Here is a 71,425-nt window from a genome sequence, read left to right on the forward strand (position 1 = left end):
GGTGTGTGCTTGGGATGCTGCGTAATCCCAAATTTCAGCTACAGAAGAAAAGGAACCAGCAGGGACTGCTGGGGCGGCACTCTTGGCTTGCCTGGGAATCCAGCCACGCTTCCCATCCGACGGTGTAGCACAGCAAGAGCAATGCCCTGAGGAGTCACTACTGCTGTGTCCTTCCTGAAATAACCCTGCCTCTCCCTCTTCCTCTGGCCATGTCAGGTACACGGCAAATCTCACCATTCTCTGACATATACAGACTTTATAAGACTCTCAGCATCACAGAAGTTTTCCACATCTGTCTTTTGCTCTGGGCTTCAGTGATATTTATACGTCAATGTGCTCTACTGTCAAAGCATACACCACACAATTGGTTGAAGGCCCAATTTTCAATTTTGTTATGTATCCCACTGTTCTGCTCAATTTTCCTAAGTTTAGAAGTGTCTTTTCCACTCTGCTTTACCTCTGTGAGGTAAATAATTTCAAGCTTTTAAATGTCCTATGCTGAATTTTTGGTCTCTGAAGTCTTCAGGCATGTTTCTGACAGCAAGTCCACAAGGAAGTATCACTGATTATAACATCTACAGAAATACCACATTTTAAAGTTTTAAATAGCATCCTATAATTTCCAACTGGACTTTGTAAAGTTAGCATTCTTTTAACAATTTACTTAAGAAATTGCCTAGGTTTTAAAGGACAAAAAAAGGTCTAATCACAAGTGTGGGTACGTGAAAACCTATTACTTCCTCCAATATCATGTATTATAATCAGAGTCCGAGCGCTGTGTTGCTAAGCTTTCAACACTAATAACGGTAGAACTGGAAGCAAAAGCTTCTTTATCAAACCCTCTATGTTGTACACAATTTTACTCAACCCAGGCCCCTCACACAACAGTAGAAAACTGAAAGGGTACAAAATGCATTACCTCCTGGATTTTGTTCCAGGACACCTTTTCCTAGCCCAACTGATGACTTTACAAGGAAAAAGAAACAAAACTTTTGCTTGTGTCCTCCATCAGAAATATATATCAAAACACATGGGCAAGCGCTAGGAAAAAGAAAACTAGATAATTAAAAGGGAAGATTTTTCATCTCTCTCAAAGAGAAAGAATTATTTAATGTAAGACAACTCCCCCAGCACTCCCTCCCAAAAAAATAAAAAAATCACAATTAGCCAGTCCAGATTATTTATAAAGAAATTTCTATCCACAATCTTTCAGCATTTTTCTTTCACTCCTTTTCAAAAGGTCATTTACACAGTTTTGAATGAACACTTCGTATGAAAATAATTTTCCTTTTTTTGCACTCTCTAGTCATTTCATTAATTTTTCTTTCTTGTACTACACATTCCTAAGTATTAGTTTTCCAACTTGCATACTTTGTCTTTTCTTTTTTGAATAGATGCAGCATTAGGAGACATTAAACAGAAGAAAGCAGAAAGGCCCACAATTCACGCTTGCCATATTTAATTCCCCAAAACCAGGCAGAAGACAGTAAAGAAGAAAACATCACCAAGAAATATAAACAATACTGAAATGCTGAAGGACCAATTATGCATCTTAGAGGCTGCAGCTACAGTCCAGGATGGCTGCCTTTGCAGAACACGGTGTCCAAAGGACAGCACACTCAGAGCAATAAGATGTTCAGACTTTCTGACAAGTTGCCTCGATTTGAACACATCCTACAGAATTTCAAGCCTCTAATAATGATCATAGACACCTCAGAATAAAAGAAAAAATAGGTAAACAAAAGTTTAGTAATACCAGAATAAAAAAAAAAACTGTTTTTCCATGCATTTGTTTTATGCTTGACTGATTCATGCTACAATAAGGTACAAATTCTGACCAAAGTTCTTCCCCAGAGTCAGTTTTAAGATTTCCCTCCTATATAGATTCCCTAATAAGGAACAAGGTATAAGCTCACAAAGCAGCCTTTTCTTCAGACCTGAGAATACTTTTATGTTTTCTTCCCACACTGAATTATTCTAATGCAACTTTCAGAAATGCAATTCTTCCCTGGATCTCCAGGGGCATTTTTTCTGATTGATATATGAGGAAAAGAAATGGAAGAGGCAAAGGTACAAAACAACGCTGCAGTCTCCTTCCTAGGAAATCAAAATTTAAAAGTTGGGAAAAAAATAAAAGTTATAATAGTAAGTGCTATACAGCTTGACATTGGTGGTATTAATATTCTTCCTATAGCATAAGTTTAGGATCTATGGAATCATTTTACTTAACATCTCTAAAACACCTTAACATCCCACTTTTCCCTTTTAATCACCACAGGAAAAAAAAAAAAATAGGAGAACAGAACAGAAATCTTACAATTTAATTTAAAACACTGTAAGGTGTAGTAATAGTTCAAATTATTCTGATGCACATATTTTGTTTTTCAGCCCCATTCTTTTTTGGCATATATGTAACTACACATCTGTACAGCAGCATGCTTTAGTTACATCACATTATTACCTCTAGCACCATGACAATTTGTACCGTCCAACGAAAATTCCTTTTAGATTATTTCAAATGTTTGCTGTCTTTGAGTCAGAACACAAACAAAAAAAAAAAGCCCCCCTGAAACTCTTAAATGTAACCCATAAGCTTCAAGTACCTATGCAAAAATGAAACTCCATAATTTCTTCTTAATTCAGAGATCCTATACTACTCATCCTGGAATCGACATACTAAAGCAACTCTCCTCTCTGTCCTACAAAAGGAAGGCAAAAATAGTTCTAAGGCAAATTAGCAACGTTAACAATTCCATTTGATTATCACAATAAATGCTAAAGAACATGATATCATGTACATCTACAAGACTCAGATGATGTATGGCCGTCTGGCTACATGGAATTCACTATCAAAGAGTACAGATGCTCCATTTTACAATCTTTTTCCAAGTACCCTTTCAGCACATTCCCATCCTTAGCTCATTCTCACCAAGATTTCCATCCTCAATGGTCAGCACCACTTCATCCATCACCAAGGCCCGGAAATCTAGCTCCTCTTCACAGCACTTGGCCTTCAGTGCTCTCAGGATCTCCTGCTGAGGGTAATCTTCTCTGATGCGACGGTCTGTTAAGAACCACAGCCTGGGAGCAACTGAACTGCACATCTTGGACTTGTCTTGGAACCTTCAAGGTTTCCTTTCAATGGAACTTCTAGATGGTGGAGAAAATGAGATTCTGTTAGAGTACACAGGCTCCTATCTTCATGTTCCCCACTGTACCAAATCCTACTCCCTCTGCACAAGTCAGTCCTTTTCGGTGGAGCACAACTTCCAACCTCCAAGTAGGAAAATAATGTCTATGGCTAATCTGCAACAGAACTAAAAACAACAGAAACAAATCCATTTACATTCAATGGGATGTAAATGCTAAAAATCAGGTCTTGGTCCTCATCCTAGGTTCATCCACAAGAAGTACACACTTGACATAATTACTGGTACTGGTAGCAGCATCCCTCTTTCTTGACAGTACTAAGAAGCATGCCAAAGACTGAAAACATTTTGAATGGCCATCTCTGAAGGTCAGAATTTTGACTTCACGATTGGGATAATTCCTTACAATTGGAAATAACTCAGCCCCTCTCCCAGGTACTGCTAAAACACGGGTGACAGACTTGATGTATCCCTTTCCACCGTATATGGAAGACAACAGTGTGCCAAATTCTTTATGTTAAAAAAGCAGTCCAGAAGAAAGGAAGAAATCCATTAAAACAGAATTTTCCACATACGTATTTTGAGACTGACTTGCTCTTACAAATACTTCACATCTACTGTGAAATATATTTCGTATTATCCAGAACACGGAAAAAAAACAGTGGAACAAGGAACATCAACAAAATGTTAAGAATGCCAAGCATTAAGAAATGTAACCTAAAACAAAATCAAGTTTTTAATCTCAGTGCTCCAAGATTGCTCCAAGATTTAAAAAAAAAAAAAAAAAAAAAATCACCTTTAGACATCAACAGCATTAATGAATTCAGCACCAAACCCAGAAAAAACAGTTCAAATTGAAGAATGTCAATGGTGTTAGATGTGATAACAGCAAGGTACTGCTGCTCTTGCTTTGAATACAGAGGACTTAGACTATTTTTTACTATATACTAAAATATCTTGACAGCTGTAAAACAATTACAACTACATTAAAGGACTACTCATCTACACTCAAGAAAAACAACCAGCAGCATGGTGTAGGGAAAAAGAATTGTGGAGAAAAACAGAGGTGTTTTCTGTGACACATTTTAAACTTTCACATTAAAATAAAGAGGCAGAAATCATTGTTTTCACCAATATAGCTTACACAAGTTTCAAACAGAATTGAACTCCGGGATAGAAACAGGAGTTTTGCATGGTAGTCCTAATGACAGGACCTAGTGTCAGCAGAAACTGTAAATGCAGAAAGACCATAGGTATACAACTACTTTCATTTAATATTATAAAGAATTTTAGTTTCTGCAGCAGGTCTTGGGACAAAAGGATCATTTTGTTACAACCATAAGAAACAAACTGTTTGGGTTTCTTTTAACTACGAAAGTTTTTTCAACTAGTACAGCTTTTTCTTAACAAGAACATAAAACTTTAAATCACCATTTTTATTCCTGGTACTGAGAACCATAATAACAACAAGCAAAGACTGTCACTTTTTTCCATTGCTTTGGTAAATGAGGAGCAACAATAAAGCCAAGGACTAAAGTTCTTCATACTAAAAGACTAAAAGTAAGCAGAAGCAAGGAAAAGGCAACCACAGATACAGACCAGCCCTTGACAGCAGTCAAGATGCTCAAGGTAAAGCAGGATAAGGAATGTTTGTTCCCTGCAGGAAAATAGGTTGTAAAGAATATCTTTTGATATTTCAAAGAATCCCTTTTTTCTTCAAAGCAGCTGAAAGTGAAAAGGGCAAAGCAAGGCCTGGGCTTGCAATGGTTGACAACTGTCAGATCCTGCCCCACTTCTGGCTTTCTCAACAACGGATTTCTCTACATGGTAGTTTACCAAAAACTTCGTAGGACAATATCCTCAGCTAAGAATTGGGACAAGCTGTATTTTTCAGAAATGTCACTGCAACGGCATAATTCAGAAGGCTTCTTGTCAATTTCCATTTACTTCGGCTATTCGCTAGCACGACTGGGGAGACCAAACAGCCCCACCTACCGCCTCTCTTTTGAAAAGCAGCTTTACCTAACAGGCTAGCCTATCTCATTTTAAAAAATGAGCTACAGAACATCGAGTACATAAAAAAAATACACTAGACAGACTTGGTCATAATTTAAACAAACACACAAAAGAAATCAGAAGCCATTACAGATTTTCAGCCTAATCGGGTTTGGGGGGATTGGTTGGGTTTTTTCCCTTGTACTGGTGCAAAGACACAAGTATCTTCTCTTTGGCAGCCTTCTCCCCATTTTGCTTGCTATTAACCCTTGTTTTCTTTGCCAACAGGGATCTGCTCCCATTTTTCTCAAATCTCATTTATACATGGCCCCACCTCCACCCCCTTAAATCTGCAGAGACTGTGCCATCATCTCTCCCCAACTGCCATTTCAGTGTTTTGTTTCTTAAAAATCAGCACAGGGTTGAAGAAGAAAAAAGGTATATCCTTTACTTTCCTGCATCTTTCTTCTGTTTTTGAAAGGAGTTACAGCATCATCAAGAATAGCTATCCAGGTATCTGAATTAGCACATTAAACCAGCATGAATATAAAAAATGCCTTGGGTATGGGTGTTTATCTCCCTCCTAATATTATGTCTTATTTCCTCTAAATCTTAAAAAGTTTTATAAATGTATATAGAAAGTCTCGCATTTCATCATGAGGCAGGCTGGTAACAACCTCAAGTCTGGAGGTAACAATTAAGAAACTCACTTTAGATCAAGCTACAAGCCAGCAGCAGAAACTAGTAATCCTAACTATAGGTTCCTTGACCTCCAACACAATACCACTTTTTTTCCAGCTCCAGTGAAAAGGAGACATATCTTTTTCACACTAACATTCTGCTCCTAAAAACAGAATCTATTTATCAGTTTCAGCCTCTCCTTATAATCTCTATTTTGATTGTGTAAGAAGTCTCATAGAACACAAAACCTGCAATTTACCCTATTAACCCAAACATCTTAACAATCCCTCCCACATTCTCAAGAAAATGGTCTGTAGGAGGAAAGCTTGCCTTGCAGTCAGATGCACAACAGCATTAAGCTCTCAAGTTGGATATGATTTCCAGAATCTTTCCCTGAAAACCAGCTCCACCCATTTCAATCTAAAAGACACAGCCTCAGACAATGCTGGGTGTGCATGGAATACTTCCTAATCCATGAGAGCACCTACTACAAAATAAGTATAGCATATATAAGGGGAAGAACAGATGTTTAAATGTCTTCAAGATGCCCAGTTGAAATGCAGTTTGCACTCAAAGCTACTACAGTCAATGTAAGTACGACCTTTTCAATAACTGTAGATTTATAAAATGAAAAGGAAAAAAACATCATAAACTGAACTGCATAAAACAGACTGCGAGAGGTAAAAGGTGGCAAAGTAAAAGCCCTATGATAAAAAACACACTAACCATGTGTCATGCCAGCCAAGCAGTAACTGCTGCATCTGCTTCAGAAAGATGCTTTGTGGAACAGATTCTTCACAATTTATTGAGGGAACGGAACGCTCACCTCAGCTTTGAGCTGTGGCATCCCTGTACTGCTTAAGCCAGGCTTTACACTGGCATTCACACAGCAGCTCCCTCCCCATCACATACAAACGCATTTCCTCCTGCATTCCTTGAATCTGCAATACACCTTTAGCAGCTGTTCTAACAAAAGCATTCACTGTGCTACTTTTCTACTTTACATCATATGCAAATATGTTTTATTGACACAACAAGGCATTCAGCTGTCTAGTGAGATCTGGAAATCTTCTCTGAAGACCACCCTTCTTTCCCTTGAAGGGGTCTTCTCTTCAGAGAGCCTTAGAGACCTGCCTCCAGGAATGGGAGATTGCTCTCCATTGTCGATTTACTCCTTGTCTTGTCTTCAACACCCAAAAGCAGAAGAAACTGGACTAGTCTCTTTTCATCATTATGTATTTTCCCCTAAGCTGAAACAAGAAACCAATTATTAGGAGATACTAATTTATGTATTATTTTATCAATGGTATGTGTGACATAAGAGATAATCTAGTATGCAAAAAGACCATTCCATATAGTTTCTATTAAGAATATAACTACCCAATACCCTTATAAATTAAAAATACTAGGTTGTTTCTTCCCTATGGGAATGACAAACGGAATCCCAGATGTTTTGTCAATGTGCTCTAGCTATCCCAACCGCTCAACTTGCGATCTGATGTTGTAGCATGCTCCCATTGACTACAGTGCAACCTGGGAAACAAGTTAGTGGAACAATTATTACCATCAGTCCCTCCCAGAATCACCTTTTTTAAACCTTGTCTCAGGCTCCTGCACTCAGTTACAGCACTATGTAGCTAACACAACTCCATAGATTTCAGCAGTTAATAGAGAGGTAAAACCTAATCTTAGTTTTAGCATACCTCTAGCTCTACCCACAGCTCAGATAACGATAATAAAAATCTCATGGAAATGAAAAGGAAAGAGCAAAGAGACTGACAGCCACATCTGCCATAGGAAATGGAGAACTAGGGAAAATATAGCTCCAAGCACTCACCTCAGTACATGTAATGCTGCACCTTCACGTTTATCATTAACGCATATCCCTTAATACTTGCTTGCAAAACAGCGTTATTCAAGTTGGAAAAGGTATTTTGCTTTCCTTTTTATCATAGATTAGCTAAGACTTGAAACTGAGTACACACTTTCAATAAACCAATCGTCTCTACCATTACAGCAGTTTCTAGAATGCTGTTTTGGAGGCCACACCTCAAGACACTGGAGACCTAAGAACAGTTGGCAGATGCTTGTAAGTTATCTCCTTTAGGACATACCTCAAGGCAGACCTACATTATAAAGTCAATCTTAAGTAGCAGCCGGTTAAACAGTTAACGAAGGGTCATCCAGCACATATGACCCATCATATGCTGTCATGTTAGTGTCTGCCTCATCTGAACAAGAGGAGAGCAGTATTTGAAACATCCCAGAAATACAACTCTCTCTGTCATAGGGACATCAGGTCTGAAAACAGTCAGATCTATTTCAAGTATAAAGCATAATTAATGTTTTTTCACACAAAGATACCAGAATGATAACCATCTAAAGAAAACCTGAGGAAATACATACGGATGATGAACGTAACCTATGGTGATACATACAGAGATAAAAAACTGACATCTTGAACCACTTGTTAAAAATTGCTTTAGAAAAATAAATCCAAGATAAATCAACTCATTCCTGACACTGCTGCTTCATGGTGATGCCTAAGGACAACCTCAAGAAAAATTCCTCTCTTACCTACCAAAGACTAGTTTTCCTAAGACTGTCACATAACTGAGAATCTTTGGAAAGAACACATTTTTTAAAATTGAAGATTATGAAAAATTAAAATATTTCTTTAAATGCATTTTGTATAATATATCGAGCAGCTGCAGCGCAATCTGTCCAGTGCTGCTGCATTATCATCCGCCCTCCACACATGCATCATAGAATGTAAAGTCACTGCAGGCAGGTGAACCCCAAGCACACCTCTTTGAAAGCGTATCACGGTATTCACCTCCTTTTCCCTGTGAGATTTGTAGACTGCACCAGTCAAAGGATATGGGAATATATTAACCGTTCCCATTCACTCCCAGTACAACCCCCCCCACTCCCGCACACAGGCAACTGCACTCCCTGCGATGGCTTTCATCTGCTTGTCCCCACCTTTGCACCGAGTAACATTTAAGATGCCAGCAGCAATCCTTCCAGGCACAATTGCCTCTAAAACGCAGACATCCACACCCCGTCTTTCCTCCTCTATGTTCATGCTTGCAAGTAGGTGATAACATTCATCATTCACACACCCCAGTTCCTGATCTCCAGTGAATAATCTATCCTCTTCCCTCTCTGCAACACTAGCCCGATACTGGTCAGCATCAGCTATCCTTCTACTTCGGTCTCAGTATTATTTATTTTTTTTTCTACAACAGGCTCTCAGCTTTTTCACCCCTCTCTACTCTGCCCGCGTGTGCGCACACGCCCGTGCAAATAAAACATGCATTTCCTCCCTCATCAGCCGCTTTTCTGAAGAGAGGTTCTCCCTCCTCTGCCCAAGTTGCCCTACAATGTGGTACAATACACCCCTCTCCCCCCCCCCGATCCGTGTGTACACGGCCAGTTTTCCCTCCTCCCTTCCCCCACCCCACTCTCTGTCTCTGTGCACGCTTCTCCCAGCGCCTGGAGTGGGGGAAGGGAAACATGCACTGTATGAATGAATGGGCTGAAGACACTTACCAGAAATTTGGTGAGGAAGGAGTGGAAGACGAAAAAAAAAAAAAAAAGATACCAAAGATGGGTGCTTCCTTCAACGTGCCAAGTGCTGCTTCAGTTCCGGCTCCCTTGGATGGGGTCACGTGTCTTGCTAAGTACCCCTTCTTCTGGACCCCCCACTAACCAAAAAGGGTGGCAAGGAAGTCTTCTGGATGCCTCTCTGCACTGCACTCCAAAGGAGGGGAAGGTACTACTGAAGCTCCCAAAGCAAGCGCGGGATGGTGATGATAATGTTCTCCTGGTACTAATATGGGCAATGTCTAGTGGATGCCTCGGGGACCAAGATGGATTTCTGGGGGGGGAAAGGGGGAGTAAATGACTGTCAAGATAATTCCCAAATTGTCCTCCCCTACGGGGGAGGAGGGATGGGAAGGAAGAAACTGAGCACTAGTGAAGAGCTTTCTGTAGCTTTCATGTAAAATAGACTCAATCCTCGTGTCTCTACTTCCTCAGAACTAAACCCCTAAATGACTCTGAAGTCACCGACACCTAAGGAGAAAAAAAAAAGAGAAACATCCCCATTAGACATAGACAAACATAAAGGTATCCAATAAAGATAAACTCAATCTCAACACAAGGTCCTGCACAAGATGGTAAGCAAAGCCAAAAGAAAAAGATGGGATGAACACAATTAGGGGAAATGTGCAACTTTAATTTACAGAAATACACTACCACAGAAACCCAGCTTAAGGGGAAAAAAAAAAAAAAATACAAACAGAAGGTTAAGCAGTTTGTTCCCTTACTGAAGGATGTGCGTTCAAAGGAAACATAAATCTGTATCCATACGTGAACGTATTAAGAAATTAAGTTTTAAAGCCTATGAAAACTATTCCTTTTTATCTGTGTGAGTCTTTAAATTTCTTCCCCCAGAATAACATTCAGAATTCAGATGAGGAGACTGGAGAAAAGTATGCTTCAGGTCAGGAGCATATATTCATATGCATTAGACCCCAGAAAATAAAATAGTCGTTTATAAACGGTGACCAAAAAAAAAAACCCATAAAAACTAAAATAACACTTCTAGAGGATGCTTGCTTAAATGATGGAGTTAAAGATTAACAGTCGCACACTTTTAAAACGGAGCCTCGGTAGTTAAGTCGCCCCTCTGTGCAATTAGCTCTTTAAACATCAGAAACAAAAGAGAAGAAACCCTAGTTTTAAGGATGTCGTGGTAAGACTCGACGACAGCCGCACACACGCACCCCTGGATCACGTGAAAAACGGCCGGACCCCCCACACCCACCCCCAATACGCGCAAGATTTTCACGTTTTCACGCGCACGGCAGCGGTTCCGTCCCGCGCGTCCCCCCCGCCCCGGTTCCAGCGGCTTCGTGCGCCCACGAAGGCGCAGGCGGAGCGCAGGCCCGGCGCTGCCAAAGGCGGGAGGCAAAGCCCCGACCTCCCCCCCGCCACGCACACCCAGCGCTGACACCCCCCAGCGCCACCCCGCCCGCCTAAGGCGCTGGGCGAGGCGGCACCACGGCGACCCGTCGCCCGCCAGCGGGGAACCACCGCTCCACACCACCACCCCCCACCGAGCGGCCGCCACCACCACCACCACCCACCTGGGCGCCCCGGCTGGCCGGCCCGCGCGGGCGCGGCGGGAAGGCGCCGGCAGCTCGGACCACTGCCGCCCGGCTCCGCGCCCGGCGATGCACAATCACCATGGGCGCAGCGGCGGCGGCGGGGCGGGACGGCTGAGGGGACGGTCCCAACCTTCCCCCACCACCCCCCCTCACCTCCGCTTCCCACCCCCCTCCCCGGGTACGGCGGACCCCACCCCCGGGCTCGCACCCGCTCAGCCCGACATCTCACCCGCCCCGGGCACCGCCGAGCCCGAGCCTGAGGGCACCCGCGGGACTCCGCGCGCCCCGCCGGCGCCCCGCCACCCCCCCTCCGGCACCAGGCCCAGGAAGGGAAGCCGCGGGGCGAAGAGGGCTCCGGGGAGACTCGCCCCTTCCTCCCCGCCAGCGGCGGCGGCGGCTCGGCAGCGCGGTCCTAAAGGGGAGCGGGCGACGCGACGCGACACGACGCTCCGCTCGCCCCCCTCCACCCCCCCACCCCCCGCCTTTCCCCTCCTCGGTGTCCCTCCTCCCCGCTTCTGGGGCGAGGAAGCCGGCTGTTCCCTCCACCGAGACCCCCGCCCCCCGCCGCCGCCGCTGCCACCACCGCCTCCCGCGCTCGCTCCCGCCGCCTGACTGAGGCGGCGACGGCGCGAACGGCCGAGCGGGGCCGGCACCCGCTGGGGGAGGGGGCGCGAGGCGGGGCGCCCGGCTCCGAGGTGGAGCAGGCGCGCGAGGGCGGCGGCCGCGCGCTCTCGCCTGAGGCGCCGCGCGCCGCCTGGGGGCGCGAAGGCGAAGGAGGGCTGGGCCGGGCCGAACCGATGCGGTGCTCGTGCTCCGCCGGGCCGCGGGCACTGGCTGAGGCTGTCCCCCACCCCGCCAATGGCCGAAGCCACCTGCCCGCTCCTGTCCTCCCTCCTCCACCTGCCCCAGCCGGAGGGCCGGTCGCGCCCGCCCCGCCGTAGCAGGCCCCGGCTGAGGCCCGAGGCGGGAGATGGCTCCAGCCGCACCAGCGCGGCCCAGGGGGGCGCGCCCGCCCGCCCTGCTTCTCCCGCAGCCCAGACGGGCACCGCACCGCCGGGCCGGGCCGTGCGCCTCACCTCCCGCCCTTGGCTACCCACTCGTGGGTGAGGACGTGTCCTTTGTGTGACAAATAAACGTGTGGCATGGCCTACACGCTGCCCTGTGTCTGAGGTCGCTGCCCTGTGTCTGAGGTAGCCAGTGTGCAGCCGGGGCTGCATCGGCCCTCACTGCTATCACTCCTCTCAAACAACTGTTGGCAACAAACGGCCATGACACACGCAGCGCATTAACACACACTCCCCCCTCTGTGTATCGGCTCCTGAGGCACAGCTACGCGGTTCCCGCCACACCACACCCTTTCTACTCGCTATACTCCATTAACTGCGTGCGCCACGCTGCCAGCGTGTTGCCCCCAAAACACACGCCGGGCACGCTTTGGACACAAAACACCCAATGCGCCAGCGGTCCTTCCTCTTTCCCGTCTCATGTTTTCTCATGTTTAAATGGAATTTCTTTGTATTTCAGTTTGTGCCCATTGAACAGACAAGACTGTTCACCGGCCACGACCGCGCAAAGCCCACCTCCACCTCCTCCACCCCCTTGCCACGTTGACAAGATCTCCCTGAGCCTTCTCTTCTCCACACTGAAGAAACCCGTCCCCTTCAGCCTTTCCTCATATGAGAAGATGCTCTAAGTCCTTAATCAACTTCGCAGCCCTTTTCTGGACTCGTCCAGTATGTCCACACCTCTCTTGTACTGGGGAGCCCAGAACTGGACATAGTCCTCCAGGTGTGATCTCACACACCCCAAACGTATTCAACTTACTGCCTCGATCTTTCACCAACCTCCATAACCTGTAGGTACAGCACAAGCAGTCTGCCCCAGGGCAAAAATGTCCACGTTGCTCAACAATCTGTGTTACGCTCCCGACTTTGCAAAGGCAGGGGACACCCTCTTGGTCATGCCTGAGAGTCCCGTCCTGGCACAGATGCAATCACTTCAACCTGCAATCTTCTGCCTCTCAACCATGTGGTGGTTCCCTCCAAACCATCTTAACTCTCCCACCTGAACGACACTTTTACACACCCCCTCGCCTCCCCAGGGTAGTGCATCTACACGCAACGCAGCCAGAACCACTTCAGACAGGCTGTAAAACCTGTGGTTGCAGGATAAAGATGTGCCATCCAAACCCTTCGTGCAACACCCCCGGTATTTAGCGGACACAACGGGACTGGTTTCCACAGTAGTAACCTATATACATCACACAACAGAATGCCCTAAAATCCGCTGCAATGTTTATTCATTTGTGCTGCAGAGTGAGGTACCACAGCGTCCCATGCTGCCGCTTTGGTGTACCTTCTGCAAAATTATAGCCGATAGTTAAAACACCCACAATGCAAACACCACTGAGCATTTCTAAGACCAACTTTACTGAAGGGTATGTACATTTTGTTCTGCAAACATCCGTGTCCCGCTCCCCAAACCTCAGGTGTGATTCAAGACAGCTCTTCTGAAAACTATTCGCCTCATGAGCACGCTATCGAAAAGGCTGCCTCACAGATGGTGTCAGCAGCCAAAATCCCCGTTTGCCCACCCAGACACCATCTGATGCTCCCCTGCCTGCTGAGGTTGCTCGCCAAGACTTCCACCTTCTCATTAGCCCACGGCTGCAAGCCAGAGACCCCTTCTGGGTTCCAGGCTCTCGTCCACCCCACTCTGTACAACAGAGTAGGGAAAAATACACTATCGTGTGCTTAAATGCCAATCGAAAGTACAACCTTGAGAGGAGGAGGCAAGTCCTGGCAGGGTAAATAAATAAATAACAACAAAATGCTGGACAGTATTTTTGCCACTTTGACAGTCACGAAAGAATACCTTCTTTGACAGAACTGCTACCTTCTACACCTCCTGGAATACAGTTCCCACGTGCATCAAGTTCACACGTCTGAAAGTTGGAATTCCAGGTTGTGAGGCGCAGGGATTGGTTGGCACAGGGCATTTACTAACAGAAAACTTCTGTGGTAACACGGGTCTGCTGAGGATGTGTGCAACCACGGCACATCATCCAGCACGCACACCTGTTTCAGAGTGAGAATTCTTCTGCATTTATGGATGCTGCTCTTAAGACGGTATAAAGCAAAGAGGAAAGAAGATATCCACATTAGGATTTATATAGCTATAACTACGGTGATATAATAATAGCAGATTTTTTTTTCTCTTGTATCCCCATAAGCAGCCAGGCTGTAAGGCAGGTGCCCCTACATCCCAAACATGGTTTTAGCAGTTTGTGGAAAGAGAACTGCACAGCTGGGAAATTCTGTAATATAGATTTTTGGCCACACAAATACACGTTTGGTTATAAATCATTTGAGAGAAAGTCATTCTACAAGTACAGGAAAGACACTCAGCACGGTGACAGTAAGACATTTGATCAGTATCTCAAACCGTTTGGGGTATTTCAGCTGGGTCTTACGATTACCAGTAACAATTTATTCCACCAACTACCATTTGCCCTCCTCGCTCTCTCGCATGCAAACTGTAGCCTGATATCCCTTTTATTACTGATGTTGAGCCGACGAAGTTGTGGCATGTTGAACCTGGGCACAAACAAACTTTGAGTACCAAAGTGAGAGCAGCGACGGGAGCCAGCTGAAAGGGCAGGGTGGATAATCCGTGTCTCTAGAACAATTTCCCATCACTTAGAAACTTAAGTCAGTCTGGAGAGAGTCCTGGCAGTCTTTTGCTATTTCTTAGAAAGGTGGAGCAGGAGAAAGTGTCGATTTATTGCTCAGGAGGTGACCACTGCTGCAGAAGCTTTTGACTTCTTTTCAAAGAGTTGCCACTGCAGCTGGGTTGGATGTAGATGTTATACTCCTTAGAATTAGGCATGCCTTTTCTTTTTTTTTTTTTCTTTTTTCCACTCTTTTTTTTTTTTTTTTGCCAGTGAGGGTGAGGTTTTTCCTGTCACCTATAAATCTGTTCTCAGGACAAAATCCTCACTATTTGATAGCGCGAGGAGAATATTGGCCTGTGCCCTCAGGGTCAATAGCCCAGAGTGCCAATTTTCACCCTTTAGGAAAGAAACGTAATTGTAGCATCAGCGCAGAATGGACGCCTCCAAGCACTAAACATTCCCAGCATCTTTCTTTTGAGATTTTTCCCATGCATTCTGAAATGCATAACGTAAGGGCCAGTCCGAAGCCTTAACGTATGCAAAATCTGATTTCACGGTTGATGCCATGAAACATCTTTTGTCACTGAGTTCACTAAAAATGCAAACCAGCCGTTGAGTCCCGAAGCCAAAGTCTGTAGGACATTATTCCATCGTTCACATGAGAAAGTTTCATATACTGTCTCCGGTTGGGTGTACGAGCTTGCGATGGAAAACACGGTGGAAAGCCCAGTCTGCAAATGTTGCTAGGCTTAATTATTTATACCAATCTGCCTAAGCCTGCACGCTTACTGCCTGTGCCTGCAGTAGCTACTCATTTGGTCAGCTAAGTCTCACAGCGACGTTTCGGCTTCCTGCTTGGATGACTGGATAATAAATAAAAAATATAAGGCAAGGTAAATGCCCTTGTTCACACATGAACGCTTGGGTTCACATATGAACACAGATGGTCCCACCGAGGGAAACCATTTCTGGATTGTGTTTCAACGAAAAAAATGGCCGTATCATTCTCGTTTCACACTCTGTAAAAGGAGAGGACTGTGCAAAATGGTGCAACATCATCTTTGATTTCATGCAACCTCACTTTCTCATTGGTTCTGACCGCCATACTAATTACTCCTCTTCTGCATAAACCACCGTTAAGACAGTGGAAAATGGAGAAACCACTGCCAACACAAAGGACCCTCCCCCAGCTAATGGGGGGGGTGGTCTGCAGGAAGTTCCCGCTTTCCCTGACTCAACCCCAAAAGTATTCCGGCTCAGCACCGTCCCCAGTCCCACCCGACCCGGATGGCCGCAGACTCCTCCTCACCGCGTCCCCTCCCCAGCACACGCCGCCCGGGCTCACCCGCGGGTCGCTCACCCACGTGTATCCCCCCCCCGCCACACCGAACCCACCCCACCACCCCCGCGCCTATCCGATAAACCCCGTCCACCGCCCCTCCCACGCGCGGGGCCGTCCCGCTCCCCACGCCCTGCTGCGCGTGGCACCCACGGGCGAGCTGCTCCCCCTGCCTGCCCCCCGGCGGCCCCGCGCGCGTTTCGGCGGAGCCCTCAACGGGGCGGCGGAGGGGTGAGGGCGGGGAGGCTGACGGACAGCGCGCGCCCCCGGCCTTCCACCCCCCCTCCCCCCCCCCCCCCCGCAGCCCACCCCTCCCCACGCGAGACGCGGGCACGGGCAAGCCCCGCACCCGGCTGGGGGCGCGCAGGAGAGGATGCGCCTGCGCGCCAGCGCGCGGCTGCCTGTAGGCGGGCGGGCGGGGCGGCAGTGGACGCGCGCGGCGCGCGCGGCCGGAGCGGGGCGCGGCGCTCGGCCCCGCTGGCGGCGGCGGCGGCGGCGGCAGCAGCCGGCTGGAACCGGCGGCGGCAGCGGCGGCGGGGTGTCTGCAGTCAGCCCGGCTGTCCGCGCCCCGCCGCGCCGCCATGCCGCCCGCGGCAGTGCCCCCCCGGTCTCGGGCAGTGCCCCGTGGAGGGGGGGCGGCTCGGTTTTGAGGAGGTTTGCAGCCCACCGTGGACCGCAGAGCAACCCCCCCCCCGTCCCGGCTGCCGAGGGGCGGTCGGTGCCTAACGCGCTGGCAGGGGGGAGCGATGCCGTTTCCGATGGCAGGCGGCGGGAAGGGGGCGAGCAGGCTGCTAGGGCGGAAAATAGCAATTTTGGTGTAAATACCGAGGCAAAATAAAAGCAGAGAGCCTGCGCAGGCGGCGGGGTGGAAGGAGCGGGAAGCCCCTCGTTCCCAACATCGGAAACGAGGGCTGCAGAGGCTCAGGGCAGAGTCCTGCCGCAGGAAGGGGCATTGCAGGACTTCTCCCGCCCGACCGCAGCCGATCGGGCGTGTAAGGCAGGAGGGCAGGCGCCTCATTGAGTAGGTAATTTTGGAGAAGGTCAGAGGCTTCTGCTGTCCTTATTGTGGGCGCAGTTTGGGAACAGAGAGGCACAAAGAAGCCCGGGCAGGCAGAGTTACCGACAGAAACAAAGGGAGGCACGAATAGCAGCTGGTGGGCTTCAGAGGCTGGTTTGTAACCAGCAGCTCCCCGGTACAGGAGGCAGGAGTGCGTTTCTCCCGGCTAAGTTGCAGTTACACTGCAGGGAAACGGGGGACAATACTGAGGAGCTGGACAAAACGAAAAATGTGCCTTTGAGGGAAGCAATAATTTGGAAGGGAAATGCTGCCTTTGCTCTCTATCTCCCTTCTGCCTCTCCTTCTCATCTGCCTGGCCCCTTCCCTTCCCAGCTGTTCTTCTCACTATGTGCCTTTCCTTCACCATCTCGAGAAAGTTCCTTTCTCTTTTCTGCCTGCCTGCTTTTGTCTTCTGCTCCTTTCCCTCTTTTTGACTCCTGCTCTGCCCTTCTCTGTCTCTTTCCCCATTGTCTTTTGATGGATGCTGTTGCAGTGGTGACTTAGGATTTCAGTGCCCGGTTGGGAAGGGTTTGGTGCAACCACAAGGGTGGCTAGACCTCGCAGGCGCTTTGCTGTGTTAAGGTTGATAAACATTTACCCTGCGAGCTTCAGACAGCAGGTTAAATGTCCCTGAGCTTCTCACAGTGAGCGTTGGTGTATCCGGCAGTTCCGTGCTCGGAGCTGATGAGATGGTGGTGTTGCAGGGAATCCATTTTTAAGGCTTCTCTCGTCCGCGGGAAGCGGTTTCTTCATCTAACCCTGATGCTCCCTCTTGCCACCAGCAAGTGCGGTTATAACACCCAGCGCCCGCTTGCCTGCCTGAAGCCGATGGAGGAGATTAAGGGGCCTGCACTTCCAATTTCGGGTCTCCCCTGGCAGGGTCCGGCTCCATTGTGGGAGCGGTGCTCGGGGGGTGTCCTGCGGTGCGCGGGGACCCTTCCCCTTCCCTCCTCCGGCGGCCAGGTGCTCAGGGAGGAGGGGGATGGCGGTGCCATTGCAGGGAGAGCAGAACTAGGTCAGCGTAGCTGGAAACGGCAGCTGGTGCAATGCGATGGCGGGGGGGCGGAGAGCCAGCGATAGCCAGAGGGGGGCGAGTGAGGGGAGGGGGGGGGGGGGGGGAGTCTCTCCGAGAAGTTTCAAGGGCGGGACAGCCTCCTGCAGGCTGATTGCATGGCTGCCACCAGCAGCCCCGCTCCCCACCCTCCCCCAGCCCCTCACCCCCTGCACCCGTTTATCGGGCGCCCCGCCGGAGCAGCCCCCACCGCTGCCCGCCGAGCCCCTTCCCTGCCTGCCCTGGCCCCGGGCGTGCGGAGCCCTGGGCTGGCGTGGCGCTTAGCCGTCGGGGAAGTAAGCCTGGGGGTGGGCAGGAGGGGGTCCGCGAAAGGGGAGAGGGAGCGGAAGGGAGGGGTGGAAGGTAGTGCTGGAAGGTGGATTGAGAGAAAAGTGTTAATAATGGGGAAAGGAGGGTGGATGGAAACGGAGAAATGGAGAAAGATCTGAACAATGAATAAGGAGCAGATGGAGACATATATATTTAAAAAAAAAAAAAAAAGGAAGGAGAAGCATGAAAGGCAACAATGACAAGTGATGTTTCAGCACTTGTAATTGGTGCAGTGGGGAGGTCATCTGCATTCCCCACAGTGCCCCAGCGAAAGGACACATCCCCCTTGCCAAAATCCACAAGGCAGTAAAGCTGCTGCAGCCAGACGCTGCCAACATGCTTACCATCACCAGTAGCTTCAGCGGTACAGATGTACCGCGCTACCGTCCAAAGGTCATACTGTTACCACCCTTTGGAAAGCAATGAAAGCACATTTCAAAACGGTTTGCAGTACGCCTCGCTTGACATTTTGAGTGTTTTTACGTCTCCGACATTGCCTCCTCTGTTACAGCTCCAGAGAAGTTCCGATTGCGAGAGTTGTGTTCTTTTGTCGTTGCTATACAACCAAAGCCTTACTTTCTTTCCCCGGCTGACTTTCTCTCCCTCCTCCCTTTCCATATCGCTTTTCCATTTCCCCTGTCCGTCTCCCCCCTCCCGCACAGGGGCAGCCTTGCCCGCTCTGCCTTGCGTCTCCCTCAGCCCTGGGCTCCCCAATCTGCTCCGGAACGGTGCAGCCGGCAGAACCCGCATGCCCTCCCCTCCCTATTTTCGATTCCCCCCTCCTTCTCTTCTCGTCAGCCCCACTACATCCTTCCAGTCCCGATGCTGGCAGCCCGTCTCCTCCCTCCTTCCCACCCTCCCTTCCCCATGCCTGCCCCTCCTCTCTCTGCAGCGCTCCCAGCCCTCACTGCAGTGCAATCCATCACTCCCAGCCAAGGTCCTCACGCCAGGGGAGGGGGGAAGCCTGGCTCCCTGGTGAGGCTGGGGGTAGGCAGGGAGGGCAACTGTCTCCTCCTTTGCAGAGAACTGAGAAAAGCTGGCAGAATGCAGACCCTTCTGGAATTGAAACCTCCCGTCTGCTTCCAGCTATTTTACTTATTCATTTACTTATTTAGTCTCTTTGTTTTCAAAAAAAAAAAAAAAAAAGCTTCTGCCAACATTCCAGTGAAGGTGACTGAAAGGAAACCAGGGAGACAGAAGAGAAAGCCAGAGTCAGAAAAGAGAAACCAGGAGAAAGAGCGGGGGTGGGGGGGTGGGGGGGCTGGGGAGGAGAAAAAAAGATATATAAAGAGGGGAGAGAAACAGAGGAAGAAATACAGAAATAAAGAGGGGGAGAAGAAGAAATTGTAGGACAAACCCCAAGAATTAAATTTGAGAGAAACCCAAGATGGCAGGCATGGCAAGAGAACTCAGGGAGGACACAGTAAATAGCCAAAGACAGCTTGCTAAAGAGAGTAGGTTGGTACAATGAAATAACGTTTAGGTATTTTAACAAGGAAACCCAGCGTGCTTTGATTTGAATGCAAATATTCTGTACAGCTGCATGCAAATGAAATTCCAGTGTTTTTATTCTAAGAACAACTACAAATTAGGAAATAATGGATGAATAGTTGAAATCTTTTTTCATAAAAAGATACGTATCGGGGCAGCTGCATCGGTGGACAGAGGCAAGAAATTATTAGAATAATATCAAATTAATTTTTTTCAGCTACCAGTGTTGTTGCCCTTTTACAGGTGTCTTGTAAAGGTGTTGTATATGTTCTTGCAGAATGGTGTGCATTTGGTGCTGTTTTAATCTCTTTAAGAGGTGAGCTAAATCAGTGCAGGCACTTTACATGTATGCATATCACATTAGGACAGATTTTCATTTACATTGCTTGCCTTTATTTCAGTCTGCCATCAGAATAGTGACTGTACATGCGGAAAGTCAGAAGAAAATTCAAGTGATCTACTTGAAGTCAGCTGTACCTAGAGAAGAGACAGTGATTTACATCAATGCAGTTGTAGTAATGCCCAAAATCTTTGTTTTTTTCAAATTCCTCTAATGTCAACTGTAGAATAAAACATAAATGAGTATTTAAAAGATAAGTCAGCCTTTATAGTCCCTGTGAAGGTATAGGAAATGGAGGGATAAAAACCTGAAAGGTGGTGCTTCCTAATTTTCCCCACAGTATAAACTCTTTATCAATTTGTCCGCTAACACGTATATCATTTGTATTTCTTCTACTCAATGCAATTGCTGTTCTTCTTTCTTATGTCCTTTCAGAAGCAGGGTAAGTGCTGTCAATGCTGACACTGAGAAGGCCTTCAACAGTATGTGTATTCTGGATGTGGCCAGTTTAAAAAAAAGGCCTTGACAATAGATCCTTTTCCAAATGTTGCAGAATTTAAAGCAAATATCTTTTAAAGTTGCCACTTTTGCCCCCTTCCCTGATTATGATTAAAAGCTTATAGGGTATACTATTTTATAGCATAACATAACATAACATAACATAACATAACATAACATAACATAACATAACATAGTGTAACACAAATTTTATTTTATTTCTAATTGCTATTCTCTCTATATGCATATGAAACATCCTCTCTATGCGTACACCTGTGCACCTACCTCCTTCTGATGCCATTTTAAACTGAAAGGGCATGACTGATTCAGGCACTGCGGAGCCGTCCCAATTTCATCACATCTTGTAATATCCAGTACTCTCTGTAACCCTGCCACTGGACTCACGAGGTTGTGTGAGGATCTCAGTGTGACATACACTTCAGCACTGCAACATTTGAACATCAAAGTAGCGCCTTCAGGGCCTGATTTTTGAAGCTGATCTGCTTGGGAGGAGGGCTGTGTGGCATCGTTCATGGTTTTGGACTGTTAAGGGCAGGCCAAACAACCAAAATCTGTTCCACCTTGGAAGACTACTAAAAGACAACGAAACGGTTCAAAAGACTGGACCTCAAGTGAGACAGATAACATAGTGATGGGAAAGTTCAACGGTGACTTGATCTCCACTGGACCAGCTCTGGTGAACCTGTCCATGTAGGTGTAAGACACCCCTCTGCTTCCTCGCAGTGACGTCTTTAGCCAGCTTTGGTTACTGCTCTGCTGCACAATTGCTGCACTGCAACAGGAGAATTAAGCCTGCTGACTTTGCTCCAGGATTTGGGATGTCCAGAAGAGATGGGAGAAGGGGAGGAGGAATCAATCGTATCTTTACCAGCATTTAACTCGTGACCACAGCCTTATCTGTATGGAAAACTTGCGCCAGTTTAATTAAAGGTTGTGTTTGTATGTGCTCCGAAGTCCATATGGACACAAATAACTGGGCTTACAGGAGGAAATATACACTTGTTAAGCCTGAAGTATTACCTATCTCCCTGAGAGAGCAGTCTTGGAAGAAGTGCCCTGAGAGAAGCCATATTTGAGCTCAGCTGCTTGGAGAGCCAAAGGACATGTGAAACAGCCAGAAAGAATCAGCCCTGAGACAGTATAAGGGACCAGAAAGGAAGGATGTTTGTGAAGTAAGAACTACAGAAAGAGCAGAGAAGGAAAGCCCAAAGCACAGCGAGGGAAGAAAGAAGGTCCTGACAGCTTCTCACTGTAGGCTTCTCGTCCATGAGAAGCCTGAAGCACGAGGCCAAATGAGCAACCAAACAGCAAAGAGCTCACCGACTGCCTCTTCTAATGCCCAGTTCTTCATAAATGTTGAACTGATTTGAAGGAGCTGAGCATGAATTAATCAGAGTTTCATGGATTCCCTTAAGATATTCTGTGACTGCAAGACTGCCTGCCCTCTAAGGACTGACTTGTTGATTTGGAAATAAAGGGGTGAAGAATTCCTTATTCTTGTAGATGGGACAACAGAAAGCATCACCGTCAGACAAAAAGAGGTGGATTGTGTCCAGGCTCCTTTACTCTGCAGTGTTCACACTTCTGCAATGGGTTGGATACAAAACAGAACTGGGGACAGGTGGATCAGGCCTTGGTCTCACGTCACTTCCCAATGACAACCTCAGTAACACCAATAGAACAACTGCAGGATAGTGCCAGACTTCAGGTATTAACGGAGTCTATCAGCAGTGTGGGTCCCAAGAAAATTAATTTCAGCCCCAATTCATATGACCACTAGTGCTGCATTATTGACCCGATACATTCAAACATCTTACAGCAGTTCATTAATTTCTCATCACTCAGATGTAACTTAATGCCTGGTTACTGCGAGGTTCCGTGAAGGCCAGGGAGACAAAGAGAGAGAGGGAAAGAAACCAGCTGGCATTTAAATGCCTCTCCAAGACCTTTACAAATTGTATGCCCCAGGATCGCTTACCTGCCTGCTGAGATGCAGTAATCTCTGGAGTGAAATGCACCAGGAGATTTTAATTTCTAGGAAGGCTGATTTTGTGTCTCATCCAAAATACCACACTACCATCGCTATAACATCCCTGGTAACGTAATGTGATCAGTACCAACTTGGAAGGAAGAGAATTTTTTGCTAAATCACTGTCGCTGCTTCTGATCTTAGGTAAACACCTACAGGCACTGGGGTCAGCGCAGCTTAAGGGAATAGATGTATGGAAGTGTTCCATTTATGAGTCACTCAGGCTATTTACTGCCGCACAGTTCTCCCTCACACCATACCGTGGCACCGAGACCTGACTTTTTAGAGGGAAGAGTGCTTCACCTTGCGTCATCTGCAGTAGCTGTCCCTAAGTTACCCTCTGCGGGAGAAGGATGGCTGCACGCAGAGCAGAAGACAACAATGTGAACGAGAAGGGAAAGTGCGGAAGGATGTTAATTATTCATACTTCCCAGCAGGGAGGGCTGTCCAACTATCTTTGTCAATGTCATGGGGCAAAGATGGGGGAAAAAATAACACGATTCTTTTCTGTCCCAAAAAGCAAAGCGGTTAAAGAGTTGTGGATCCAGCACGCTAACAGACAGGAGAGCTGAGGAGAGCCCTCGGACCAGACTGGGGCCTGCAGACGCAGAGCCACATCTCTTGAAGGATGTGCTGGCACTGCGGGAGGAAAAATGGGGCTTCGCATGCCGGTGTGCTGCAGCTCCCTCCGGTGTCCACAGCGAGCAAGAGCAGGATACCTCCGCCGGTTATTTTACTGCGGTTTGCCTGGTCTATAAAATACTGAACCGCTTCCCAGCCAAATATTCCGTTACAAGGAGCATCCCTGGTGATGCTGCGGATAGAAGATCCGCACCAAGCTCTCCAAATAGAGGGGTGCTGCTAGCATAGGTGGTCTACCCGCACTGAGCAGCTAATCCCCCAGGTCTAGTCTTCCAGGCTGAGAAGAGGATTTAAAGCTCAAAAGCAACCAGAGGACACCTTGCCCAGGACCAGATGTGAATCCTGAACTCTGTGGGAGACGGTGGTACATCAACATATTGCTAGACCAAAACATACAGCATCAATGAAGGTTTCCAAATAAATGTGTTCAGAACTCACAAGGTGAGTTCAAGATATTTCAGTTATCCAGTTAAGCAGTAACAGAGGCTTGAATGACAACACAGAGGCACAGAGAAAACCAAAAACCAAACCAAGCTGTGTGGAAAGGTGTAGCCCAAACATACTGCTATGTGGACGTCCAGAAAGAGCCAAGGATCTGAAAGGATTCCTCAAACCGGGGTGCCATTATAACTTCCATCACTTTCTTTTGGTTATTTAATCACCTTTTGAGCATCTCTGGTGGACTGAGTTTTAGCCAGTCCCCGAGGTGGGAGTGGTGATGTCTTGCTCCAGTGAAACAGAGTGATGGCACTTCGGCCCAGAAGGCTGCCCTGGTGAGCAGGGAAATGCCTAGCTTTCCCCATCCCCTCTATCCATTCTCAGGTACTGCCCACTACCAGTGCTTCCCCCATGAGCCTTGGGAGGACCAGAAATGAGATGGAGCAGTAGTGCTGTCTTTTCTCTTAAGCACTGCCACAGGCAGTTCTCAGCCACTATTAAGTAAGAAGTGGTGGCTTCAGTTATGTCACATTCAGGTAGCACTCTTCTGGGTCTCTTGTGGCAGCAAGCGCATAGTGAGGATTTCCTTAGTAACTGTGTACAAGGCATTAATAGGGTTTTATTCCTAGTCTGCAATTTGTTGAGAAAAAACGAGGGTTACCTAGCTACCAGGATATGCCTTAGGGGCCACAGCTTTCCCCTACAAGGTTTCTGTCTTTCATTGCTGTGTGAGGGAGAGAGCTGGGGTCATAGTTTTCTCCTTCAAAACCCTTGGCTTCAGGACTGAGATTGTGCCTTGAAGCTCATACAAGGGGCACCATCCAGCTAGTGCCTCCTCAGACCCAGAGGAGTAATTCCAGGAGCAGCAAAGGGAAAAGAAGTCTCTGAAAAGCAACAGGAGACGGGGGATCCTGGGGCTGTTGGAGGAAGGGATAGGGGAGAGTAGCTATTCCAGCATGGCTGATTCACAAAACATGCATGCTTTGAGGCAAAGCAGTGCAAGGGAGTCCGAAAGATGGCACAGTGAGGGGCAGATCTCATTTTCCCTTTCTCTGTATACATCTGTCCCATTTTTCTACTTTTTTACTCTCCCCCACGCTTTTTTTTTTGCACACGTTTTCCCTTACATGCCTTTCTCAGACTGCCCAGAGTGGCAATGGCTGTTCACTGTACCCCCCACCACACACAAGCTTGGTCCTGGGGTGGGTCCCATGCCATTCCCATCCCATCTCCATGCCATGCCATGCCATGCTGTCCCCATCCCCATCCTCATCCCCATCCCACCCCATCCCATCCCCATCTCCATCCCCATCCCATCCCATCCCATCCCATCCCATCCCATCCCATCCCATCCCATCCCATCCCATCCTATTCCATCCCTATCCCATCCCCATCCCATCCCATCCCCATCCCATCCCATCCCATCCCATCCCATCCCATCCTATTCCATCCCTATCCCATCCTATTCCATCCCTATCCCATCCCTTCCCATCCCATCCCATCCCATCCTATTCCATCCCTATCCCATCCTATTCCATCCCTATCCCATCCCTTCCCATCCCATCCCATCCCATCCCTTCCCATCCCCATCCCATCCCATCCCATCCCATCCCATCCCATCCCTTCCCATCCCTTCCCATCCCATCCCATCCTATCCCATCCTATTCCATCCCATCCCTTCCTATCCCATCCCATCCCATCCCATCCCATCCCATCCCATCCCATCCCATCCCATCCCGTCCCATCCCCATCCCGTCCCATCCCGTCCCGTCCCATCCCATCCCATCCCATCCCATCCCATCCCATCCCATCCCATCCCATCCCATCCTATCCCACCCCTATCCAATCCCATCCTATCCCATCCCATCCCATCCCTATCCCATCCCCATCCCTATCCCATCCCCATCCCTATCTCATCCCATTCATCCCATCCCACCCCGTCCCATCCCTATCCCGTCCCATTCCATCCCACCCCATCCCCTCGGGAGTCACCCCCCCTCCCCCCCGGCGTGGGCAGCGGGGTGATGTCATCGCTGTAGCTGCGAGCCCATTGGCTGCCTGCCACCCCGCCATTTGCCCGCGGCCGGCAGGGCGCCGGTACCCCGTTCCCCCCCACAGCCTCCCCCCATCCCCGCCTCTTTCCTCCCGCCGCCGCTGCCCTTTCCCGCTGCCCGCGATCGGCTCCATCAGCCGGTCGGTCCGCCCGGGGCCGGGTCTCGGGCTCGCCCCCGCACCCCCGCCCGGCCGGCGCAGAGAGAGGCCCCGCGGTGGCGGCGGGCGGAGGAGCGCGGTTCCCCCCGCGCGTGTCCGCAGCGTGACAGCCCGGGGGAGCCCGGCGGGAGGCGGGAGTCCGCCCGGGCGCCGTGGCAAGCCGAGCGCGTCGTGTGGGCGAAACAGGGCAGCGGGCTCCTGCAGGGCGTCCGTGTGCGAGGGGCGGGCGGGGGAACGGCGAGAGAAGAGGACCGGAGGGTGCAAAGGGGCGGCAGCTCAGCGGGGAAAGCGGGGTGGATGTGGCGGCGTGCGGCGGCGAAGGGGGACTGCGTGGGAGGGCGAAGCGGGACGGGACACGAGTGTGCAGCGTAGACACAAAAACCCGTCCCTGGTGCTGGGCCATCCTGGGGGAATGGGAGGAGCGGGCTCCCTTCGGAGGATAATAAACTCTGGAATGAGGGTGTGGGCTGCTGCTCCTCGCTCCCCCCCTCATTCCAGATGCATGATGACACCACGTCCCACCATCTCGCTGCCTTCTCGGTTTTCTTTCTTTCCTTTTTTTTTTTTTTTTTTCCCAAAATCATATTATGAAGACAACCAAAAGTGGAACGTGTTATGGGTGTGGCTGCATGTGATTTACCCAATAGCCAAAGTGGGGGGGACCGCTGAAGGGTAAAGACAGAGCTTCTGCTGCTGAAGGGAGCGGAGACCGAGGGCTGCAGTAAGTGATGGGGATCCTGTCTATTCTCTCACTGCTGCTCGAGATGATTTAAAAGTAGAAGAGAGTAGAGGGAGTTAACAAGGAGAAACTTTCTTTTGCATGTGTGCTGGGGGTGTGTGTGGAGGGGGGCTTAGCCACCTGGATGAGACAAGAGATGGAGACTGGCATAAGGAAGTGGAAAGAGAAAGCAAGCAGATGGACTTATGTGTTCAGTCCAAAATGTTTCAGAAACAGCTGGAAAACTGCCAGATTAGGAGGGAAACAGGTGGGAAGGAGGCTGGGAAGACCAAATGATCTTGAGGCAGCAATCAAAGAGTTTCTGTGCTATAGGGGAGGGTATCCCTGTTCCTGCTTGAGCTTTCCTCTGACTCTTCTCTCCTCCACTCCACAGGGATGAAGACCTCTGGAGCCTGTATACTGTTGTGTTTCTTAGCACTCTTCTTGTCCCCAGCTGGTGAGTCCTTATGCTGGGGGGGGATTTCTTCTCCACCCCGGCCCTGCAGGGTTTCCTATGCAGGCTAATGTGCAATGACCTAAGGAGAAAGACAGAGATGTAGATGGGCAGTGAAGGGGGAAGGACCGAACACAAAAGGCAAGGTGAATATAGGATTATAAGGAAAAATTTAGGAACTGGACCCATAGGTGTCCCCTCTCCAGTAAGTACGGGGAATCACAAGAGACAGAGGTCCACAGCTTCCACTGCAAACGCCAGGTTGAGTTGAGAAAGAGGGTTAGCTGTGCTTTGTGCTTACTGTAGACTGCTGTACCACCTGTGTTTGCGTGATCTGCAGAGCGTTTCCCAGTGCTCCACAAAACTTGTTCTGTCATAGTTGTGAAACATTTGCTGTCACTAGCGGTTCCTGCTGGAATGGCCCCATTTCAGGCCACTCGGTTGCCAGGAGGTTTTGTAGTTTTTTGTATAGCTGTTTTGAGAAAACTAACTCTGTAGCTCAAACCACTCTCCACTTTCTTGTTGTTGTTCCGTTTTGTTGCTCCACTTCTTTGTTAGTTCGGAGTTACTTTGGCAAAAATTCAGGTGGGGTCAAATTTGTTTAAAAAAAAAAAACAAACAAGAGGACAGCATCAGACATTATAGTCAGAAGACTCAGGACAGAAAGCAAAAGAAAAATCAGGTCATTCCAATGTACTGGCCTCGGTCCTCCCCTCATGCTGAAGCCTGATTCTGCTCCCAGTAGAACTTCTTTTCCTGTAAAGGTGCACAGTAGAGGATGTCATGTTTGTGACTGTGAAGCAGGAAAGTGAGGCATGCAAGAGATGAGCTTGTAGGTGGCCTACAAATTTAGATGCAGAAAAAAAGGCTGTAGTTTTTATGATGTGTGAAGGAGGCCTGAAAAGAAGATTTCTTCCCTTTGTGTTATTTTGTTTTAGGATTTCTGATTGTTTTTTTGTTTGTTTGTTTGTTTTAACTTGGAAAACTAGAGGAATCGCCAGCTGGTCTGTCATTGTCTTTTGGTTTTGGGTGAGCTACAGGTTCGGTGCAATAGGGTTGCAGTTTTCTCAGACCTCAAAGATTAATTTACTGCAACGTGGACAATAAAGTCCAAGCATTTATAAAGCATATGAAGTAGGTACCTGGGCAAATATAAATTGAAGTGATTGAAAATCTGATAAGGAAGTCACCTCTTTTGTCTTCTCTCCTCATATACAGAGGTTTCACTTCACTTGTGTCCTGTTGTTTTAGAATTGGACCATTTTTCTAGTTATCTCCTTGGGAGGAAAAAAAAAAGCTAGTAAGAGCTGACTTTTCAACGTTACAAAAAAGGGGGGAGCCTGCCCCCTTTTCCTGTATGACTCCGGTTTCAAATCCAGCACTGCTGTCCTCTGTGATGGTTTCAGAATTTGTGTCCTTGCTTTTGTATCAGAAACAAATGAGGAAGTGTTCGATATATTTTTATTTTTCCTCTACTTGTTACCGTTAAGGCATTAGCCAGAACAGGGAAAGTTTTGGGCTGCACTACATTGTGCACTTAAGTTGTTATACATGTCTGGCTATCCCTGGGTCGGTCGCCAGCGGCTGAGCCCTTGCTGGCAGCTGGGTGGGGAAGGGAATAGCAGGGTCCAGCAACTCCTGTAATGCTGCAGAGTAGGATTATACAGGGTTCCCAAGAGTCCCTCTGCAGCCCGCAAGTAACTGCTCTTGGAATGAGGAAGAGCGAAGACAAATGCTTCCAGACCTGATAGTTTTTACCCATGCAGTGCTCCCGTTAAGAACAGAAAGCTAGAGGCTGAGTTTGTAAGATGTGGCAGGGTGTACTGGTTTTTGGGCTGGTCCTGCACACATCCCTGCAGTGCCCCAGATCACTGGGGTTTTCCTGCCAACTCCTTCCTTCATCCCACCCCAGTTATGCAGACATTTCCCTCCTCTGTGGCTAGCAGGAAATATTTTCCTATTCCTGGCTGCTGTAGGAAGCAGCTCTCTCACCCTTTATATTTGGACAAACGAACAGTCTAGCTCAGTTTCAATTTCTCCCCTTCCACACAGCACACACAGCCAAGCTTTCGTCGTTCTCCCTCTCCAGAGGATCCAGGCAAGGGCTGAGAGAGGAAAGATCTGCTTTGTGCTCCATACCCAGGCAGGATGGTGGACCAGATAATTATTTGCCTAAGGAGCTACAAGACCTGCAATCTGTTTCTTACCGTGCCAATGACTCAATCTGTGACCCCAAGCAAATAATTTCCCAACCTCCAGAGCAGGGAGGCAACATGCTATTTGTTTTCAAAATGTGTCAGATGGGGTTTCAAGAAATGCAAAGCTCGGCAGCAGATCTAGAGGTGCTTAGCGTCTTGTCCCTGTGCCTAGCCTTTGACCCTGGTGGAAGCAGCAGGGATAGGACCAGGACCCGCTGTATCCACAGGTCTTTGTAGAACAAACCCAGCCAGAGTGGAGGCTGAGGCAGAGGGAAGATAATTTCTCCCTTCAGCAGAGGGCAGTGGTGTCTCCTGGACATCGTCGCAAAAAAAAATTTCACTATAGAAATTCCTCTCTCTGTCCTTTCTTCACTCTCCTCTCTTCTTTTGCAGACTGGTTTCCATGGATGGTCAATGGTCAAGAACTGGAAAGTGCAACTGGTAAGTATTACAGGCATATGCTAAAGACTGCTCATGTGACCCAGTTGTCCTGCACACTTAGAGCCTGATTAACTACAAATGCCATTCTTCATTTCCTTGCCTCTCACATTATGAGCTTGCCTTGCAATGAAGATTAAACAAGCCCTCCAAGACAACCTGCTAAGTGTTGTGTGTTCTTTACAAATAATTCACTAGTGTTCGGTTCCTGAACACTTAGCTGAAGCGCATGAGGTTATGTTCACAGTCAAGAGTTGTGGGAGACCCAGGAGAGCTGATAACTCTTCAGCCATGAAATGCTCAGGGAACTCTACCACTGTCAGGAAGATCTGGAGAAAAAGGGTGCATAAGTGGCACGGTGCTTTAGCAGTGAGGCCACTGAGAAAGGACTGGTCTTTATACTGGGTGTGTTGTTGGGGTGAATTGCTTTACCCTTCTGGACCTTTTTCCATTTCTGTGACATGATAAGATAAAATGAACATATGTTCAAATCATGCTTCAGCACCCAGCAGGACCACAAGGGCCTGCCTTTTCTTCAGACTGAAGCCCCTGGCTAAGCCATCAGACATCTCCCAGCTATGATCCTGTCATGTGCAATATCCGGGACTTCCTGGAAAATTATTCAGAAGCCAGTCCAAAATGTGTCCACCAAGCTTCCCTTTCCTTCACACTTTATCCCTCCATCACACCTACCCCAGCTTTGCCATCAGCTGCCTTTCAAAGAAACTCATCTGCTGATGAATTTCCTCAGTCGAGGCTAGGTTCTGGAGTTGCCTCGCTCCTCATCTGCAGTGTGTGCCTCAGTCTGTCCTACTGCTGCAGGAACTGTCAGTGCCTTTGTTTCAGACGTCTGTCTTTCCCATCGAGATGCCCACAGTGGCTGTATCTGAGAAGTTGGAATATGAATCCAGAGTTCAGTAAGGGTTGATGCAACATATGCACTGAGAAATCCAGTCCCAGGCCGGAAGGGGGACGGATACGGGTGGGAGGGGGGTACTGTATTTGTTTGTGAATTTGCTGGATTGAACTCCACTCATGTCTCATGAGCCTACCACGGTGGCCAAGGTAATTCAAGCTGTCTATGGCTAGCTACATAAGGGACCACAAAGCAAAGACAAGCTCTCTCAAAGACATTCTCTCTTTTCCAGGTGAGGTTAGCACCGACTCTCTTATCAGCACCTCTGGTAAGCTCCTATCTCTTGGCAACTTCAGGCTTCTTTTCCCTTTTTCACCTTTACTCCTACCTACATAGCCCCAGAAATTACCCATTATGCTCAGAAGCTCCTCTTCTCCACTTTTGACATCTTCCAGCATGTATGGCTATCTGGGAGTCCTTTCTGTGCCCCGTGCCGGGAGATGAATTTGGCGTGGCTTAATGGCCTGTTCTCCACAGAAGTGCCAATCTCACCTGGTGTACCAGGGCTCTCTGAAGCTGTTCGCATTGCAGGAAGCCATGAAATCCAAAGCTCATGCAGCCTGGGCTTGTGGGAAAGAAAAGACTAAATGGCAAGGGAGAGGAATTGGTCAAGTTCACCAGTTAACTAGGTGGCACTGGGCCACAGATTGTGTGGGTGTCTGCTGACAGCTAGCAGAAGTGCTTGAGCGCTCAGGAGACAGAGGTGGCAAAAGACCCAAAAGCAAACTCTGAGCAGTGGTGGGATGGGGAGATGGAAATACTGTTCTTTTAGTAGTGTATTGCCTGCCGTGCCTGTGGCTATGTCACTGGGGGGCAGCAAAATGTATGCAAAAGACAGAGCAGATGGAGGACACGTGAAGATGAGCACCTGTAGCATGCAATGTGCCTCCTTAGAGAGCTAAGCCTTGCTGTGGAGGCAGCCTATGGGGTAGGACACACACCTGGTGGGAGTGTAGGCATTTACAAGATAGGCTAATCCTGCCCGACTCACAACGGGAAACAAAGGAGAGGGCCAGAGGCTCAAGAAGGAGCCTCCCTGCTTTTTCTGTATGAGTCCTGTTTCGAATCTGGCAGCGCTGGCCTCGGCGATGGTTTCTCTCTCTGCTGGGGCAGTCTCTCAAACACATCCCTCTGAGGTGGGGGGGACCAAGCAGGGCAGGGAGAAGGAGAACACGTCTGGTTGATAGTATTGTTCAACAAAGGAGAAGTAGCGGCACTTGGTGGTTGCTGGGAAGTGTGCTGCATGTGTAGGAGAGCTCCTCTGAGACTGGTGTCCCGTTCTCCAGGAGAGCAGTTCCATGGTCTGTCCTCTGTGCTGTGACTCTGCTCATCAGCTGGCTAAAGTACTGTGGGTCAAGCTGACCAGCTGTCATGGGACAGTGCTGGAGGAGAAAAGTGGAAGCACAATATTGTACACACAAAGTGCACGATCTTCCTGGCGGGAGTGGGAGGTGAAAGCAACCTGTGTCAGTCTCATGTTCAGTGTGTGAGACCTGTCAGTCTGTTGGAGGGTAGATAAGACTTGGTGTCCAGACCAAACTGGCGGTGGCTAACCTACATCTAAACCTGGAAAGAGTAAATGTGAAGCCTTTACAGCAGACTTTGGCTTCAAAATGCTTATTGTTGAGGGATCAAGAAACTCTTGACAAAGGACATGCCATGGGACCCTCCACAGCATCCCATCAGCTATAGGACAGCCTATTCACAGGGAAAGCCTGCCGTTACTCTGACAAGTCAGATGATAACATCACAATCAGTGTTGTCTGTGAACCATATGTGGGATGGCTGCTGGTCAGGAGTGATGAGCCATCGGCATAACTGTGGGAGGGAGAAAGAGGCTAAAAACTCTAATTAAGATCTTTCAGAACATCTTCTCTTTTTCCAGCTGCAGCTGTCACACCACCTGTGCTTCTTAGCCCTGGTGAGTTTATTCTCAATTCGCAGCCAAGTGTTGCGGACCCCTCTTCTGTCTGCTTGCCCAGTCCCTTGCACACCCGGAATCCTGCCTTCCCTGCCTGCCCCTAGCCACAGCCCCGATGCCCAAAAGACTCCTCTCTATGCCCATGTGTTTTGTCTGTGCTTCTGGCTGACACTATGGCACGTGATCAGGAGAAGTATAAGTCCTCTATAACTGTTGATGAAAACTTGTGCTCAGCAGTCAGTCCTCCGAGTTCTATTCCAGTTGGCCACTGGGTAAATAATAAAATGTACTGGTTTACTGTTGTACAGATGGGTTGCTTTATCAGAGGGAATAACAAACCAACCTCATTTTGTTCCCTTGTCATAGACATTAAAGAACCAGTGGTCTGGGGATGCTGTTTCTTAAAGTCACTGTTGCTTAGGAAGAGACAGTCACAGGCTCCTTCGCTTCTTGTCTAGATGGATGACAATTACAGCAACTGCATACATTTACCTGATCTTTTGAATTATAAGTCAAGATGTTCTTACAGTGTAATTTTGAACAGTAGTGGTAATGCTTTATAGTAAAGCTTGGACAGATTTTTAGCATCGTTGGCTGGGATTTGTACCTTCTCTTATGGTTTCAGGTCAGGAACAGTGAAATCTTTCCACATCAGATGTTACAGCAGAGGCTTCTTGCAGGAGCTTTCCAGTTATTTGTTTTGAGTGAGCTGATGTCTAGGAAGGAATCATGGTAAACCACACTAACTTTGCTACCCTTTGTCTTCCAGTTCAGTCTGACAGTGAAACTACGACGGCTTCATCAGGTACATTTAAGTTTGCTCCCTGCAGGCACCCCCAGACCTGCTTTCATCCACGCTGTTACCTCTCCAGGCAGGTGCTGGCCAAGCACTGAGCTTTGTCTCCTGGAAAATTCTCTTCACCCTGTTCCTTGAGTAAGAAGTACTGGAGAATGACAGTAGTGGAAGCTGAAATCTTCTCCTGGGTGGCAAACCCAGGAGGGGAGGACCTGGCAGATCATCAGACCAGACAGGCTGGGTCAATATTCTGTTATTTTCAGTGGCCAAGACCTGGAATTTCAGAAGGAAATGCAAGAAAACCCACCATAGTTAGCTACGGGGTTCATTGGCCAGGAAAGAAAGGAACTGTCTTTGTGTCCTGAAGTGTGAGATTGCTGATCTATTAGAAACACGTGTCTTAAACATGCAACTACAATTTACGTTTTGTTTACTTGTGCCTGTCCCCTTTACAGTACGTGCCTTCTGTATTGAGGATTCGCAGTGGGCTTGTTTTGCACTTCACTCGACTTTCCCTTACTTCTGTCTTAAGAAGCAAGGGGATCAAAAATATCTGCCTTATTTTCCTCTTCTTTAAACCATCCCCATCTCTCACAAGAGAGTGGAAAATACAGGCTAGGGTCCTTCCCTAGAAGCCTGGAGGGTAGTACCTAGTGATGAAGTTATACATGTGCCAGAATGAGTGCACCTGCCAATGATGCTGGATTGCACCTCTGTGTGTGTGTGTGTTTTCCCAGATTGTCGTGAAGAAAAGTTCCCTTGCACACGCCTGTACTCTGTTCACAAACCAGTAAAGCAGTGCATCAGCTACCTCTGCGTTACAAGGTAAGAAATCAGCAGTCCCTAAGAAAAGCCCTAAAAACTCTCCAGAAACGGCATGCTCAGTTCAGCAATTGTTTCCTTTGAAGACTAGAGGTTCCCTCGGGGAACCAGTTGGTGACATGAATCCCATCCTCAGAGTGTCCTTTTAGGGTGATTAATTAAAACAACACAATAACTATTATCTGTGCAGCAGTAAGGAGCTGTAATGTGCCCCATATTGTAATCCATATTTAAGATATTTGGCCATTTAATGAAGTCTCGATGAAGATTACTTTCTTATTGACAACAGCCTTATTCTAGACTAACTAATCCTAAAAATTTAGGATTTGCCTCCTCATCGGTGAATATACATGTTTATTGCCTGTATCCCTTTTTTGTTTCTTTGGGTCCCTGTGCCTTTCTCTACTGTCCTTGACGCGCTCTTGGTGATCCCCCAGTGTGCGTCGCATGTACATAATAAACAAGGAGGTGTGCTCTCGCATTGTCTGCAAGGAGAACGAGGTCATGCAAGGTGAGTGATAGCACAAGCTAGCCTAGAAGAATAGCTGCAGCCATCTAATAGAGCCTCCAAGCTAACTAATTAGCCAACCCCAATCCATATGTAGTAGTTTCCTTGGGCTTGGCTTGGAGGAGCTCTAATGCAATGCAGCTTTGCGTCCAGTATGCGTGCTGTGAAAAACACTGGGAAGTAGATACCGTACTAGCAAGAGGTATGAGAGCTCTGCCTTCCTCGATCTTAATCATGCTCTACTAGCCCCAGATACACCCTTACTCAAAGTAGCATTCCTTTGAGGTTAAATAGTAACTCTCAGTATTTCTGTTTGTGAATAGAAACAGGATCTGATCTAGATTTCTTATGCAGTCTTCGTTGCAGCAAGATACGAGTGATTTTGTTATGTATTGATTTTAATGTGTATTGTACATGACTAAAGCCAGAAGGAAATGAATAAAAGCCGAAGGACTTGTTCACTTGCCTCAGGTATATGAGGATTCAGCAGTTCCAACAGTTTCTGTAAATGCATGTACCTCTAACTGTTCTGGTGGTGAAAAAATTGAAGGAAGCATTGATTATCTGTCAACATGTGTGTGTCTGCTATGTCTTCAGATGAGATCTGTCGCCAGCTGGCTGGCCTTCCTTCTCGACGTCTCCGCCGGTCTGGGCAACCCCTGCACCTCCCTTGCAGAGAGCTCCTGGAGCAGCAGCGCAGAAGGCCTGATGCTCTGTGAGATACCAACAGTAGGAGAGAAAAAGGAAGGGAGAGAAGAGAAATCGTCATCCACTACCTACAACCCAAGACAAGTCCTTCTCACTTGTGATTTCCCCACCATTTCCTCACTTCTCTGCCTTCCCCCCCATCCTCTTCTTCAGGTGCTGCAGTACACTGAGTCCCCTCTCTGCTAGACTGTCATGGTGGCTGTTGTCACCATGGATGTGGGATGCTCCCCTCTTTTCTCTCAAACTCTGTTTGGCAGGCCATGAACTGCTAATTTCCCAGAGGTCCTTATAAATGTACTGCGTCTTCTCTTGCTTTGCCCCTGCAGAGAGACGTGCACAGGGACAGGATGTAGTCCTCTCCAACAGTACAGCTTGCCCAAGCTGCGTCTTGTGGAGGAGTGCAAACCTTTGTGCCCTAGGACTGCTGGCCTAGGTTTCTTGCATGGCATCAGTATGAGTTCAGATGTGGTTAGTCAGCCTGAGCCTCTCCAGTCCTCCTGAGCCAGTTTGCTGTGTGATAGCACAGTCTCCTCCTGTGTCTGCTGGCCTCAGAGAAGTGACAGAACTGGGAGATGAGCTGTCCTCAACCCAAGGCAAACCTCATTGTCCCTGTATGGCAGCAGATCATTTATAACTACCTCTGGGAAGTTCTTTGTCTCAAGCCCATTGCCTCCCTCACACACAACTGCTACTGAAAGGAAGAATTCTGGATTTAATATGGCATTATATTTTTCTCAAGAAGATGATGTTGGAACAGAGTGCTGCCTCTTCCTCTTCCTCTCCCTCCTCTCCCCTGTTCTGTCCCTCCTTTCCTATTGAAGAAATCTCTTGATGCCCATTCCAGGCAAGTTCCAGGGAGCAGGAAGTATGGCTGCCTCTGATCCCGAGCCCAAGAGACACCGTGAAGAACCTGTGTGTCCTCACAGAACTGGGAACTTGCAATGAATTAGCTTGTCCTGGTGACTTGTATTGGTCTGGCTACCTCCAAACTCTCCAGTTGCTGAGCCTGCTTTCCATATCTCCACTTGAGTTCCTACCTCCTGACCTGGGAGCTCCTGCACAAAGCAGAAAGGAGTCACAAATTGGAATGGGATGTGAGAGAAGAATCATTATCCGGGATCCCTGGGTTTTCCTGCAGGTTTTCTGGCTGTGCTGACCTGCACAGAGCCAGGTGCTGGTGGGGAGGTAGACACATCGGCAGGTATAAGCATAGAGGCAGGCCAACCTGGGGAAAAGAATTCACCCTGGTAGCACTGGATGTCTGTGGTCTGCTCGAGAACTTTGTTTTCCAGATATATGGAAAACATTTCCAGGTATATGGGCAGTTATCACCATGAGACTGGGTAGGGTAAGTGGGGAAGAGCTGTCTGAAGTGTATTAATCACCCTGTGTGACTCTTAGTGGCATGATTCTGTGGGGCACGTGAGCTAAGCATCTTAGCTCACTGCAGCAGATCAGCCAGACTCTGTCTCCAGGATATCTAAGTGTTGTTCTGACTAACAGAAAGCCAGTTTGCCAGAGTAGGTATTCACACACCCCCTCATATAATATACTCTGCTGCTGAACTGAGTACCGTTCAGCCTTGCGGGAGCGCTGGTCTACTGCACAGAGCCAGGGTCACACAATATAGGGGACGGTTTGCTGCACAGAAGTAGACATCTTGGAAAACAGCATAGCACCCCTACACAGGGGATGATTCTCCTCTTGAGTACTCGAGGCGTATGAGACTAGGGATGGAGGAGGAATTTCTCTGTACTGAGAGTATGCACATTTCTGTAGGGAGGGGGGCACCGAGAGCTTGATCTCAAAGACATTCAAGCCGCTGGCAGCCACTGACTTCTACGGTGGGACACCTGTGGAATTTGCCTGTGTGGAGGAAGGTAGGATGGAGATGAGATGTTAGAGGGAGCTCTTGGAAATTGGACTAGGCCAAGTCACCACCCTGTATTTAGAGTTGAATGTAAGCTGGTATAGATATAGCTATATAACTGTATAACATAGCTACTGTACAGTAGATAGAAATTTAACATTCATACAATTTGGGCAATGGTTAGAAATCTTTCTGTTGCTTGCTTTCAGCAGGGACAGGAAAAGGTGCTTCTCTCCAGGAGAACACTATTTTAACGCTAGAGTCCTTATAATGCACACAAAAATATTAAAAGAAATTTATTTCCTGTTATTCTTGGCAACTCATGTGTTTGGGTTTGTTTGTCTCTAGCTGTATTTGATTGGTGGGCAGACTTTACCCCAGCCCAAATCTGGTTTTTAGACCTCTTTACTCCCTGCTAGCCCAGTCCTCTGCTGGCACCCTCCCTTCCTGGGAGGTCATTATATTTTCTAGAGATACAGAAAATTATCTTCAGCAATTTTTTTTTCCATGGATAGTTTTGCTAGATTTTCCTGACAGTTGATAGCTGCTGAGCACAGGGTTAACTCCTCCCAGACCATGAGCTTTGTGCTGAGAACACATCTTTTCACTGCCATGACTTGCTGGTGGAGAATTACCATCTCCAAGTAAAATAGTAAGATGGCTGAAGTAAGAGAAGAGCTGTGCTATATCATCTCATAAGCAAAGAATCATTTGTTCGCTGGAGCCATTTAACTCAGTAATCAGAATAACTGAAAGACTACATTAAAAATTACACTTCTAAGTCAAAAGGAATAAGAAAATTCTTCTTTCATTGAATTTCTGACTTTTGCATAGATTCATCAGGCACTAACTGTACATCATATTCTGGTTGAAAAGATGGAGCACTCCGAGCATGGGGGACTCTAGGCAGTGCCTTCATGTGCAAGCAGTCAAGTCTGCATCGGTATTTCTAGAACAAAAGTGGCTGTGGCCCAAATTACCCATTAAACTGCCTCTAACAGTGTCCCATAGTTCTTCAGGACCAAACCACACAATGCAGGTCGTTGCACAACACTATCCCCTAGAATAATGCTCCTTCCTGGCTAATGCTGCAGTGTCCCTAACTCAGATTGTTACAATTAAAAGCAGCCTCAGCCCGAGTGACTGTAGGTGTTGCTCTGATCTACACAGACCTGCACTGACTCATGAATTCCTGTCCTATTGCCATGTTCCACCAGCTGTGGGGGCAGAGTACCACATACGCCATTGACTTTTTGTAACTGAGTTTATTCTTCCCTTTCCTTACACTACTGAGGTCCACAGACAGGCTTCCCCATCTTCGTTAGCGCTTATCCATACACACATTTCTCTCCCCTGCCATCCCAGCCTGAATTGTCATGGTGCTGCGTCACCACTCTTCAGACATTGCCTGTTCTCAGCACCTTGCTTATGTTGCCTTCTCTTGTAAGCTGGGGAAATGGTTTTAAATATAGCTCCAACTAGGTCTAGTTTCTCGTGAAGTTGGACAAGCCACAAAGAAAGCTGCCAGAGTCCCATTTTAGAAGTATGATCTAGACTTCGTGGCTGATTTTCATAAACTCTTCTGACCTGGAATGGGAGTTAGATGGCCTGGAGTCACTTCCCACACAATGGTTGTTCTTGCTCATTTTGCTATCACAGCTCCTGAGTACCAATCAGTACAGAAGTTTGAAAGTTGCTGTTTCATGGCCAGTGCTTTGTTACCTGGTCCCCAGTTTGAAGCAGTACCTCACTTTGCTGTGTGTAGGGAGCTGGAGCTCCCCTCAAAGGAAACTGGACTTTCTGCTGCACCTGGAAAGCAAGGGTTGCTCCACCTTCCCATCTGTCCTTCTCCTCTTTGTTCTCTGCCTCTGTTTTTCTCATCTCTTCTCTTTCATATGTTCATCTCGGAGCAAGAAATACAGTGAGGAGGACAGTGGGGCTGAAGTGGGATGGCAGGAAGGGTGCTCAATGAGGTGAATCACAGAATTGCCAAGTGGGGCTTGGGGCAGTGCTTGGCCCATGCCAGCTCTCCTTTTTTTCTCTTGCCCTCCAGTTCTCATGTGCTGTGGATCCCTCAGCTGCCAAGCTCAGGATTTTCTGAAGGGAAGGATGTGCTGGTCAGAGCAGGGAGGGGAGAATGGCACCTCAAGTCAACGTGTGCACTGTGGGAACAGCAACCACATGCCTTGAGGTGGTGGCCCCTGCTTGCAGAAACAAGGTGGAGAGGAAGGGGAGTGCTGAGGAAAATCATGGGGAGGCAGTTGGGAGCAGCTGCCACATCACCTGAAAGCTCCATGTTGCCTGGATCTTGTCCACAAGAACCCATAGTATGAATAAAACCTGTTGTTTATTCCTGGCATCACATGTTGTGACATTATTTGACAGTGTACATTTGTCCAGTGGTGAACAACCCCTCTACTGGGATCTGAATTCCATTTCTGGACCTCCTCTTCACCTCCTGCTCTCCGATCTTCAGCATATTGCTTTGTTTCTCTCTGTTCCCTGCCATCCTTAGCCCTTTTAATGGAGCAAGCAGGAATAACCTCCCACAAAAGAGAGAGCTGGATTTTAGTCCATTAAAAAATAAAAAATAAAAAAGCGTGTATGAAACATCATGAATAAATTTGTCTACTTTTCCTATTAATGTAATTTTTTTTCAAATAAAAATATTTTCAATAATATAAATCATATCAGTTAAAATACAAACTGCATGTACTTGTTTCTACTATGTTGGCATCTACAAAAAACCTGAATTGGTGAAAATCATGAGAACAAAACTTCATTTCATGAAAAAGTTATCTTTCAAAATGCTGTTTTGGGCATTTTACTAAGACTGCAATTTCCATACAAATATGGCTTGTCACAAATTAGGCATTAACAAAAAGATGTAATAAATAAATACATACAATTCAATGTGTCTAGGTAATAAGAAATGTGAGAAGTCACCTGCTTAAATATAAGAATAAATTACACGAGGTTGTGCATTTTTTGAAATAAATATCCTTATTGAGATAGTATGCCTTCCCAGTTAAGATCATAGATAAAATTATGTTTAAAGTTAGGAAGCAGAGCTAATTTCAGTGTTAATTAGATTGCTCAGAGCAATCAAATCATTGTCCAGATGAGTTTTGAAAAAGTCAGCAGGAATGGCCAATCCACAACCTCTCTGGTCACCTGTTCCAGTGCTGCACTGCACTTAAGATGAAGAATATTTTCCTGATATCAGATCAGAAATTCCTTTGTCGCAGCTTTCATCTGTTGTGTCTCTTCTTTTTGCTGTGCACATCTGAGCAGACTCTGGTTCCTACAATACTGCTGCAGGCAATTGAGGAGAATAGTGGGAATAAACATTATCATTCATACAAAGCCTTATTTTTATTGCAAAATAAATTTTAATTATTACAATTAATTATCTTCCTTTAGGGAAACTGTTAAAAAATGCAAAACATGATGAAAAACAGTGGTTCGATTAAAGGATTTACACTCTGTGTCCCTATAGCAGGACACTTTGTCTGTGCTCATACAACATCTGCTTCTTGTGCACTACATTCTTAGCCTGAGACCACTTTCGATTTTGCTGCCTTGGGTTTGGTAGCCTTGGGTTTCATTGTTTTGCCCTTAGCTGGATCTTTACCTTTTTTGGTCTGTCAGCTTTCATATTCTCTAAGATCTTGATTGCTTTCTTGGCCACAGTGGCTGCCAGTTTCTTGGGATTTCCTTCATAGCCACAGCTATTCTGGGCTTCTTGGCAGTGCCAGTCAAGGGTCAGGTGGTTCTTGGCCTTTCCTGCCTTCTTGGCACCTTCTTCTTAGCTTGTTGTTGAATTTAAAGGAGTTAGAAGCACCAAGTCCTCTTGTGCTGCCCTTTTCCAGGCTCCTGAGCCCCAGCTTGGTGCAGTTGTTCTTCTGTACTGCATAGACTTCAGTTACCTTTCAGAGTGGTGAGAGAAAGTTCTTCTGTACTTCTTGGAGACAGTCATCGCCCTCATAATCAGTGCCCCTGGAGTCTGGGGGCTTGCAGGTTTTGGATCCTCCTGCCACCTTCCCTGGCTTCTTAGCCAATGCCTTAGAGGCTGGAGCAGCAGTGGCACATGCAGCAGCGGCATATGCAGCAGCAGCAGTTGCTTCAAACATGATAACCAGCACAGCCTACCAGTGTGATGTCTTGACCAAGGTTTTGGTTTCACACTCATGCATGCTGCCTCTTGTATTGGGTGCCTTGTACCTACCAAGCCTTTCCATGCTGAAGGCGTTCTTGCGGGACTCACTGCTCTGGACTGTTCCCCTGTAGCACCAGAGTCAGATGGTATTAGAAAACACACCCATTAGCAAATGTCTCGTCTGGTACCCAAATAGCACAGACCAAGCTGCGTTGGCCGTTATTGTGGAATAACAAATAAAACATGTTTTCTTCTACAGCCTAGACTTAACCTTCAGCCTGGTCTTTCTGTGAAGAAGGGGTTCAAAAAAGTTTCTTATCTGCCTGGTGTAGTGTGAATGTAGTCGCCTAAGACTCTCTACACTGTGTTCACAAGTAATTTTCTCATCAGCTCTGCTTGAGCCCAGCACCATCATTACACCATTTCTCTTGGCTCCATTGTCCATCAGCTGGTATCTTTGTAGCTTCCCTTTGGTTTATTTTAGGAAAGGCATCTGAACTCTTCATAGTCTCTGCAAGCCCCTTTCCATTTCTGTTCCCTGAGAGTCCTCAGGGGCACTGCTTCAGGGTAGATTTTTGGCTCTCCAATCTGTGAGCTTTTTTGGTCTTGTCACCAGTTTTCCAAATTGGGATGGGACCAAGGTAGCCACCTTAAAGTAAATGTGCCTGTGCCCTACCCTACTTGTACCTGCACCGAAATGATAGAAGAGATGAGTGGACACCAGTGTCCCCTTGTTGAGTACAGACTGGGCAAGGGGAAATGAACTGGTTGTGTACATGAATGCAAGAGCTATATATTCTAGTGAGATATAGTCATTTTGGGGCCACATATGAAGCAGAAGCAATGCTGCAAGCATTGTCTAAACCCCATGGGCATCAGTGAATTAAAATTTCTGATAACAGTGATTCATAATCAGTAGTTTCTCATGGTCTTTTTTTCCTCTTCATGCTCTTCTTCTTTTCTCTGCTTTCTAGGAGCTTCTACCACCCTTTTCACAAATGCTTTTGGCTGGAACAGAAAAGGGTATTTTTAAACTCCATGAAATCAGCTGGGAAGTTCTCAGACTCTTGGATACCCTCCCCTCCCTGGGCAGCTATCTCAAGCATGTCACAACTCTGACCTCCCTGCTTACACCAGAAACTTGGGAGCCTCCCGTGTGATCATGGTTAAAGAAATACTGAGGCTAACAGTCGGCACAGCCAGGCATGGCAATGCATTTGCAAGGAAGGAAGACAGCAGAGATATCACAGCAAACGAGATCTTCATCATGCAATGAGAATCACTTTTCACCCCCTTCTCCCTCTCTTCATTGGCCTCAGGATGATTCTCCAATTCCATCCCCTTAGTTGAGAGCACTGGGGCCCCTGGAAGAGTATCAGGGTGTCGGGGGCAGACCCTAATTCTACTGCCTGACGCTTTGGCATTAGGGAGTAAGAGGTTAGTGGTGGCATCCCACAAACCTTCTGGATGTGGCCAGTGATAAGAGCACAGGGGCAGCTCTGAACTCTTAGGGGAGGAAGACAAGAACTAGCAAGGCTATCTTGAATCTTCTGAAAATGCTTGCTTTATTGATAAGAAAACTTTGTAAGATGCAAGAATACCGCTCATGAGGACCGCCAGCCAAGGAAAGCTTGTACAACTGCAAGAAACTCTCAACACGTGTCTGCAAGCCAAGGAACGTGCAACATACTGCTCTTTAGTGAGCTCCCAAGCACTTCTGTCCCAGCCTCCCCAGCAAAGTACTTCTCCAAAGACAACAGGGAAATTAAAATCAGGATTTACCACCCAGGCCCCAGGTGCAAGCTCTATTTGCACCGAGTCGCATGAGCTGCAGCAATTGCACAAACAGGAGCTAATAACAGGCAACTTTGGTCTGTGAAACCATAACCACAGCTAGAAGGTGAGTCTCATTGTGAAAAACTGCGGTACAAAACTGAGTTTCTCCCCATGACTAGCAGATGATTGCAGAGATATGGAGCCGGTGACTTCCATTAAGGAGGGGGAAGATGTGATTGGGAGCAGGGTGGGTCTGGGTTGCCCAGACTAGGGGGCTGTGCTGTAGAAGAATGGAGTAACACCGGAACGCAGCTCCCTGTGCAAAAAAGAGGGTGTTCTCCCGGTCTGCGCAGCACGGAGTCAGAAGCCAAGTCAGATGGGCAGGGCATGCTGGAGGCTGGAGCTGCTTGCACTGCAATGGGAAGCAGCAAGGTGCAAGCAGCTCTGGTGGGTACTTCCTCACCTCCAGCTCTCAGCATGGGGAAGGCGCATTACACTTTGATCACAGACTCTGTGTTTTTCTGAGTGTAGATGAGATAAGCTGCCAACATTTAGTGCAAGTACTTAGACCCTGGTCATGTTTCTTACCTGCATTCGTGGTGGGCAAGACATTCATTAGGTCTTAAACTCCTAAGCCCAACCCAGCCCCTTTCCTCCTTTCCTGCTGGTGATCCCAGCAAGTGTCAGTCACTGGTAGCAAGGGATGGAACTGCTGCTGCTTAGAGACATGCTGGGGGAGAATTAATACATACAGGGAGAAAAAAAAAATGTGGAGTAACAGGGGCAGGATTAAGGGTCATTAGTTCCTTTAAGGCACCCCAGGCTGGGCTAGCAGGGAGCTGGTGGACAAGAATGAGAGGCACTCACAGGACTGTGGTCGAAAAATATGTACTCAATTCAATAGTTTCACCCTAATTTGCCTCATCCCTCAGCACCATAACAAGCTCAACAGTGGAACAAAAATAAACTGCGAGTCAAGTCTCCAGGTAAAGGTTTTGCAGTGCAAGCCTGGAAAGCCAAATTACTAGTAAAATGCATCATAGCGTATAATCTTAGTGCACAGCCAGCAACCAGATGCCTTCAATTCTGCATCAGTGGCACCGTCTACAATCCTGCAGCATGCAGCATTGCACAGCACGAGGGTCCAGGTTTCATAAACCCACCTCCCCAGTTGCATCCCCACACATTCTGGACTCCTGCCTTCTCTCATTCCCACTTCTTTCTCATGGCCCTGGATCCCTGCTCTCGCCTAATATAGGTGCAGCCTCAGTGATGCTCATCCCACAGCGCTTTAGATTTGCGTTTGCACCACCACCATGGTGATGTACAACCCAGGCAGACCTCACGCGTGTCCTCACAGCTTTCATATATCTCCGTGGTGCTGCATATTCTACACCACGAAAGGCAGTGCTTTGCCATGCCGCTGCTGAAACCTTCTCCCCAGGCATGGCATCCACAGCTGCGTATCAAAATGAGTTGGCAGCTCTAGGGACAAGGCCCTTTGCCCCATGTCCTAGACAGCAAGCTGCCTCTACATCTAGCGTGGGTAATTTTTAAACCCAGGACTGGGGTAATGGGGGCGGTGTGCCTGACAGAAGTGCCTGAGCAGGTGTGTTACCAATGTGTTGGGTCTGTCATACAAAATAGGGTGATGAATCTTTGTGGAAGGAACACAGAATATAGTGAAGCGTGCTTATAATAAATAAATGCTTTAATATATGCTTATGTTTAATATATGCTTATATTAAATAAGCATATGACATTATATGTGTTATAATAAATAAGCACATCGGCTTATAATATTTGCCTGTGTCTAACTGCAAGGAACTCTACTGTTCCCCCGCTCGAGGTGTCTGTGCAAGTCAGTGTCCGTGGTGCATCCGCACTTGTTGCACAGAGAAAGTTTTTCTGCTTGAGGTTTTCGCTTGAGGCGAGGGGAAGCAGGTGTCTGCGTTTCTTGTGTTCAGCGTAAGAACCAACCAACTGGTGATGTCGGCGCTTGTTTCAAAATGCGATTTCTCAGCAAAGGGTGAATGGAAAAAATAAATATGTATTTATATCAGTACACACCAACACACGACTTCCTGTTGACTAAACAAGCAACCTCTCCTCTGCTTTGGGGCTGGGTAATTACTTTTAATTATATACCGCATTTTTGCTCTCTGATTTTTTAACAGTTTGCTTTCTGAATCTTTAGTAACAGTAATGGTGACATTCCTCCTTCCCCCTTACACATGACCACTGCTTTTCAGCCTGCTGTTATTTCTCCGTTGTTGTTCTCACTTCAAGAAAGGGAATAGAACCCCGAGCACAAGAAGCCTGAAGGGATGATAGGGCATCCTTCTGTGACCCCGATAAGCTGGATCAGCGTCTCTTGCCCACTAAGACTCCAAACACACCAGCACAGAGACCCTTTCTAGCCTTCCCCACTAGCCTCTAACTGACCCAGGCTTTGATCAGAAACAGAGATGGAGTCATCTTCAGTAAAACTGTTTTTCCCTCCCACCCGAAGTCCCTTCTCCAAATAAGTTTGCATTGAGCTGAATGGAAGGAAAACCAGAGTGGTCAGCATCTATCCTCATGTAGTAGCTCCCAGCCAAAACGGTCCCACATACGTTAAAGATTTGGCAATTTACAGCCAGGGACGAAGCTGGACTAGCAGCTAGATCAGGGATCAGCAACATTTCCTTTGTTTTCCAAACTTTTTTTTTTTTTTTTAACCAGAGCAGAGATGGCATCTGCTAATGAGCAAGATCTTGCCTTGGCAGAGACTGCAGCTCCTGCTTTAGACAGAACTGCATAGAAGCTGAGGGTCCACCTCAAAATGTCACCCTGGACTTGCTATGAGTCACTAAAAACACGTCCACACCAACACGTTTCTGCTCTGGGAATTAGAGCTGGAGGCAGAGAAATGGTGCCACTGATTTTGTGCACTCGTACCTCCAGTATGAGGGAAGTTACCAGTCTAAAATAGGGGCATTAGAAAGCCTACATCAGTATTTAAACTTGAGAGCCCTGCCAAAGAGTGACACAAATATAGTTAATCTGTTCATTTGTTTGTTCTTTCTTCTTTATCTCTGCGGAGAGCAAAGAGGCTCTCAACATTTAAGGAAAAGAGGTGATGTTATAAACATGGAAGAATGAATTCCGCTTATAGGCACGATCAGAGAAAGGATTTAGTGAAACATTTTATGAGATTTGACATGTTAAACCTTTGAGAAAACCATTATGCACAAATTTAATTTATGGGGAAGACCAGGCTGGCCATGAAGATATTTCTTGACTCCTTTCAGAGCAGAAAATGTTATGTAAAATTTTCTGCAAGCGTTTGGCTATGGAAATTAAGAGCCAGAACAAGAATAAAGATGAAGCTACCTTAATTTATCTGATGAAACAGAAACAGTTGTGATCTCTATGGAGCAGATTTCCCGAGGTGTGTTGGTTTTTTTTCTTTGCTTTTTTTAATGTCCTGTGTAACAAACATCCTCCTTTCATTATTAAAAGAAAACATTGGTATGAAAGGGGGACAAAATTACTCTTGGTCTGACCTAGGAGATTTGTCACAAGATGCTGCTAAGGCAAAGGCTGAAAGGGGACGGCTGTTTCATTAGCAGAAGTGTCCTCTTTGACTGTGTTGAGTAGGACAGGGATTAGCAAGGAGAGGAGGCTCTTCTAGCTTTGGTCAAACACTTGGAGCCAGAACCTCAAAGAGGATAATTGCCACAACTCTTAAGAGCAATGCAGCTGCCAAAATGCAGATTCGTTGAGCGTGTGCCCTACCCGGACATTTTTCCGAGGCACGGGACAGCCCAGCCCTGGACCTTCCAGGAGTGCTTCTCCTTTTCCTGAAGTGTGCCATGCCAGCCGCTCTCAAAGGCAAGTGCTGTCACGGTGCTGGGCTAGAGAGTCCTCTGCTCTGTTCTGGCAACTCATCTCTCCTTTTCATGTTTTTGCATATACTGGTTTCACACGGCCCTAGCATGCTGAAAGCCAGTAAAATTAATAAGGAAAGTAAATGAAGCAGAGAAAAAACGAAGAACTACCCTAGCGTGAGGTAAACAAAAGCCCTGTTTCTCAGCCGTAGTGATGCCCGTGCCCTGCTTGCGGCAGAAGCGGAGCAGCATGTCCCCCAGCTGCCTCCTCTGCACCCTGCCCGGCCAAACCCGCTGCCCGGTCCCTTGGCCATCCTTCGGCCCTGCAGAGGGGACGGGTGCCCGGGCAGGTGCCGCGGGGCTGTGGTGGAGCCGGGCCCGGGCAGCAGAGAGCAGTGTTGGTGGAGCGAAGAGTGTGCATCCTGAGGGTGAGCCCGGCCGTGACGGCGGTACAGCCGCACGCCTGCTGCGCCGCGGCCATCAGCCCTGGGGTGCCGGCAGGTCGCAGCGCTGGTGCCGCCTGGAACAGCAGGATCAGGCCCCGCGTCATTTCCCACCCGTCCTTTGCATGCAGCTTTGCAATGCAGCCTCGCCACCGCTCCTGGCGCATTGGTACGGCTCCGGCGCCCGTGGCCATGCTCAGGCACCGAGGTGGGGCCCGCTCACACCCCGGGCTCTCTCGGGAGCTGAGTCCCTCTCACTCTCCTCTTTGGCACCGGTGTTGCCCCATGCTGTCAAGCAGCTGCCGGGCCTTTCCGGGGGACACAGCAGAGTTGGGGGGAAGGCGGCCGACAGTTTGGTCTTCCCTGTGCTCCTTCCAGTGGGGCGGCTATGGGGTGCTGGGCAGAGCTCCCTCCGTGGCGGGGCAGGGCAGGGTCACCATCTTTCTTCACTGCACAGCTGCGTGGCCTGAGGCCCAGAGGGATAGTGTGGTTTTGCCCACATTCACGTTAGTGGTACACAAGCTCCCAGGCCCACCCCCCTCTAACCACTAGACAATGCTTCCTGCCTCGTTATGTTATTCACATTAATTCAGAATAATTTTGCAGGCGGGGAGGGCCCAATGGGGAGAGCAGCGGGGGGAGGCGACCAATGGGTGCCAAGCATCTTTCAGAACTGATGCCCCTTCGCATCTCAACCCTTCTTTCTGCAGCTCCTGCAGCTCCAGAGACCTTTCTAACTCCTCCCTCAGCCACACCCCGGTGACATCCAGCAGGGGGTAGATAGGGGTGAATGGGGAGGGGACACACGGGGCAGTCCACATTTCTGTGCACCAAGTCAGAGGGCTGCACAGCCAGAGCCTGCGAGACAACCTCCCTGCAACCCCACCACCTGAGAGAGGCCCTGGCAGTCATGGACAGGTAAAATGAGTTGCTTCCAGTTTCTTGCTCACATAAGAAATGAGGGCCTTTCTCTTAGAATTAACCTGCTCTCCGTTTGGTACTCACCGTCCCTTTCTCCATCTGACTCAGTGATCGAACTCTCCGCCCCGTCCTGCGCTTGCACCTTGCATCTCTGTGTCTCTGTCATCCTTTCTCTTTGACTATCTGCCACCCTGTACTCTTTTCCCTTTCTGTCATTTCTCTTTCTCGTGACTATTCTCTGTTCCTTTTCATTATTCTTCTTTTCTAGAAACAAAAAAAAAAGATGACAGAAAGATGAACATTCAGATGCTATCCGCTGCTTAAGCATCTCAGTCCCTGCCTACTCTTCTCTCCTTATCCACCTGTTCTTTGTCTTGCACCAGATTTCTCTCTTATTCTGTTTCTGCTGCTGGCATCCTTGTAAGCACAGACCGTTCCAGCATTGGATTCCTCTACTTGCACTGCAATTACTCTGCGAGCTAATTATCAGTAATCACTCGCTACAATTGAATATCGTTCACACACTCAGGGGCCTTCACTCTGATTTGAGGATTGGCTTCATGAATCTTTATTTGAGGAGAAGGTCTCTGTTCAGCCTACTTTTTCAGTGCCTGGGTATAATCACAGCTCCTGTGTCTTTGCTGCTTTCCCTTGAGCTATCCTACAGCTATAGAAATTGCACATTGTATCTAGCTGCAAATTTGCTTAGTTTCTTACCGCAACATCTGGTCATTCATTACTCTTCTTGTATCAGTCATGTTCTGAAATCCTCCCTAGCAAATAAACCCTGGAATGGTGAACTCCAGAGAGAAGGGAAAACAGGAACTTATTTTAATGAACTTTTCTAATTGAACAAATGGCTTCTGTGATTCAAAATTGTCTTCACTTTGTTCTGACACTGCAAAATAGCCCAAGTGATCATAATTTTGTTTTTCTGGGTTTTGGGGTCATTTCTTGTTCATCACCCTTATTTGCATCTACATGCTGCTCCACAGGGGCAAAACCATTGAGCAGAGACAAATGGGAAGAAGTGACAAAAGGGAAAGTTAGAAGAAGAATAAGAAACATTTTGAAAGCAAAGGTTTTCACCCAAAAGTTCACAAAAAAGAGAAAAGGGAATGCCTGCTTTCCCTAAACTTTTTCATGTGTTGTAAAAGCATTTTTCCTTTTGGGCTTTGATGAAACATCAACATAATTGTCACTGGTTTTCACCTGGCTCATATGGTTCTTCAAGAAGTGATTGCATTTTTCACAATTCCTCTGCTCTGTTTTCTGCTGTTGTGGCACACTCCAGGTAAGAGCTTTGCAACCCTTTGGTCTACCATACCTGCTCATGTGATTGTCTGGGCAATCCTCTCTGGACAACCCGAGGTGTCCCTTCTTCAGCACCTCTGTTATTGGGGAAAGTCTTCTCCGTATCCCTGCAATAACACACATCCAAGAGGGACAAGCCTGAGGTAAATTACCGGTTGACAGTTTTGTGAGGGGATCAACACGTGTGTTTGTTAGCAAATATATACGCATGTTCATACGTGTTTGTACAAAGACAGGGAAACAGCGAATCTAAGGTGATAGAAAGTGGGGTGGCTCTAAGCATGAGAAATAAATCAAAACTGATGATGAAGAATATACAGTGCAAGAGAGAAAAGTGGGGAGCAGAAACACACACCCAATGTGAACTGCTAGAGAAAGGGATGATGAAATGCAGTGGGATCAATTTGTGCTCTACTTCTGACACAACCTGCAAGCCCAGCAGAGCAGGACTAGGACAGTGCTTACAGGACAAACCTCCAAGAACTGCCTGAGGCTGTTGTTGAGCTGAATAAAATGCTTAGTAGGGATGCTTCGCCCTCTGAGTGTGTGCAGGACTCCGCAGAGCTTTGTCTTCTCCATGGACTTTCTCCTAGCGGGAGACGTGCCACAACTCCCATGTGATCTTCTCTAGGACCATGTGTGTATAACTAAGTATGTGTGTGCTTGCTTTTTCTGTGTGAGCAGGACAGGTATTTTTGCACTACAGGCTGAGGGCAACATGGCAGGAAAGAGGATGTGTGTAAGTGGCTTGCCTATCTGTGGGACAATCAGCTTAGCAAGGGTGCTTGAGGGAAGAAGGTGCCGCTTTGGCGATGTGGTGTGAAGTGCAATAGGGAGTGCCACAGGAGAGCAAAGCACGTGCACTAGGTAATAAAAGGCGACAGGATGTGCATGACTATATGAATGAGCACCCGTGGTATGCGGGTGCACAATGGAGAAAAGCTCCTGGAGGAGCAGAGAGGATGCCACTGTTAGCTACAGGTTAAGTGCTCTGCAGTGCTCAGGCTTTATGGTGTCATCGGCAAACAGATCAAGGGTGTTTGTATAAGGACCTTTCCTTGCTTAGACTCTGATTTAAATCAGATTTAGATTCCTAACAAACTCAAATTCCCCTTTCCTACACCTCACTGGAGATCCCCTGAAAAAACCCAAGTTAGTATCACTTAAACTGACCCCATCTCCCTGCTGAACATCAGCCTGTCAGAGGGAAAAGATGATAAAGGACATTATTATTTTTAACCCATTCACTTCTGTTTTGCATTGCTGTGGGGGAGGCGAGTATCTCACCCCACTGAACACAGCTGTTCTCAGCTGCCTGTGTACCTCCACTTGGCGGTGAGCCTGTTAGATGGCTCACGACTACCTTACCCTCCCCGTGCTCTGCTGCCTCTCCCCAACAGCATCCCTGGGCATGGGAGCAGGCCCCCACCAATCTGTTTGTCTAATGTGGGAATGGTACTCGTGTCTGGAGAGGTGTCAGTGTGCCTACACCTTTACGTATTCTGTCAGCTAGTGTAGGGCACCTTATTCGAGCACCTAGCCCTGCACACTTGCAACCATGCTCTTCTTTTGGGCAATGCTGGGAAGAAACTCAGTCCAGTGTTCTCTAAAGAGGGTCTAATTTGGTCCATCCCTTGCCCCAGTGGCTTTTCAGGGTTTCGTACAGCAGAAATAACATTTCTTGATGACTGAACTCCAGAGTCTCTCATCTTCCCAGGTCTTCTCAGATACCTTCATCTTTCTCCCTCATTGGTGTCCATCTTTTGGATATTTGCAGATATTTTCACACTCTACCCGGCCATAGTTGCTGTTTGACTAATGACTACTAATTCACTTACTGTTTCCACTCACAAGGTCACCTGCTTCATCCCCACAGTCACGTCTGCAACCTTTCCCTAACACATTGCATGCAAATTACTGATGCTCTTCTCATACTGAAGGGCCTGGACATGAAGAGGATATTTTTGGTGCTGAGCCCTCAAAAAAGACATGGCCAACTGCTCACTCCAGTAAATTCTTTCTTGTCTGTTCCTGCAGCCTCCTGATGAAAAGGAAACTCTTCCTCTATAACTTCAAAAACCTGCGCTGGGCCAAGGGCCGGCGTGAAACCTACCTCTGCTATGTTGTGAAGCGCCGTGACAGTGCTACATCATGCTCCCTGGACTTTGGATACCTGCGCAATAAGGTACAGGGAAAACCTTGTCATCCTGTTCTTATATCCATGCTGAGGTGCACGCAGCTCCAATTTGCCTGGGGCAGCAGGGAGAGGAGGGCTGTGACAACAACGCAGGCATTGGCACACCTGTCCACAAGCATGGACACTGCACTGTTACACACCATTTGGGGGATACAGCCTCCAGGTAAACCTGTAATTTATGCTACCCCCAAGTGTGTTACCAGCAAGACATCCATACTCCCTGCTGCTTTACCAGTCTACCTAATTTTCTACTCAGCTTCCACCCATTCCTCTTCTTGTACATCCCTATACATCAGTGTGTCCCTGCGCTTTTCCATTTATGTACCACCGTGCCTTCTCGCTCTGTGCGCTGACCCTAGGACCTACCCCCCACCTTGTTGCTCCTCCTCTCACACCCCATCCAGCTCACACCTGCCTCCTCACCCCTCTTACACCCTGGATCCCCCTCCCCGCCTCATGTCTTGCCCCTCTCCCTCTTTCATGAAGATGGGCTGTCACGTGGAGGTGCTCTTCCTGCGCTACATCTCAGCCTGGGACCTGGACCCGGGCCGCTGCTACCGTATCACCTGGTTCACCTCCTGGAGCCCCTGTTACGACTGCGCCCGACATGTGGCCGACTTCCTGCGTGCCTACCCCAACCTGACACTCCGCATCTTCACGGCACGCCTCTACTTCTGTGAGGACCGCAAGGCAGAGCCTGAGGGGCTGAGGCGCCTACACAGGGCAGGGGCCCAAATTGCCATCATGACCTTCAAAGGTGAGATGTGCAGGCAAGAAAGAGATGACAGAAAGCTATGGGGGTTAGGGAAACCCAGGAGGGTGGGAGAAGCTAGGACTAGGAGCCAGAGAAGATGATGGCAGGATGTGATAATTTAGTGATCCTAGGAGAGGTCAGTGTCCTCTCTGGGGCAGTTGAGCACTCTGTAACTCCCCTGTGCCTTGCACAGATTACTTCTACTGCTGGAACACATTTGTGGAGAACAGGGAAAAGACATTCAAAGCCTGGGAAGGGCTGCATGAAAACTCTGTCCATCTGTCCAGAAAACTTCGACGGATCCTCCTGGTGAGACCCAATTCTCCTTCTCCTTCCGATGCCTCTTCCCCTCAGCTTCTTTGTCTCTTCCTTGCTGTAGTTCCTCTCTGCTCTTGCTGCCCATTTCTGCCATCTACCCGTTCATTCATTCCTGCATCTTCACCCTCCATGTCCCTCATACCTGTCTCCCCCAACTTCACGTCACCTCTCCTCATTCTCTTCCCCTTCTTCCACTTCTCACCCCATCTCCTGCCATTCCTTCCTCCTTTCCCATCTTCATAGGTTCCTGTTTACTTGATAAATGACCTGCCATTTTTATTTTGTTCTGCAGCCACTGTACGAAGTAGATGACTTACGAGATGCCTTTAAAACTCTGGGACTTTGACATGAAAGTCATCAGCAATCAGAAGACTTCACAAACACTTGTTCTTTGATTTCCAACTCTGTCCCTTACAACAGAACTTTCTCTTCTTCCCCCTCTACATCTCTTCCTTACAGCTCTGTGTCTAGAGATAAGACTATCCTTACTTTTTCATTTCCAAGGAGAATTAGGCTGATCTTCTGACGACACATTCCCCAGACTCACACCTCATCCATTGCTAGCTGGGAATAGCCAGGACTGCAGTGACATTGCCAGAGAGCCATTTGCCCTCCCTCAGTCCCTGCAGAGCTAAATCAGGTGGTCCACTAAATGGAGTTCTGGGTTTAGCCTTGCCCAGGTGGGAGCAGACAGCCTGCAAAGCTGTTTGTGCAACTGTGTTCTCACTGGCACCACACTGATCTGCACATTTCACGAGAGCTTCGGGTAGCACATCTCTTGGCTCTTAGAGCTGCACTACATTGAGCTGCTCTGCGTCCTCCCCTTTGAAACAGTGTATTTATCCCTCTGGATGTTGATAGGAAGTTGAAAACCATCACCATTTAAGTGGTATAACCTATGTCTTAACAGCAAAATTGGCCACTTATTGGAAAGTTCGACTGAGACTATTGAAGTGGGTCCTGGAGGTAGCTTAGTTTGAAAACCTCACTTGAAGCCAGCAGGTCTTCTGAGTGGATTGTGTGCAGGTGCAGACCCTGCGGTGCCTCTGCCCAGAAAGTAGGAAGCTTCAGTAGCTGTTGATCCAGGTTTTGTGCCCTAGGAGAGGTTGAAACTAGACAATAAAAGCCTAAATTGAAAGCAGAATACTCACCGGCCAACTTTTTCAAGTACAAACTGCAATTCTGGGTGTCGAGCAAGACATTTCCCAGGCAGAAATAGGAAGTCCACTCAACTCCTATTAGCTATGTTGAGAGCCATGGCAGCTCAAGGTCAGTACTGATTGGTGTGCGGACCTCCCCCCCATCCAGGAAAGGAGCCACCAAGGCACTTCACCACTGCAATGTTTTTCCAGCATATATCTACTGGAAAACACACTTCATCTCCACATTGTACTGTCCTTCAGACTTAATTTCTCATTTATGTAGGTTGAGGTTGTGTCTTTATAGATGGTGTATCAGCATCCACATCAGTCACTATCTGTTTCTTGATATACCTCAGGGAGGAGCATGGTGCTCTCACTACTAGAGTACTTTTCATCCACTGAGCACTTCCTCCTAGATCAGTCCTGCAATAATGCTCCCGCCCTAGCCAACTGTCTTCTGCTGGAGACACCTTAACAGTCCCACAGTTGTCTATTTTCACAGGACTTTTACTGCCCATAATATAGCTAGATATGGCTAGTTGGTGATGGTACTGAGAGCAGGCCAGAAAAAAACATCTGGCATGAGCAAAGATATACAGCCTGTAGATAGATATCTTTTGTAGGGAGCAAAATCAATGCATCCTCCTGCCTGGCAATCACTGTGTTTCCACTAGGGGACCACATCAGCATCTGGTCTTGTGGACACAGTTGAAGACATGGGCGCATAGTACACAGCTATTCACCACCACCTTCCTACTATCTAAATTACAGATGGGTTGTCCTCTGCAGTCTAACCTCTCAAGGCCAAGTGTGTCCCACATTCTGGGGGTGCTCTGTCATTTCCTTCATGATGGGTGCGAGTTCTCTGCTCCATCCCGTTCCCCTTTCTGGGTAAGGATGGAGGCTCCTGTGTTGCTCTTCAAAACACCTCCTCTGGTGACAGGCCAGCCGCAGGAGAACAGCAGAGAGCCCTGCTCCCACAGTGCCTCCTCCTGCTAGGAGAGGTCACAACTGGGTGCATCACAAGCTTCCTACAACTTCCAGCTCCTGAGGCACTCTCAGCTCAAGGAATTTCAACCAGGAATAGCAATGACAGTTCTTTGCAAAGCATTAATTTGCAAGCATGGTGTTGTATATTTGTTTGATACAGTGCATATTATTTATATAAATAAAGGTCTTACAAATGAGCATCTGGTTTTGTCATTATTTTGGTACTACATGGGTGAGGGAAGTAAAAGTTGACACAAAGGACTGATGACTCATCTATCCTTTCTGATTTCTGAAGAGACAACCTGGCACTATCCTATTAGACTGTCTTTATCCTTTTCCCTTATAACTTTGAAGTTGTTGACAGTGTCACACAGCAAATCAAGGCAGAGAAAATGTTCAGGCAATAGATACTTTGGAAATGCTATCAGAAATCTGGGATGTAAATGCTAAAGTTGTTCAAGATGCTCCCTTCATGGATTGCAAGCCTATAATCCCTGTTCATAACTCATAATTGACCAAAGTGGACACAGAAGAAGTGCTGACTCAACACACTTCACAAAACAGGAAGAGAAGCAGCGATGGAAAAAGGACCTTTGTCTTCCAGCTTTTGGTACTGGCCTGTAAAACACTATTGTCCTTCTGAGTGAAATTGTTGGAGAGCTACTAGAAGAAGTAGCAATTTCTAAAAAAGCAGTTGAGACACTGGCTTTTGCTTAAATGCTGTCGAACACTGAGCTGAAGATACTTGCTGAAACATGACAATTGGTGACATTATACAACAGGAGAATAAATGCAATGAGTAAATGCAAAGAAATATACACTGGATTCAGAATACTTCCTAGGTTGCTTCTTCTGAATCTACAGCAGATTAAATTCAGAGTGGGCAGTTTAGTTAATCCATGGGATTTAGCTGTGGGAATTTAGCTCTCCTTTTAAACTGCACTTTTTCTGTTCTCAAATATCAATTCATATTATTTGTTAGAAGGTAATCTTTGAATTGGCACTAATTAATTCAACCTCAAATGCGTTAGGCATATCTGCCAAGAATAACTCCCTGGAGAGTGACTGTTATGTAGTAACATTACTTTTTCAACCTAAGATTTTTTTACTTGCTTTGTAGACTGTGTGTATAGTAAACATTTCACTACTGCTTATATACTCCTGAGTACCACTTATGTTTACAGCCTTTATGGAGATGGGCCTATGGTGCTAGCTGAAAACCCCAATCTCACTTGGTCCAACATCCCACGGCTTGCAGCGGTGAACAAGGCACAGGCACATCCGAACAGCTGTACAGCTGCTGCCCCGAGCCGTACTTTCCACGAGTGTGCCTGCCTCCCTCTTCTCTCGTGACTCACACTCTAAGGACTACAGCCACAACTAGCGAAGGGATAGAAAGGATTTCCAGCAAATCCGGCACAAACGTGAGCTCTCACCGGGTCTGCCCCCATGACCGGGTGTGTGATGTTTTGGGTGCTTTTTGCATGCTCAAGCTTTATACACCTTTACTGTAAGCACACCCTCACGAGGCCCAGGGGGCTGCTGAAAACCATTCTTCCCACGGGCTGGGGGTTAGCTCCTTCATCCTCACCGGGCCTTACCCTGCAGGTCTCTGCACGCAGCCACCCGCATGACTTTTGGCACTCGGACCCTCGGGACGCATCCAGTCATGACAACTGACATGCGCTTCATCACCCCGGGGGCTGGGATACAGAGACCACCCGCTCTGTGGAAGCTCCAGCTCTGCAGCGGAGCAAGGTACGGGATTGGTCTTTGATAACGGAGGAAACGGGATAAACAAGGGATGGGGTGGTTATCGGTACAGCGTGGAAAACCGGGAATGGCTGCCATCTCCTGGCGCACGGGGGTGTTTGGCACCCTTTACGAGGGTGATGGCTGGAGGGATATTGTTCCTTGCTGCGAACAGCTCCCGGAGTCCGGCTCTGACAACCCCCAGAACATGCCCATTGAAGAGCAGGACACTGACATCATTCCCACAGCTGCACACAGCATTACTCCAGGTCAGTACACAGTGTCCTTGGACATCACACTGCAGTAATAAGAAACAGATTACCATTAAACAATGCAAAGGCACGCTCCAGGCCCTTACAAATACCAGGGGGATTTTCAAAGCATGTCTCCCCCCCTGCTTGCTCTCTCTCCCTCTCCCACATGCTGGTACTTTGAAACCAGGACAGAAAGGGGCTTCAGGCTCATGAAGTCCAATCCTCTGCTACTTGCCCCTTCAGGGGTTTTTAGCCTATATGTATTCGTGTCCAGCATTGTCCTCTAGCTCGAGTAGTTTTTTCTTCCCTCCCTGGTGCTGACCCTTTGGTGTTTCTATGAGCAGAAATTTCATTATTTAATCACGTGTGTATTAAATACTCACGGCGATGGAAATCAGATTTGGTTCACAGAAGAAACACGGAGGGGTTTGGCTCAGAAGATATCATTTGTTCTGACAACACCAGCAGGGATAAGCAGGGCCTCTGAAGGGGAAGGAGAAAGCGGGTTGCTGCCAGAGCAGAGGTCGGAGCAGAAGGCTAAGTGCCAAAGTATGGCAAGGATTTTGAGGGCTGCCTTTAGCTTTTAAATCTCTCATACATTTTTATGATGGGCAGGTTTCCCTTCAGGCTTCCAAACCCGCATAAGATACAGCTGAAATACCATTGTTGCTGCTGCTGTTGTCATTATTATTAAGCATAACAGTTGAGGGACTGATGGGACTTTTGAAGGTGCAGGGCTAATACTGAGAGAGGTAATCCTTCTGCCTACAAGAGGCCTGTCTCCTCACGTGGGTGAGTGCACCCAGGTTCCAGGGCAGGGAGAATGTTGATGTCTCCATGTTATAATCTTGTTATTAGTCATAGATAAGAACGACCCTACTCTACAAACTGGAATAAATTTTTTACCAGTCCAGAGGGGTAGAAGAGGATGGGAGTAGACTAGCTGTCTTCTGTGGTTGCCTTTATAGGCTAGCAGCGTGGTAGACCCACCTCTAGGCTCTTACATGCCAGTAGGAGCACAGCAGGGATACAGCAGGTTGCAAGTTCACTCTGGCAGCTAGAACTGGTGTAAAAACCATCACCGGGCTGACTTTGAATTGGCAAGCTTCCAAACGGACCGGCGAAAGTCTGCCCTCCTGTCTTCAGTGGGAAAGGGCTGAGCCTTCCGTGAAGAACCATGCACCCTGGCTAATTCATTAAAATGAGTTTGTGCACTCCAGTTAATCTACGCACTTCTGTGCAGCTGAATGACTTGGTAATGCTCAGAGCTGACAGTAGCAGCAGCAGAACTGACCCATGACAGGGATGGGGGTGGCAGAGATCTCTGCCTCATTACGGCCCAGTGCTCAGCTGTAGCAAGAGACTATCCCTGGCCAGATATGACCGGGGGAGGCAGGGGCACCAGCCTGTGACAGCGTTCTCTTCAGAGTCCAAGCTTCACTAGGAGTATGGCACCATCGCTCATGCTGCCCTTTTCATAATTTCTGCTTTATCATGTGTCCTCTTGCTCCCTCAGTGATAATCCTACACATTACATGACCGTCACCCTTGCAAAGTTCTTGCCTAATGGACTAGGATTGCTGCTGAGCAAATGGGCACATCTCTGGTTCACCCGTCTGGCCCAGACTCACTTGTACTGGGGCAGGGCCACAGGACCCTGATCACACTCCAGCTGGAGTTGTTACAGCCTGCATAAAGTGCTGTCTCTGCTTTTAGCTGTCTCCAAGATCCTGCTTCATTTCCTCTCCCAGAACAGCAGTGTAGCTGCTTATGCTTCAGAAAGGGCTATTGAAGACTCAGAAACCAGATTTGGCTGAGGCATAGCTGAAGAGAGCTGGAGCCTGGGAGTGTGTCAGGCGAGAAGCATTACATCTTCTCACTTTGTTGTCTTCCCTACTATTTCACTTTCAGAAACGCTCTTTTGGGACTTCTAGAAAGACTGAATAGCCTTTCTGAGAAGGAGGAATGAACAAACAAAAAGTTGGACAGAAAAACAGGTAATTATAGGGGATGACAAATGAAAATATTTGTTTTGGGAGTAAAAGTCAGAGAGTCAAAACTGTAACTATAGAGAGCTGAAAAGAGACATAAAACAGCACATCCCGGTGCGGGCACCCGCTGCTCCCTGAGGAGCTGGTGGTCACTTGCCAATATTGTTTTGAGACAGGGTGATGAAACAGGAGTAGGACCAACAGCTTCTAGGATGTGTGTCCAAAACTCATCAGGTTGCATACCCATCTCATATTCTTGCTGGTACTGACCTACTGTTATTAATTCCCAAGGCATTCCTCACAACCTGAAGAGAATCACACCTACTGCACCATCCATCTGAGAGAAGCTGCACTGGGTAATGCTGTGGAGACCCATGTTAAATGAAACTGAGGAGCCTGGTGAGATTTCATTCTCTTCCTCTTTCATCGATCATTTTGTCCTCTGTTGTTCTGCTGTATATCCCAACTTCTCCCTTGCTTTTGTCCCTTGGCCACCACCCTACCCTCATTCAGGGCTCTCTGGCCTGGGGCTAAAGAGATGAGTATTAGCTGAAGTTCAAAGCAAGAATAGGGTACCTCTTGGTGTTCCAGGAATAACCCCTCTGTCACGCAGTAAAGGCACTGTCCTCTACCTTGTCTGCAGGAAAACTATTTTGTGGCAATAGTTCACTGAGATGGGCCTTGAACTGCCAGGAACAAAGTTGGAGGATTCACAGCAGGGTCTGTACTCGCCCTCAGACGATACCGCAGGAAAAAGCAATTGATTTGGAGTCGGTCACCATATTGCTGTTATAGGATTAAGATCAGCTTTGGGCTAGTATATTTCTTACTGGACTACTGGCCCTTTCTCATGTAGAACAATGTGGCTGACACAGCCCTAGCTTCTGGACCATCTAACCCCCTTCACCTGGTTCTACTTACAGAAAGCTCCTGTTCTTGTTATTGGGTCTTCTCAAACTAAGGCTCTCCCATCAACCCACCTTCCCCTCCTCAAATTCACACCTCATTTAATCTCCAGGCAATGTCATTATCCTACTCCAAAGACCTGGGCCATCCAACCTGCCATCTTCCTCCAGAGAGCTGGAGTTTTAGGTACACTGAGCTCTGACCTTTCCAAGGTCAAAGTCTGACTGCATATTTATTCTAAGGTACAGAAACATAGCAACACCTGCCAGCATTTTTAGATTATTTCATGTGAGCTAGCAATGCGTCCATAATTTCCACACTGTAATGGGTAAAGCCTTCTCTGTGTGATGCTAAGGTGTGAGCAAGATTCTATGATGCTTAAGTATTGATGGCAAGAGACATGGTGGGTCTTCAGGTCTTGCAGGTTTTCTTAACACTTAGGGTTTCCATTTTGTGCTGGCCACGGACGCTACACATGCAGCATCATGAAGTTTCAAAGCAAGACACAAATGAAGATATTTGAAGACATATACATTGATCAGGCTCAAATACAGTTGCCACATTCCACAGCAGACCAGCAACTTACAAGTTATGTTGCTGAATGGTTATAGACCCCAGAGTTCTCAACTACATGTTGATCAAGTGATTTGATTTCTCCCTAAGGAAACAAAGAGTTAATACTAGCATGGCCAGAAAGAAGGCATGTGACATCCAGCCTGAGGACCGTGACAGGGGGCAGAAAACTTTAGCCACTACGTCGCTTGGAGTAGTTTTATTTGGTTAACGTAAGAGACACTCCCCAGCCAGCTGCGCTCAGCTTTAGATACTCTCTCAGACAGCAGGGGCCGGAGCTGCCTCCTCAGCCTGAAACTTTTATGCCTGTCTTGATTATCTGCTAAACATCTGGAGACTTTGGCATGGCCAAAAGATGCTATAAGCATTTATCAACTGGAGGAGATAGGCATGGTTCCCACCAGCCCCTTCCTTATTCTTCAAATAATCATTTGTGCCTGCGTGTTGCAGATCCCAGCAGCAGCACATTCCCTGGTGGGATCACACAATGGGCCTCCTGCTTGGAGGGGTTGGGAATCATGAAATGTGGAGTTCCCAACACGATTCATTCAGATGTTTTGCATTATTTGCAATGCAAACTGCAAAGGCCCAACACACCTGTATCTTCTTTTTGCCTTCTGCTTGTAGATATAACCCAGTATCTCCTACCTCACTATTCCACTGAGTGCTTCCAACTGGAAAAGCAGAGATATTTTACTGTGTTCCCTCAGTTTGCAATGAAGAGCTGGGACTCCAGAGTGTGGAATTACAAGGGAAGGATGTGTGCCCAGGAACTGAACAAGAAAAGCGAAGTTTCCACAGAGTTGACTTTTTCCCTTTTATTCTATTGTTTCTACAGTCATAAAAACAGGGACAATAAAGCCTTAAAATGAAGCAATACAATCCCTAGTAATATAATTGTATTATATTGCAATAAAAGCAACCATATAATAATACTACTACATAAATACTAATCGCATGAAGTATTTTCTGAAACATACACACATAGCCATAAGAGTGATCTTCATGAGATATTCTCAAAACCAGAATGGATTGCTCTGGTTACTTCTTTGGAACAAATAAGAGCAGGAAAATTGTTATTCGCTGGTGTCTCAAAAGGGTGCTGACAGAATCCGATTGCAGAATCAGCAGACATGAAAGGCCTGACTGTGCGGCATGCTCTCCATCCCCGCTGGACTCTCAGGAAGCCTTGGAAAGACCCAGAGGACTGCGTCCTGGCTGCCTGACTGCATCATTCAAACCTCCTGGTTGTTTCTCATGTGCTCCTTCTGCTGCTTCCAATACTTAGCAATGCCCAGCCAGTGAAAAGAGTCTTCTCTGGTGACAGTACGAAGCTCATAGTTCAAGGCTGTAGCGGGGAAGACTGCCAGGGACTGGCTTTTCCAGTCTTGTAAATAATGTCATGATGCACAAAGTGAGCTTGAAAGCACTCTGCTGATGCTTGTTAGTATTCAAAGCAATGGAGGAAGCCCCTAGCAGGAAGAAAGAAACATGAACATTAAAAATTAGATGCCAAAAGCTTCAGCTGTCCCTTCAGCATGATCCAGAGTTTGAAAATACAGCATCTAGTCAAAGAGATCACTCCGATCAACCTTCAGCAGGTCAGATAATCTCCCTTGGGGTACAGCTTTCCAGACAACAGTGTAACACCTTGGAATTTACTGTGCCATGTAAACCTCTCCTAGTAAGACAGACCATTCAGCAACAGAACCATTTAAAAGGTGGCAGATTGCACAGCTGAATCCAGGGGAAATGGAGCTAGGTCCTGTGGAAAGGCAGAATTTTAGGGGTTAGAAAGGGTCTCTAGATGTCTCTAGTCCAACAACGTTTGCAGCATGGCTAACTCCAAAGCTAGATCAGGATCAGGCAGCTCAGAGGAAAATTCTCGGTGTCTCCAGGGATGGAGATCTGACAGCATCTCTGGACACCTGTTCCAGTACAGCACCACTGTCAGGGGAGACTTTTTCTTTCTGTCCAGTTGGAATTTCCCTTGTTGCAGCATGTGCTTGTTGCCTCATTTTCCCTCTGTGTAGCTTTGAGGAGAGTCTGGGTCTGTCTTCTCCGCCTTTATGTAGTGGAAAACTGCAGTTAGATCCCACTTAGCCTTCTGTCCTTTAGGTCTTAACAAAGCCAGCTCCCTCAGCCTCTCCTTTTAGGGCAAGTGCTCCAGCACCCTGACCATTGCAGTGGTACTCCACCAAACCCTTTCCAGTTCCTCAGTGTCTTTCTTGTGCCAGGGAGGCCAGGGTTTGACACAACAGACTCTGGAGCAAGTGCCCGAAATGAAGTCTCCTCATTACACCGCTGCACTCAGGGGGTCTTGGTCTGCCCCAAGAATTGTGTCAGTTGGCAAGGGTCAATCAGACTTATCTGAACATTCACAATTAGTACAGTAGGGCTGGATGTTCACAAGGGCTGAGCGCGTAGACCTTCCCATTCCTTCTGTGGAGGGTTTGTGGTTAGTCAGAACTACTGACAATGGGCCGTATTCACCTTCATTTTAGGAGTGGCTTGAGTTTGGTTGAGACAGCAAAGCAGTTGAGCAAGTGCCTGACTTTCAGCACTTTTCCAGGTGCAAGCTTCCCAGCCACCAGGACTCTGCAGTAATCAACAAGGTTGCCAGTGGCACAGGGAGAGACAGGTCACTTGTTAGCTGGCTCTTTAAGACTAAGACCTGAAGGGCATATTCCCTTGTACTCCTGCCCAGAAAACTGTGCCGAGTCAGCTGTAGTTTGTTGGTACTCATAAGAATTTAGCAGACAGGTCTCTTCTGCTCCCTGGTAAGCATCGCATTACGCATTTGATTGATTGTGTGTAAACTGCTAAATTATTTAATCTCAGACATTAGGAGACTCAGGAAGGCTGAAAGCCGAGGGAAAAGTATCTTCTCAACGGTTACATTGCACTAACTACTTTGTTAGATCAGCTGACAGACCGGATAACACCACCAACTCCATACCCTGTCATTTGAATGTTTTATTCAGATAGAATTAGAAAGGTCAGGTCCTGAGGTATTAAAAGACCTATATAAAGTTTGTTGTGGGTGGAACTGAAATGAAGTTTACTGTTTACCTTTTCCTCAGTCAGAAATAAAACAGGGGGTTTATAGCATCCTACAAACAGGTTAGTTTTTCTCCTTCTAGACTTTAAGTTCCTGTCTGTATTATGTAGTATGTAGTTCTGTGCATTCCTTCCTCTATCTCCTGCTGTGCATTCTGCTAGCCCACATTCTCCATATAGACTTGCCTCACAAACGGTAACCGAGCCAGGACGTTAACTCCAGTCTTTGGTTTTCTCTCCTGTTCAGTAGACTACCTTCCCTTTCTTGTATAGTAGGATATCAGGCCATACAAATAACTTCTGCAGTTGTTGCAAGAAATGAGGAATGCAGGTCTCGGTCATATGATACTCTTATGCGTAAACTCTAATCCTGAAAGTGAATCCACCCATCTGTGGTTTTGAACTCGCTCAGAACTTAACTAAAATCAGTGGCTGTTTACACATCTGAATGAGCTTTTGGGATCAAATATCTCTAGCAAGTTGCCAGCTAATTAATTTGTAGCTGATTCATGTAAAGGGTTAAAATAATTTACCCTTTCCTTAGTAAAATACCTGAGAGTATCGCTAAATCTCTTCTCTACTCCTGGCCACAAAGGCACAATGTAGCAGCACAGTTCCTGGCAATCTCTGGCCCACTTGGCCCTCTGTTCATGCGGCGTCAAGCCCATGCTTATTTTTCCTTCTATCATTTTTGCTAACACCATTGTCAGGATATCCCCAGCCTCTTTTTCCTAGGATTTTGTATTACTTTTCACTCTCAACATTTTCTTCAAGTGCCTACTAACCAAAAGTATATGATGGAGCTCTACCCAATTCACAAAGATGCATGAAGTGAATTTCCAGGGCCAATAATCTTCTGCTCCACGTTGACGTGCAACAAATGTTTTCCAGCAGTAACTGTAATCTGAGAAAAGAGATATCCAGTCACTCTTGATGAAAGGCATGCCCAATTCTTTTTTCATTAACATGTCAGTGAGTCACTTCTTTCTCAGTAAGACAATGGTAAAGGGCAGGAGAAAGATATTAATCTGAGGGTATTCATGCACGGGACCAACAATGACTTGCAACTACACAAATAAGTTTTAGTGGAAAGGGGAACCAAAACTCTACAGATAGCAATATGTCTAAAAAGGGGAATTGCCAGAGAGAGAGATCACTACAGTGCCTTGGGCAACCCTTATCACAGATAGCGCATCAGGGCATAAAGCCAGAGCATGTTGGCCAAGGGAGAAGGAATCAGTGAGTGGCAGGCTGAATCTTTGGGAGGGACTGAAAAGGGAAGTGGCACATGCAACCAAGTCTGTTCAGGCATACCTTTTGGCAGCCCTGTGCTTGATCACAGCAGCTTTGTGTAGGACAATAAACTTTTTGCTTCAGTCATTAATCTGTCTGACTTATCTCAGGGAAAACCTGGAGTGAACAACCTAACATTTAGAATTTTCATATTGATCTTAGTGTGGATAGGATGGCCAGAGCTGCTGTCAATGCTCTGGTGGTATGATCCCAGAGACAGGTTCCCCAAGATAAGCAAATGTAACTCAAAGTTTACATTTGACCTAGTAGGTTTCGTAGCTGCACACTCCAGTAGTAAGTATCAAGACACGTGTGCAAAATTCTTCTCTTCAAATGTACGTTCCTTTCTGTGAGCTGCTTGTCTGGACTATTTTTACAGCCAAACATCAACAGGCAAGCAAAATATAGATACAAAAAGACACACATGCAAGACACAGTTGTCCTCTGTGATACATCATCTGAAAGTCTCCTTTAGATATGTCTCCTTCTCTTCTCAAGCTATCAAGGGAAACCAACTACTTGCTGCAGCTGGCAAGCTGATCTGCATATATATGATAGGAGGGAGAGGTTCTATCTTACTGTCAGGATTTTTCACTGTATATAAAAGAGGTGTGGATGGCTAGAGAAAGACATAATTCTCCTTGTTCAGGTTTGGCAAGAGGAAATGACCACGCTGCAGCTGTATGGGATTGGGGAAGAAATAAGACAGAAGAGAGTGGCATTTTTGTGCTGACTAGTCCTCCCCAATGCCAGTCATCACCACTATTACAAATCACAACTGCTGAGAGTGCACATGTTATGATTTGAAGAACCCACAATGATTTCTTGTCATTTAGACCATTATTCTGTCACCCGGTGATCCCTCCTCACACTGGAAGGGGAATTGGGCAAAACCAAGAAAACTCAAGGATTGAAATATAAACAGATTTAGAATAATACTAAATAATTAACATTAATAATACTAAAGAACCAATATTGATCCCGATACCAATATAAAATATACAAGGATTATAGCCAATTATATCAGTAGGAAGCTGTGCACTCCCAATGATGAATAGCAAATGTGGGACACTGCGAGCGCTACGGCTTCGGGAGGAAGGGAAGGCCTCAGGGGTCCAGCACTGGGGCAAGAAGTTCTTAGGATCGCAGCCATCACAGAAGAGAGGAAACTCCTTGGCAAACTTGCTAATTTATATTGAATTTGACTTTCTTGGTATGAAATAATCCTGTTGGCCAGCTTGGGTCAAGTGCCCGGGTCTCACTCCTCCTCATCCCCGCACCTGGCTAGCTCAAAAACACTGAGACCTTGAAACCCGCATACCATAGCTGGCTATAAAGTAGATATTTTCACAAATTCAGACGCTAGAATCTTCTAAAAATGCAGTTTTCTCTAGCATTAGAAGACACCTTTCTGAACAGTAAAATTACTGAAAGAGAAATTAATCCTGTGTCAGTCAAACCAGGACAGCACATAATCCCAGAACTTTCAATCCACACTTAGACAAAGTCAAAGAGTAGTCAGGTTACCTGCAAGATTCATGATACGTATAATGACTCCCTGCATTGCCAGGTTCTTGAGACCTTGCCGGTTACGCATATCCAGGTGCTTGAACAGCTTGGCTGCATGTATTTTCAAGGTCACGTTGGGATGTACTCTCAGGAATTCCAGAATTCTTCTGGAGCATCTCCCACAAGGGGTAGTAGATAGGAACCAGGTGATGGAGCAAGAAACTGATGGCATGGCCTTGAAACAATTTTCCAAGAAGTTGACTTCAGCATGTTGGGTAGAATTGTTTGAGCACCAGTTCCTCCAGATAGTACCTCTGCTCCACCTGATTTCATACAGCAGGTACACCACATTTGGATGTTGGTCAGGCAAATAATTTCTTATGAAGTCATCCGGCTGTATCTCCCACCTACGACAAAAGTACCAGCAGTACTATCATCCCAACTCTTCAATGATGTTTGGTCCCATTGTACATTGCCTGCTCTCAACATCAGCCAAGCCTCCCTCTCTCAGCCTTTCCCATCACAAATGAGCAGCTTGAATAATGTTACAATCTAATGACCTAAATCTGGAATTTCATGAAGGGTCCAGAATTATTCCCCTAGAATGGCCCTGGTGAAACACCCACAGCACCTCCTTGAGAGGTGTTGGGAGGGTAAGCAACCGCATCACTCCTCCGAGATCAGCACTTGTCTAAGCAGTGAGACAACTGGAAAGGAAGACAGGGGAAAGGGATGGTATGAGGAAAACAAGGCACAAGGCTTCTTAACTTTGCCTGTCTCTGGAAATTGCCATGGGGCCCAGGCAGTACACAGTAATAGAACTATATCTCTTACCCTTGGTTGTTCTGTCTGGGTGCAGGACCTATATAGAAAAGATTTACAAGTCATTGGGTATAGTAGATCAGAAAACGAAATTTCCTCTACACCTCCTGCCTTGCCCCCTTTCAGTCTATACACTGTCTGCCAGATCTCTTTTCTCTAAAAGAGATATCCTGCACAGCAGCATAGCCACTCTGAGATGCAGGAGTGGTGGCGTTCTACCTGGGAGCTAAACTTGGTGGTTGTTCAAACTATGATGTACATGAATCCTTGATCACTTTAACACATTAGGGTTGTCTGTGATCTCACTCAAGTTTAACTTCACTGATTTCAGCAGTACTGCATCTGCTTTTCCCTGACTAATCAAAGAGTGGAATCAATCTCTTCTGCCTTTGTATCTTCCAAACAATTTCTACTAGACAAAACTGTAATTATTTCCCTGTTGGTACTTATAATGTCAATCTAGACAAAAACATTTTCACAGCCAATGGTTCTTTCTTTTCTTAGTATAAAACTGATTCAAAATCTGAAAAAATATCAATGCAGAAAGGAGGGTGATTTCTGACTAACAAATACTTAGGGGGTGGCACCACAGGCCTGCCTGATTATATAGATTTTGTCTCTCGTGCTGGCAAAGGAGTTTGACCCTATGACTCATTCATCTCTTCCCAGCTGAGGGTCTAGATGAAAACAGTTGTGGGTGATCAAGGCTAGCTATGTTTTTGTAGACGTCCATCCATAGCAAACGTAAGGATCTAAGAATCCTCATTTCATTGAAGAAAAGAATTAATTTACTTAGAATTAAGATGCTAAAGGCACTTTTCCATAGCTCTTAGCTCTTTAAGATGAGGAATTATGAAATATACAGAATGAAATTACATTTCAGCAGGAATAAAATACTCGTCCACATCAACAGAGACTTGATCAGCTCCTTGCACAACTTTACTGCACTGATTTTTTAAGAGGAATTTTCTAGTTGTTTATTGAATTGGAAAAAAAAAAGTGAAAAAATAAGCCAACTAATTTGCTTCATTCTTAATTCCCTTTGAGATCTCTTTCCACATTAAGAGGTCTTTTGGAATTTGAATTCTTCCTGCCTAATGGCATATCAGGATTAACAAAATAAGGCATTAATATTTTGAAGCAGGACCTGAGACTCAAGATGTGGTAACGCATTCGAAAAGATGACACACACAAACGTACAAGTGTTTCCCATATATCTTCATGTACTAACACACACATTTGTGTGTACTCACCAGTTCCTTAGATACTACTACAGTAAACATCCACACTGAATATGAAGAAATAGACCTGCTTTTCACACACATGTACTTACCTCTATCAGTGACAGCAGCCATGGGTATTTCTGGATTTGTCTGTCACATCTTGAGTGATGGATGTCCTTTTATTAGTCTTACGTTTGTTTCAGTTTCTGTTCCTGAAGACTGAACTTTGGACGTTTGTGACGTTACTCAGCTGAATCTTTCCTCACGGTGACTTGCTCTCATGCAAATAAACTACCCCACTGGGTGAAACTGAAGGCAAGCTCCTGGCAACAAAAGACTGCAAAAGAGGGTGAGTCCCATTCAAAGTAGATACGGGTGTGTAGACAAGGCTGCCTGCCAGAAGATGGAACTAACAAGTGAGCTACTTTTTGCAGTGCAGAACAAAAATTATGTCTCTCTATTACAACTAGCCCCAGAACAGAAAAGCAACTCTTCACTAGTCGCCCCAATGCACCAAGAGAAAAAGAGCACCTACACAAATGGTATCAAGTCACACAGTTGTGGCATGGCAGATAACTTTTCTGGCACCCAGATATCATCAGGAAGTTGAGCAGAACCCAGTGGAGAGAGGGAAACAAAAGCTTGTGATTTTATGGTGCTCCAGCAGGTGGTGATGGTTACTGCCATTTCCCTTCATGAGACCATTCTGTGGAGTTCCAAGGACCACTTATACCATACACTCTTGACCCCGAGTCCTCACGTAAGCAAGAAAGACCCTCAGTGTGTGTGAGGACACATCTACAGCTGCGGCCAGTGTCTAGCCGGACATTCTCAGGCTAAGTCTAAGCAAGCTGCCCAGCACCCAGGACAGCTATGGCAGTGGACAGCTTGTTGTGTAGGAACACCCAAATATTTATGAAACTTCACAACAGAGAAGAGCTCTGTACTCACGTGGGCACCCTGAGAGCAAGACCTGAGCAAGCTGGTGAGCATCTGCAGAAGCTATTGATCATGACAGGTCAGTGATGTAAAAAGAATAGGCTTTTTCCAGTGCCCTGAGAAATCTGCTCTGCATTATGAACTGGGCATCGCCTTCCTGTGATCTGTTCTGTAACTCACGCAAGATGCAGCAAAAAGTATTTCCCATTTAATCTGAAAAATGAGTGAAACGATGCTTGTTGCTAGTGAGATTTCCTCTGACTGACACACCCAAAACTGGCTTGCAGACCAAAGGCAATACAAAAGAATTCTTCATATGGCTTAGCTAGAGATGACTGTGCTGAGTCAGTCTCTGTCACTTACAGTTTCCTCTGGTTTTGTGACACAATTATTTTGTGGCCTGATGCAAGCTGCAGAAATGGATCCCTGGTGAGCTGTTGTCTAGGAATGTGTACTGCTTGAGGACAACGCCATTGCCTTCCTCAATGCCAAGTCTGCCTTGGGATTGTAAAGCTAGGGAAACGATTTATTTGTATTCTATTGTCAAAAAATATACAGTTTCCTGCAAGGGCAGAAAAAACAGAAGTGAAAATGAATGGTGGAGTACAGAGGGAGGAGGGATTCAGGCACTGGCAGGACCCTCTGAAAGAGAAGGCTGGTCATGGCAGGTTATCAGACAGCGCAGTGCCAACACATCATCTCCCTTCAGGGCCTCTTCTTCCTCACCTGAGGAACATGAAGGTGCACAAGCCCATGGGACCTGATGAGACACATCCGCGGGTCCTGAGGGAACTGGCAGATGAAGTTGCTAAGCCACTAGCCATCATATTTGAGAAGTCATGGCAGTCTGGTGAGGTTCCTGCCGACTGGAAAAGGGGAAACATAACTCCTATTTTCAAAAAGGGAAATAAGGAAGACCTGGGGAACTACAGGCCAGTCAGTCTCACCTCTGTGCCTGGCAAGATCATGGAGCAGATCCTCCTGGAAACTCTGCTGAGGCACATAGAAAATAAGGAGGTGATTGGTGACAGCCAGCATGGCTTCACCAAGGGCAAGTCATGCCTGACAAATTTGGTGGCCTTCTACGAAGGGGTTACAGGGGCAGTGGACAAGGGAAGAGCAACCAATGTAGTCTACCTGGACTTGTGCAAAGTGTTTGACACTGTCCCACACGATACCCTGGTCTCTACATTGGAGAGACAAGGATTCAACAGATGGACCACTTGGTGGATAAAGAACTGGCTGGACAATTGCACTCAAAGAGTTGCAGTGAACGGCTCGATGTCCAAGTGGAGACCAGTTATGACTGGCGTTCTTCAGGGGTTGGTAATGGGACCGGTGCTATTCAACATCTTTGTTGGAGACATGGACAGTGGGGTCGAGTGCACCCTCAGCAAGTTTGCTGATTATACCAAGCTGTTTGGCGAGGTAGACACGCTGGAGGGGAGGGACACCACCCAGAGGGACCTGGACAGGCTGGAGAGGTGGGCCCAAGCTAATCTCATGCAGTTCAACAAGGCCAAGTGCAAGGTCCTACATCTCGGTCAGGGCAATTCCAAGCACAAATACAGGCTTGGCGGGGAATGGCTGGAGAGCAGCCCTGAGGACAGGGACCTGGGGGTGTTGATTGACAAGAAGATCAACATGAGCCAGCAATGTGCGATCACAGCCCAGAAGGCCAACCATATCCTGGGCTGCATCAGAAGAAGCATGGCCAGCAGGTCAAGGGATGTGATTCTGCCCCTC

The 71,425-nt window shown here is 47.1% G+C and overlaps 3 protein-coding genes across 3 annotated transcripts; 2 read left to right on the forward strand and 1 right to left on the reverse strand.

Annotated features, from left to right (window-relative positions):
• Positions 1-26,781: 26,781 nt before the first annotated feature.
• MFAP5 (microfibril associated protein 5) lies at positions 26,782-37,874 on the forward strand. The gene is made up of 9 exons (XM_082484096.1): positions 26,782-26,843; positions 27,235-27,297; positions 29,886-29,933; positions 31,079-31,114; positions 32,732-32,767; positions 33,537-33,572; positions 34,301-34,388; positions 34,823-34,896; positions 35,491-37,874. The coding sequence occupies exons 2-9, from the start codon at positions 27,237-27,239 to the stop codon at positions 35,610-35,612; spliced, it is 501 nt and encodes a 166-aa protein (XP_082340222.1). The 5' UTR covers positions 26,782-26,843; positions 27,235-27,236; the 3' UTR covers positions 35,613-37,874.
• Positions 37,875-47,492: 9,618 nt separating this feature from the next.
• Positions 47,493-53,571, forward strand: AICDA (activation induced cytidine deaminase; the record flags this gene model as incomplete). Its single annotated transcript, XM_082483432.1, has 5 exons — positions 47,493-47,890; positions 51,994-52,141; positions 52,640-52,910; positions 53,101-53,216; positions 53,518-53,571. The coding sequence occupies 5 exons, from the start codon at positions 47,493-47,495 to the stop codon at positions 53,569-53,571; spliced, it is 987 nt and encodes a 328-aa protein (XP_082339558.1).
• An 8,587-nt stretch (positions 53,572-62,158) lies between these two features.
• Positions 62,159-68,872, reverse strand: LOC309672126 (C->U-editing enzyme APOBEC-1-like; the record flags this gene model as incomplete). Its single annotated transcript, XM_082483545.1, has 5 exons — positions 62,159-62,305; positions 64,679-64,797; positions 66,714-67,102; positions 67,530-67,557; positions 68,851-68,872. 5 exons carry the CDS (start codon positions 68,870-68,872, stop codon positions 62,285-62,287), a joined length of 579 nt encoding a protein of 192 aa, XP_082339671.1. The 3' UTR covers positions 62,159-62,284.
• Positions 68,873-71,425: the final 2,553 nt, after the last annotated feature.

The sequence above is a fragment of the Vanellus vanellus genome, assembly GCF_965231255.1.
Source record: "Vanellus vanellus genome assembly, chromosome: 1".
Lineage (NCBI taxonomy): Eukaryota > Metazoa > Chordata > Aves > Charadriiformes > Charadriidae > Vanellus > Vanellus vanellus.

Coding starts and splice junctions, on each gene's coding strand:
- MFAP5 (XM_082484096.1), top strand. CDS start 27,237: ATGAAGACCTCTGGAGCCTGTATACTGTTGTGTTTCTTAGCACTCTTC. Junction 27,298..29,885: donor ACTCTTCTTGTCCCCAGCTG/GTGAGTCCTTAT, acceptor CTTCTTTTGCAG/ACTGGTTTCCATGGATGGTC. Junction 34,897..35,490: donor GGAGAACGAGGTCATGCAAG/GTGAGTGATAGC, acceptor CTATGTCTTCAG/ATGAGATCTGTCGCCAGCTG.